This window comes from Malania oleifera, chromosome 3 (assembly GCF_029873635.1).
Source record: "Malania oleifera isolate guangnan ecotype guangnan chromosome 3, ASM2987363v1, whole genome shotgun sequence".
NCBI lineage: Eukaryota > Viridiplantae > Streptophyta > Magnoliopsida > Santalales > Ximeniaceae > Malania > Malania oleifera.
In genome coordinates this window covers 40,468,731-40,540,819 of record NC_080419.1, presented here as the reverse complement: position 1 = coordinate 40,540,819, position 72,089 = coordinate 40,468,731, and the positions used below count along the sequence as shown (strand labels likewise).

At 36.6% G+C, this 72,089-nt stretch overlaps 1 protein-coding gene across 1 annotated transcript; it reads right to left on the bottom strand.

Moving 5' to 3' along the window:
• Window positions 1-12,514: 12,514 nt before the first annotated feature.
• On the bottom strand, window positions 12,515-67,857 carry LOC131151885 (DEAD-box ATP-dependent RNA helicase 13). The gene is made up of 15 exons (XM_058103348.1): window positions 67,633-67,857; window positions 67,198-67,467; window positions 66,448-66,620; window positions 65,838-66,032; window positions 58,757-58,933; window positions 57,756-58,144; window positions 56,280-56,460; window positions 46,952-47,074; window positions 46,755-46,871; window positions 42,672-42,776; window positions 34,617-34,757; window positions 34,411-34,476; window positions 15,737-15,895; window positions 12,872-12,953; window positions 12,515-12,762 (listed from the first exon to the last, which is right to left on the bottom strand). The coding sequence occupies exons 1-15, from the start codon at window positions 67,781-67,783 to the stop codon at window positions 12,704-12,706; spliced, it is 2,388 nt and encodes a 795-aa protein (XP_057959331.1). The 5' UTR covers window positions 67,784-67,857; the 3' UTR covers window positions 12,515-12,703.
• Between the last annotated feature and the right edge of the window lie 4,232 nt (window positions 67,858-72,089).

The following is a 72,089-nucleotide window of genomic DNA, read 5'->3' as shown; positions in this document are numbered from 1 at the left end:
GTATTATTTAAATCCAAGAGAATAACCATACAAACGTTAACATAAATAATCATATATTCATTCTAAATCCCTGGAGAATACAATCATAGCAGTATCTCTCTCCCTTTTTTCCCCATTACATTGTCACTCCCTAACATCCTCCCCCACTCATTTTATTGACGTCCTCATTGATGTGTTGTAGAAGGCCTCCTCACTCTGCGGATGTTGAAGCTGATGTCGTTGTCTTCGAATTTCTAAAATCTTAAATCTTTTGTATGGCATGCTGAAGGTTTTCTGCCTTTTCCCAACTGTTCTCTTCTTCTCCCTGCCCCATCCACTGCACCAGATATTGTTGTTGTTGACGACCTTCTGCATTGACAACTCTGTCTGCAATGATCTCTTGAACATCTTTGTTTACAGGCTGCCTTCTAGAAATTGTTGATCTCCTTATCTTTTGTCGATGCGAATCTTCTTTATCTGTATGGAATGGGTTTAGGTTGCTTACATGAAACACGGGATGGACTGGTCGTCAGTGGCTCTTCATCCACTTTGGTTGTTCAAGTCGATAAGATGCATGCCCCACCTTCTCGATCACTTTGATTGGAACTTTGTAACAGCGTAAAAGTCTTTTATCCTTGCCGCGAAGAAATCGAAATGTCTCTAGCGACACTTTTACAAGAACCAGATCTCCAATTTCAAATTGTTGTGGTCGTCTCCCTTTGTCAGCCCATTTCTTCATGCACTTCGATGCTTTCTCTAACTAAACTCAAGTGACTTCGATGTTTTGCAACCAATTCTTTGTGAATTGGTATGCTTTTGGGCAATTGCCTTTGTATGGACCATCCAAAGTGTGTCAGAGAGTTAGTTCTTGACCTGTCACAATCTCAAAAGGGCTTTTATTAGTTGTAGAAGATTTCATAGAGTTAAGACAGAATGTGCCATGTCTAGTAAAGAAACCCAATTTTTCTTATTTGAGTTAACAAAATGTCGTAAGTATTCTTCCAGCATCTCATTAAAACATTTGGTTTGACCATCTATCTGCGAGTGGTAGTTGGTGGACAAATTAAGGTTTGAACCCATCAAGCGAAAGAGTTCACCCTAAAATCTCCCAGTGAATCTGACATCCCTATCACTGATTAGGCTTTCTGAAACACCCCAATATTTCACCACATGCTTGAAAAATAGCTGAGTTGACTTCTCTGTTGAACATGGCTTCGAAACTGATACGAAAGTTACATACTTTGAAAACCGATCAATCACCACCAGAATCATGTCATACTCCTCTACTTTTGGCAATGAGGAAATGAAGTCCAAAGTGACACTCTCCTATGGCCTTGCGGGAACAAGCAATGGCTCCAACAAACCTGATGTCTTCTTTCTTTTTACCTTGTCTTATTGACAGATCAAGCAAGTTTTGGTATAACTCATCACATCGTCTTGCATATTCGGCCAATAGTACCCCTGTGTAATCAATGCATAAGTTCTTCGTCATCCGGGATGACCAAACCACAATGTATCCTGGCACTCTTTTATTAAGGTTTTCCTCAAGTTTCCAACTTTGGGCACGTAGACTCTCCTACCTTTAGTCATTATCAGCCCATCTTCTACCCAAAATTATCGTGTCTTCCCTTCTTCTATTAGTTTGCTCAGTGTTTGCACCTACTGGTATGTACTTAAATGTTCCCTGATAAGATCTTTCAAATGTAACGCCACCCTACTAGTTGATAAATGACTTATAAGTTTCAATGCTGCCAATTCGGTTTTTTTTCTTAAAGCATGAGCCACTTCATTTGTCTTCCCTGCTTTGTATTCAAAATCAAAATTAAATTCAACTAGCTTCTCCTACCAACAAGCTTGTTTTGAAGTTAGTCTTGGTTGTGACAAGAAGTGAGTAACTGCCACATTATCAATTTTTACCACAAATTTGGACCCTAAGAGACAGTGCCTCCACACCTGGAGATAGTGTACCACAGTGAGAAGCTATTTTCCTGCACTATATAGTTCCGTTCGACACCCGTTAATTTTCTACTTTTAAAAGCAACCGGATGCCCTTCCTGCAAAAGAACTTCCCCTAATGCAAAATCTAAAGCATCTGCTTGTACTTCAAATGGCTTTGTCACATTAGGAAGGATTAGCACAAGATCTCCTACAATCTTTTCCTTTAATTCAACAAATGCTAATTGGCACTCTTCTGACCACCCCCATGGTACCCCCTTCCTTAATAAATTTGTTAATGATACAACTCTTCTAGAGTACCCCTCTATAAACTTTTGATAGTAGTTGGCTAGCCCCAAGAAGGATCGCGTTCTTTAACGGGCGTAGGTGCTCTCCATGCATTGATGGTTTGTACTTTAGCTGAATCCATCCGTATCTGGCCCTCTTCAATGATATGCCCCAAGAATTTAATATGCTTTTGAGCGAAAGCACACTTCTCCCCTTTTACATATAACTGATTTTCTCAGAATTTTTGAAAAACCTGCCGAAGGTGATCTTTATGTTCTGCTAAGGATGCGCTGAAAACCATTATGTCATCAAGGTAAACAACCACAAATTGATCAAGGTAGTCTCGAAAAACGTGATTCATTAAAGAACAAAAGGTAGCAGGTGCATTTATTAACCCAAAATGCACACAAGTGGTCTTAGGTTCATCTCCCTTTTGCAATGCGCACTTGATGATATCCTGATCTCAAGTCAAGTTTAGTGAAATATTTAGTTGTACTTAACTAGTCAAAAATATTGGCAATCAATGGAATGGGATACTTGTTGCGAACCGTCACCTTATTAAAAGCTCGATAATCTACACACAAATGCAAACTCCCATTTTGTTTCTTCTTGAATAACACTAAGGCCCCAAAAAGTGCTTTTGATGGGCGGATGAATCTTGCTACAATTAAATCATTTAGTTTCCTTCTAAGTTCAGCTAACTCAGGTGATGTCATTCGATAAGGGGCACATGATGGCGATTTTACCCCCGGCAAAAGCTCAATTTCGTGGTCAATCTGTCATCGAGGTGGTAAAACACCAGGTAGCTGTTCTATGATTACCTCCTTAAACTCTTCTAAAACTTCTTTAATTTCAACTGGATATTCGCCTATTTCTTCATTTTTTGAAACTACCAGTAGAACCACGAAAAAAGGTTCTCCCCTTTTTACTCACTTCTTGAATTGGAGGGCTGAAAGCAACTTCCTCTCATTGAAAGTGTTGTAGGCTACGGGAACCGCACAAGGTGTATCTCCCATTATCACAAGACAATCCGCAGCTAGGATCAGCATTGAGCGTGTCACTTTAAGAAAATCCATCCCCAATACCACATCAAAGTCATCGAGGGGTGCCACGGTGAAATCAATTGTTCCAGACCACGACCTCATTTGGCAAGCTACTTTAGGTGCCACTCCCACTATGGTTAACGCTTGAGATTCATACTTTCAACCTCCCCACATCCTTGCCTACTTATAATTCTAACTGTTGGGCTTCTGAATCAGTAATGAACTTATGGGTGGCCCCTGTATCAATTATGGCCTTGATTTTCTTTCCATTCAAAAGTAGATCAACGTACATTAAGCTCTTCTCCTGAGACTTGTTGGTAACTACTTGGCGCTCTAATGCCCCCAAAAATCTCAATGCTCCCACCATATTCTATTTTTCCTCTGGGTTTGCTGTCGGGGTTTCGGTTTCCCCTCGAAGGGCCTTTAGAGCACTCAAAGCCTTTCGTTCAGGGCACTCTGCCACTCAATGCAGTCCCATGCAAAGGAAACATGAGACCGGCAACTGACGCTCCCCACCACCTGTCCGTTCCGCCCCTTCACTCCCTAGTCATGGGTGCTCTTTTATCCTTCCAAGAACTATTTATCTCCTTCTCCCTTCTCCCATTTGTGGGCTTATACACTTTATTAGGTCTAGAATCATGTACATGGGAAAATTTCGCTTCCCAGAACTGTCTGAAAAATCATCCAACCATTCAACAGTGGCAAGGGTGGAAAAGAGATCACTAGCACCTTGCCAACACAATTCATTCTTCGGCCATGTCTTCAAACCTCGGAGAAAATGAAATAGTTTATCTGATTCGATCATGTCTATGATGTCCAACATCAAGGCCTGATATTCTCGTACATAACTCCTTATTGAACCAGTCTGTTGCAGTTCCATTACTTTGCACTGTGCTATGTACTCTATATTTTTTCGGTAGAATTGGTTCTTTAACTCCTGTTTCAACCCCTCCCAAGTGTTAATGGCACACTTATTGTGCTGAATATCATTCCATGTAGTTCTCCACCACAATTTAGCATCCCCAACCAAGTATACGATTGGCATATTTACCCGATCCACTTCTAAATCCACTTGTGAGCACATGAAGTAGTGCTCCAGATCAAAGAAGAAATTATCCAGTTCCTTTGCATCATGCGTACCCCCAAAACTTTTAGGTTTTGGTACCTTTAATCAAAAACCCTCACTTGGATCTGCAATTGGCTTTCAATCTATCTGTGCCACTGCATTCACTTTCACCATCATCTCTTGTAAATCGCTCTGAACTTGGTCCACAACACTTTGGACATTGCCCATCTCCTTCAAATCTTCCTTCAAAGCAGTGATGGACTCCTTAACATCTTTTGCAAGGAAATCAAAATTATCTATTAGCTCCTGTAAGGAGGCCTCAAGCTCTATTGGCTCTCCCCATTGAGATAAAAGAGATGGCAATATGCCCTTAATATGTTCCAGCCTACTCTCAAAGGCATCCAACTGCTCAATACTTCTCTGGAAGGCCTCAAGCTCTATTGGCCTTTTCTCCAAGGATTTTACATGTGGAATGAATTTTTCAAGTTCCTCAATTCTCTCTACAAATTTTGATACCCTATAGAGATTTCCTTTTTTGGGTTTTCTTCAACGGCCTCAAGCTCTGTTGGCATGCCTTTTTCCTTTATCAATGTTGCCACCAACCCTTGGAGTTCATAGCACGTTGTCTCTAAGGTTACAAGTTTTGTCTCAAGCACCTCAATGCACTCAACTTTTCCTAACTTGTTTCTCATGTTACCACTCATGGTCCTCGCACACACTATGCTCTGATACCAACTGTCACGGGCCCCCAAAATGGGACTCAAGTAAAGGTTGTGCGGCACTCATTGAGAGCTCTCCCCCGACGAGTTAGCCAAATCTCACACGTTCAAGCCTACAAGCATAAGCACTAGGTGAGTCTCAATACTCATGAGAAACAAGGAACAATATGATATCACACGAGCAATATATTCACATACACAAAATAAGGCTACAACAATTAGGTATATCACAATCCAAGGCAACAAAACACCATAATGAAAAGGACTACTTGTATTATTCAAATCCAAGAGAATAACCATAGAAACGTTAACACAAATAATCATATATTCATTCTAAATCCCTTGAAAATACAAATATAGCATTATCTCTCTCCCCCTTTTCTCCATTACATTGTCACTCCCTAACACATAGCATAGCCAAGCATTTGAGGCACAAGCCACTAAACTACAAACATCGAAGACATGATTGCAGAGCTTCAAGCACTAGTGGCTAATTTATGCAACCCTAAAGTTGTTCCAATAGATTGCTTCTAGTCTTCCACTCTTTATCTCTTCTAAAAAAAAAACTAAAAATCTAAATAAAAATGAAACCAATAAGATTTTTTTTTCTATGGATCCCTTAAACCTTTAAGGCGATAACACATTTTATTCTACAAGTTAAACCCATGGAGAATAGGCCAGCTTTAAGGTCTTCCATAGGAATGTTAAACAAATGGAAGCACTTGAAATTACGTTAAAGAAGCTTAATGGGCGTGATGCCAACACTGACTTCCCTTAGGGAGGGCTAAAAGATCGATCTTAAGGCCCCTTTACAAGAGCTTTCTGAGAATATCTTCACTCCCAAATAATTTCAAGGAGTCAACAAACACCTTTGATAAGAGACTAAACGAACTTGGTAGGATTGTAATTGTGGTTGGTGAGATCATAAACATTTTGTCCTAATTCCTTTTGAGATTAAAATAGGTCAGTAATTAGCTTTACCGCATGCTCTTGATAGTTCTCATAGTGAAAAGAGTCTGAAAGCAAATAGTTTAAAATAGAATTAAGACTAAATTAAAAAAAATAGATAAACCTATCTAGAGAAAGCCTCAAAATCCATATAGAAATGGATAGACAAAGGATAATGCTCACAATAGTTTGAATTTGTGGACCTTGTACTTGTAAAAGTGCAATCATAAATGGTTTGTTTCCTTGATAATAAAGGAAGAAGGCTCTTACTTTTATGAAAGTGTTGTTGGGAGAGATATCAACAAACAACCACATCGAAATAATTCTTATCCCTATATGTAAGCAAATATAATGTATCTCTACTTTTATAAGTGCTGAAAATGATAAGAAAAATAATCAATCACACTAAGTCACAAGAACACAAGCAATTTTTTACGTGAAAAACTTCCCTAGTATGAGGAAGAAAAAACACAGGACTTAGTCCAGTTGAAACCTTCACTATCAACCAAATAATGGGTACAACAAGTCTTCTCTAATCGCAATTAGAGGTTACAAATATATCTTATCAAGATATCAACAATCTTAGCAAATACAAAGAGAATTGGACAGAATATACCAAAATTGCAGTTACTGTTCATAGGCAAAAATCTCAACTTCCAAACTCAAAATTTGATCTCCACCGTTCAGATTGTAGTTCCTTGATTCATGAACCTCTTCTTCAAATTTTAGCTCAATCAAATCACAGACGAAGCGGGATCGGAGTCTTGATGAAATCTGGGCAACATGAGAAAAATCATGTTTTTTTCTCTTTCTTTTTGAGAAGTGATGACTCCTCCCTTCTCCCCTCTCTTTTTACAAATTTCTTTAGGTTATCACACTAAAGGGCTAGGCTTTGGACTTTTAATAAAACCCACTTAGGCTTTCCTCCACATGGAAGAAAATAACCCAACAATCTCCCCCTTTTCGACTACGTGGAGGGAATCGCCATCCCTGCGATCGAACAACAAACTTCAAGTTTCTCCCTTGGTAGTGTCTTTGTTAACATATCATAACTATTATCATCAGTTTGAACCTTTTCAAGTTCTAGTAACTTATTGTTCAACACATCTTTGATCTAATGGTATCGTGCATCAATGTGCTTCGATCTTACATGGAAACTGGAATTCTTAGCAAGATGAATAGTACTCTGACTATCACAAAACAACATGTACCTCTGCTGCTTGAAACCAAGTTCTCTCAAGAACTACTTTTCCCATAGCAACTCTCTAGTCGCTTCCGTTGCTGCAATTAACTATGCCTTTGTTGTAGAAAGAGCAATACACTTCTGAAGTCTCAATTGCCAAGCTATAGCCCCACCTGCAAAAGTTATCAAATAGCCCTAAGTAGACTTACGAGTATCCACATTCCCAGCTATATCTGTATCTGTGTAGCCAACTAACAATGGTTGTCCGTTTTCCAAACCAAGTCTGAAACTGGAAGTGCCTCAAAGATACCTCATGACCCACTTCACTGTATTCCAGTGCTCTCTTCCCGGATTTGACAAGAATCGGCTAACTACACCAATTGCATAGGCTATATCTGGTCTTGTGCAAACCATTGCATACACATACATCAAATTTCCTACTGCTGAGGAATAAGGAACTCTTTCCATGTCTTCCTTTTCCTTATCTATAGAAGGACATTTCTTTGTACTTAGTCTAAAGTGGGTAGCAAGAGGAGAGCTAACCACTTTACCTTTGTCCATATTGAACCTTTGAAGCACTTTCTCAATGTACTCCTCCTGTGACAAATATAACTTCTTGGCACTTCTATAATAAATGATTCTAATGCCAAGAATTTTCGTTGCTGGCCCCAAATCCTTTATAGCAAATGACTTACTCAATTGCTTCTTCAACTGGTCAATCCTTGAAGCATTCATGCAAACAATCAGCATGTCATCCACATAAATCGATAAGAAAATAAAATCATCATCTGAGAATTTCTGAACAAATACACAGTGATCAGAAGTTGTCTTTTTGTAGCCTTACTCTCCCATAACAGACTCAAACTTCTTATATCACTGTCTCGGTGCTTGTTTCAAACCATCTAGGCTTTTCTTCAGCTTGCACACATAATCCTCTTTCCTTTTCACTCTAAAACCCTCTGGCTACTTCATATAAATCTATTTCTCCAAATCACCATGAAGGAAGACAGTTTTCACATCCATCTGCTCAACTTCCAAGTCAAGACTAGCTGCTAAACCGAGTACTATACGGATCGATGACATCGTTACAATTGGAGAGAAGATCTCATCAAAGTCAATTCCTTTTCTATGACCAAACCCTTTTACAACCAATCTAGCTTTGTACCGTGGCCATAAAGAGAACTCATTTCGCTTCTTCCTATAAATCCACTTGTTCTCCAAAGTTCTTTTTCCTTTAGGTAGCTTCACTAACTCAAAGGTGTGGTTATCATGTAATGACTGCATCTTATCTTGCATGGACTCAACCCACTTTTTCTTGTGTTCATCTTCCATGGCTTCTGCAAAACACCGGGGCTCTCCCCCATCAGTCAATAACATATACTATTTTGCCTATTTTGCTGAATACCGAGTGGAAGGACTTCGGTCTCTGGTTGACCTCCTGGATGGAATCTCTAGTGGAATCTCTAGCACTGTCAACTGCTCATCAGTCTCAACATCTCCCTGAACCTGTAAGGGAACATCGAGATCACCTCTACCCTTGTGGTCATCTTGAACATCATTCTCAATTTGAGATGGAAAATTTTTCAAAGGAACTGGATCCACATCAGTCAAACTGTCACCCTACTGAGACATAGATTTCTATGTCTTCTCAATATCCTGAATCATCTGATCTTCTACAAACACGACATCTCTGCTTCTTAAAATTTTCTTCTCAACTGAATCATAAAGCTTGTATCCAAACTCATCTTGATCATAGCCAAGGAATATACACTATCGTGTTTTCTCATCAAGTTTGGACCTTTCATCTTTTGGAATATGCACAAATGTTTTGCACACAAAAACACTTAGGTGATTATAGGAAACATCCTTACCTATCCAAACTCGATCTGGCACATCAAACTATAGAGGAACACAGGGTGTAAGATTCAACACATGAACAACAGTGCTCAAAGCCTCCCCCCAAAAGGATTTTGGCAACCGGGCTTGTGAAAGCAAACATCTCACTCTCTCAACCAGTGTTCTGTTCGTCCTTTCTGTTATGTTATTCAATTGAGGAGTTTTCGGAGGAGTCTTTTGATGCCGAATACCTTGTTTTCTACAATACTCATCAAATGGACCATAATACTCTTCACCGTTATCAGTCTGAATGCAACTTAGTTTCTTCCCAGTTTGTCTCTCAACTAGCGCTTGAAATTGCTTGAACTTAGCCAACACTTGGTTTTTTAACTTCAAGGTATATACTCACAACTTTCTTGAATGATCATCTATGAAGGTCACAAAGTATCTGAAGCCACCAAGTGTTCTCGTCTTCATAGGCCACACACATCCGAATGTACCAAATCTAATATCTTTAACTTTCTCGAATGAGGGGAATTCTTGAAGGAAACTCTGCTCTGCTTCCCTAATAAACAATAAGTACACCTTTTCAAAAGTGTACTTTTTAGTCCACATAGTTGACTTTTCTTCCCCAATAAAGCCAATCCTTTCTCACTCATGTGAGTCAATCTCTTGTGCCACAACTCTGTTGTACCATTATCCTCCATCGCATTTACTATTTCGTTGGAGATCTTTGCTTGCAGAACATACAATGCAGAGTGCTTCATGTCTTGAGCCACAACCATAGCACCCCTAGTGAGCTTCCATTGGCCATCACTAAAAGTGCTGCAGTACCCTCCGTCATCAAGTTTACCTGCAGAAATCAAATTCAAAAGAATGTCAGGAATATGCTTCACATCTCTAAAAACTAAATTCGTGCCATTATTTGTCTTCAAATACACATCCCCAATTCCAATGACTTCAACCAAGCCATCATTGCCCATTTTTACTGTTCCAAAGTCACCAAATCTACAGGATGTAAAGAGATCCTTCCGAGATGTAGCATGGATGGAGGCACCATTGTCAATCGCCCAATTGGTCTCATGGCATGCAACATTCATCATCTCATCATCATAAACAATGAGGAATTCTGCAGGAGTGGTGGTAGCAACTCTATCATCACCATCTTTGTTATCTTCGTCCTTCGTTCTTTTCCCTTTCTCATTCTTATTTTCTTTCTTCAATTGCCTGCAATATTTCATGATGTGTCCCATTTTCCCACAATGATGACACTCAACATTTGCAAACTTGTTGGACTTGTTTCTACTATTATCTCTGTTCTTCGAACCTCTGCTCTTACTTCCCCCCCCCCCTCCTTTTTTTCTGTGACCAAGATCTCCGACTGTGAAGAAAATCCCTATGTTTTTCTTCTCATCTCTTCATTTAGCAAACGGCTCTTGGCCATATCCATTGTGATTACACCTTCTGGAGCGGAGTTAGACAATGAAGTTCTGAGCGTCTCCCACTAGTCCGGTAATAAACCTAGCAACCATAATCGTTGTATCTCATCATCAAATTAATGCCCATTCCAGCCAACTGATTAATAATTCCTTAGAATGTATTCAGGTGATCAGATAAAGGAGTCTTGTCCTGGTACCTCAAAGTCATCATTTGTTTAATCAGAAACAACTTATTATTTCCAATTTTTCTAGCATATAACTGTTCAAGCTTACTCTATAGAGAACGTGCATTTGTCTCTCCACTAATATGGTTCAAAACATTATCATCTACCCACTACCTGATATACCCACACACCTATCGATGTAACAAATTCCATTCCACAGCAGACTTTTTTCTGGTTTTTTAACACTAAACACCGGTAGGTAATAATCTTTCATATAAAGAAGATCCTCCATTTTTCCTTTCCCTATGTGATAATTTGAACCATTGAGATTAATCATTCTACTCGTATTTGCTTCCATAACTCAAATTGTCAACCTGACAATTTGTCAACCTGGCTCTGATACCACTTTGTTGGAAAAGATAACAACAAACAACCACGGCGAAATAATTATTCTCCCTATATGCAAGCAAATACAATGTATCTCTACTTATATACGTGCAAAATATCTATTCTCAAGAATAGATTAGTTTTAATATGTTAGTCACAATTAATTATACAAGGTATTATGTTGTTATTATAAAGTAAATAATAATGTGAAATTTTTTGAGTATGTAATAACGTATAGATAAAGAGTAACTATTTCAAAATTTTAGCATGAGAATGTCTAATCCTTTTATATTATATCTCATGAAATAATTAGGAATATATCATAAATAAGTATTCCCTCAAATCTCAAAATCTAAACTATATTTTATGTTATTTTAAGAATACTTATTCTGCCTTGCTAAACAAGTAAAGAAACATAGTAAAGAGGCAAAGAGAAATTCCATTGTTCTGAAAATAGGAGAGCCTCCCTTACGTGTATTTCCTAGAAGTTGAGCTATCTTTATTATACAACATAGGAACTCGTGGCGGTTTCATACCATTAACATCTCCACGCTGAGATCCAATGAACAAAGCCAATCAATTAGCCCAAAAAAGTACTGCAGAGCTACAAAAGTTCGAAGAAATATGTACAACACATAAGAGTGGATGCACAGCAAGAGACCTCCTTTATAGATACCAGCAATTGAACTCAGACAATACATTTATAAGATGTCTAATCTTCATCTTCTCATAAAATTAATTTTTCAGTTTTTTACACGTATTTTTTATGATTTGATTAATCTTTTTTTTTTGAAGTTACAAAGTAAACAACACAAGCAGAGTTTTAGGTATATTAATTAATTGTGTTTTTTTATAAATATAATCGCCTAATTTCCTTTTGCCGGTGCCCATTTTCTATTGCATTTGAAACGAAAACTTGCCTAAAAGATAATCGCTTAATTTACTTTGGAGGACGAAGGAAGTCTCGTCAATGCCAATTTTTCTATTGCTCTCAGAATGGAGCCTACAAGGATTGTATGCCAACCACATGCACATATGCAGGGTCAAAGACCCTTTAAAAGATCACAGTATCTCAACCTAAAAATCATAGAACTCTAAACCTTTCCCACATAAAAATTAGAAGTCGCCTGGGGGTTTGATTCTGACCCTGAGCCTGCGATCACATTAATCACTATTGTGTTTGACTTTAAAATCAAATGTCAACTGTTAATAATCAGAGAACTTTCCAATGAGAAAGGCAGCACTTTTCAAGATCAGATGAAAGCACAAAGGCAAGGCTCATACAAAGTCAGAGGGATTGGCCTGAATTTAAGTGCAGCAAGCAATCCTGGGACTAGTCCAACAAGAAGGCTGAGTCATAAAAAGCCTAGTTGTTCCGGCCGCATGCCAAAAATGTCATACGCCCACTCTGAGCTGAGTCATGCTCTCTATTGTCTCCAAAGTACCAAAATAAAATTAAAAAAAAAAAAAAAGGTGTACCCTGCTGTCATAAGAGATGCCAAGGCAGACTAATTCGAGGTTTCGAGCTTTTAAAACAAGATAAATACATATTCAATTGCTACCCTTCAAAGTTTTTTAGAGTGTCAGGTCATTCATTTAATTTGTTAAATATACCCACATCAAAACTGTTGTTCTGGTTTCACTCTTCCTCTTTCTTTTCTTTTTTTTTCTTTTTCCATTTCCTTTTTGGGTGCTGGATATGAACTCTCAGGATCCCTAATAATCACCTCCTCCTTTAAGTCTCTTCCTTTGCTTTCTCCGTTGATCACGCAGACCTGGAACATGAACAACAAATTAGAATAATTGCTTCCCCTTCCTCACTGCCTGAAAATAAAAGAACCTGAAAAAGAGACACCGCGAAAGATAAAATAGAATGAAGAATACGTTTTTTCTCCTCTTTCCTTTTCCTTCTTAAATTTTCCATATTTCTCCGCTTTTCTGCAACCACTTTTATATCCATGTGCACCTAAGAGACAAGACATGCAAAAGAAAGGTTGAAATATTATAATTTTGACAATAGCAAAATACAGGGGGCAAAAATTGTGCGGGTCTGATTTTCAATCTAAAGCTTGACATTTCCACATTGCAACAGAATCAGCTGTTGAGATCCAGATAAACCATGCGACAAAATACTGTAGGAACTTGTCTTTCAAAATGAAAAATAAAGCAATAAAGTGACCAATAAGACCAGTTAACAAGAAAGACCTTGTTTGCAGCTCCAATGATGGCCAAATAGAAATATGCTCTCTCCCATTTTCATTAGGTAGTCTTCATATCCCCTTTTCATACATGACTAGTTAGACTGGTAATTTTATACAGAGTACTTGATTTCATCATCTATTTTGCAGAACTAGCATTTTAATCATAACATTATGAGGCACCACTGTTCCACATTCAGACACATATAAAAACTCTCCACAATGATTAGGAATCAATTTCAACATAATACTTCAATGCACATTAATGGAAGTCCAAATATGCCTAAGAAGCTTCTCTCAGAAGGTCCTAGACTTTATTTTTCTTTTTTAAATCTAAAAAAAAAAGAATATCACATTTCTTATGGGCATTGGACACCCTAAAGAGAAGAAAGGCACTGAAATGGATTTAGAAAAACCTACTACTAGGGGTTTTCATAGGTCAGGTTGTGCCTAAAATTCCAACTGATCCAATCTTTTTGGTTTGGCAAGAAGTCAATCCAAAGTCGAACAGTTGAGGATGCGGTTCATGTAGATTTGGGTCAGCTTGAATATCAGGTGGATTGGTTCGGGTTGGCTGTTTAACTTGGTTTAAAGCAAATTAGAAAAGGAAAAAAAAAAAACACACACACACACACACACAAATGAATGTGTGAAATAATTTGTCGAACATAAGAACATATATTACATAGAAAACACTACTTAAACTAGTGTCATTCAAGTTAAATATATTAAATTAACAGACGTCTTACTAAAAGGGGAAAAAAAAAAAAAACAGTAGTCTCAATACAATATAAAGAAGGTTCCAAAACAATAAAAAAAACATGCATACCATTAACAGCATAAAATGAAAAATATGACAATTTTCTAACACGCATACCATGAACAACCAAAATAAATAAAGCATCATATCCATAAGCATTACTACAATAGAAATAAAATTGAAGCATGTGCCTATCTCATAGTCCATCTTATGCATTCTTTCATATGTCTTGAGTGATTGTAGGAATATATATATACACACACAAACAGGAGATTTGGTTTGGGTCGGGTGGATTAGACGCTAAACCCACAAACCAATCCATACAATCGTGTTATGCAAAATAGAAAACTGCCAACAAACTCATAAACCATTTGAAACCAATCTTTTGGTTCGGTTCAGTTTGGATTGGTCGGGTTGGGCAGGTTGATTGGATTGTTGAACACCCCTACCTCCAACCACACCACACCACCCCCACCCCCCCCCCCCCCAAAAAATCCCCCCAGGTATCCAAAGCATAACGAAACAATGTTCTATTGTTGGAAAGAGATTCTGCTCCCTTAGAACCAAAGGAAAACAGTAATTGCCCTCCAGATTCTGTTCGAGCATAGTTTTTTAGGGTTTATTCAAGATGTTTACAATGCGACTCACCCATGCTTTGGTTTATCTCACCAGTGCAGAGACTACACAAACAGCTTGGGTTCTAAATTTCAGGCACACATGTAGATAAGGAAATTGCATAGCACATTGGCTAAATATTCTCTTTCACTATCAATTTTGACAAATTTCTTTGAAAACCCTTCTCATGGTATCATGACATTTTGTTGCATGATCTAGTGTCGGTGAGCTTCCCTAGGATGGTTTCTCTGTAATGTATATTTTTCTCATTCTTTTTGTTTTAGGCAACTGCCCTCCAGTTAAGATTAGGAAAAAAAATCAAGGGAAAATAAATACTCAATTTTCCCCATGGGCTTTTAATAGCTAAATTATAAATCAAAATTTTCAATAATAATCATAAACTACTCAGCATTATTGCACTCCTCTGGACCATGTATTATAAACAGCAGTTCAGACAATAATCTCTCATTTTGATCTGTAAGCTACTTGTTGACCAATCCAAGTATACCAAAAGTAAATCATGCCAAGGGCAGAACTATAATATTGCAGATTTCAAATTGTTTTCATCAACTCATTATTATTTTGAAAATATTAGGTTAAGAGTAAGAGATCACCTCAAAATAGGCCACTACTTTCATATAAATATATGGTTAAATAAATCTAAGTCAATGTTCACACATCCAAAATGCCAAAGCTTCAGCCACAGGCACAGAAAGTACACCATTTGTACAATTGCATAACATTCAACGTATGGTACAGTTGCAATTCTAGAGTTTGCTATGTTGGATTATGCCTTCAGGTATTTTGGGCATGCTTCATCTTTAGGCAAGCCTCAATTGAGCAATTTAAAACATTGGTAGCTATGATACTATAGGTCAAAGCACCAGTTAATTCAGATCATAACCATAAAAATCTCATCAGTTACCAACAATGTAAGATTGCAATCATACATTACAAGAATTAAGCTCAATATTACTACACACTTATTTCATATTATAAAATTAGTATCTAGGATTCATGAGATCCTTTAGACCAACAGCACATATGCACACATGTATAAAAAAGAAACTAAGAAACATATTTACTTAAACCAACAGAAAGATGGACTAAAATCTCAATTGAAAGTGGCAGAAAAGGAGAACAGGAAATCAGAAACATACATAAATCAAGATTTACCTCATGACCAGCACTTCTAAGCGCTTGGAGTGGTTCAACACAATCCTGACCTATAACTACTAATTTACTTCTTTTGCGTTCTTCTGAACTCATGTTGTGGCTTAATTTCTGCCTAGCTAATTCCTCAAATTGGTGTTGAAGAAGGGGAGAAACAGCAGCCTGGAAAATATAAGTTACAATTGTTATATTAGGTTATACCTGTGCATCAATTAAAATATTATATCAAGGATTATAATATATCACCAGAATTAATCAGTTAAACACTAAAGCATTAACATAATATAATAACCCCCCAAGAAGTAGTTCATGTTGGCTCAAACAGAATGGATTCAAAATAAAAGCAATCCATAGATGCAGAAGGCCAACAGAAGGTTCAATAATCTTGTCCACAGGCCACCATTAGGACCATTACCAACTCAACAGAGGTTGAGCCTGTTTTCTTTTCCCCATTTTTTTTCTTGCTTTTCACTTTTTGGATTAAAAAAAAATGTCAATTTATCAAATGAGAAGAAACTTAAGCACGAAATGACTCAACAAAGACATCAGTTGATACCTAATAATCCATAAAAACTAAGAATTCCTGCTCATTACTCGGAAACATTATTATTATAATTATTATTTTTATTTTGCCAACAGGGAACATTTAGATATAATGCTAATCTTGTACTTTAAACTCAATGAATTCCATCATGCAGCACACCAAATTAGGGCTAATATATTTCAGAAAGATTAGGGGTGATAAGTGGCTAGCCCACCAACCTCATGGTTCCCATCACAGGAAATAAGGTGGTCTGGTCACTCGTGATGAACATTAGGGCGGCGTGGCAAAACTTGGCTGTGCCAGATTTTATAGTCCTTCAAAAACATAGGACCATGACTGGGCTATTAACATTTCAAGCCCAGCTTGACCTGAGTTGGCTTGACTGCATTTAATTAGTATAACTGATATTTACTTGAGCAAAAATTCTTATGAGCCCACAGTCAGGTGTATGCTCTAAAAGCCAATAAATTGGCTAGGACATTTTTATATTTTTCCATATTATAATTAATAAAGGCAAGTCAATTATACATGTACGTCATGTAAATGTCGATTGCATAAACAAGTCTATAAAATCTAAGTTGAGAGGGTAAGTATCAATGGATGTTAAGAACATGAGACTTCTTAATACAAGCTACTAGAACATAGGATTGTAAATTGAGTATCAACAATCCGAAAAGAATGGCCTATCCTGCATCCATCTTATGGGGGTAACATTCCCAAGTCACTTGTGTAAGACACTACGACAAATATAGGAGCGTTAGTTAGAGAGCAGCAGCACACAGAGCGTGACCATGTTAAGGATATACAAATAAACGTTTACAGCCTGTCAGGTAGATATTCTCAATCACAATTGTGTCAACTATACTAGGCCCTGAAGCTTCATTATTGACTTACATTTGAGCTTCTGAACACCATGCAATGTGTATATGTTCTCACCCAGAAACTTGAAACATGTAAGGATTAGATTTAGTGGTTGAGTATGGAGGCAGATGAGACTCCAACATGAGATCTATATCTTTTGGTAAAGAGAGGGAATGTCTTACATCATGACATTGAGATATGACTGAGAAATCCTAGGCCTACATAAAATGAGGATGAGAAAAAGAGTTTCTAATCCCATTTAAGGAACCTATCATTTTAGTTCAGAGACATTAGTGTGAGAGAAATCTATCACATTGTAGCTATTATAAAATAGGTTCTTGTACAATTTAGTGTAATTTGAAATGCATGACATAATATTGTGTTCCACTCATGGATAAAGGAAGTCCTGATATGATTAAAAGAATGAGATGGTGTTCTAATGCAAATGAAGTACGAGTTTAATTGAGAAATAGATGAAGATTAATATAATACCCGTTATCAAATTAGAATCAACCTAAGGAGTCACACACAAAAGGGGCAAAGTGCAGTTAAGAAAAAAAGAGACACTAAATGTAATAGATGCATAAGGACTAAAACTAGAATAAAGGGAGGATGCAAAACTACTACTGCAAAACCCCTCTCATGTGGCTAGGGACGAGAACCAAATAAAACTATGTGAATTCAAAGGATGGTATTCTCATAATCTCTCTATCATTTTTCCAGCCTAGGTGTTTATTCCCAATGTGCATTCTTGCACGCATGATCTTCTTACACAAATGCCATGTCCACCCCTAACAAGAAAGCTACCAATATTAGGTAAATTTGAAGATTTCGCTACCATGAAGCAAACAAAGACATTTCTTGAAGCATAAGTACGTGATGCACTATGGAATTAATTCATAAATAACACGACACTGAAGCATTATAGATACCACAATAAGTAAATGGTTAGCTTCATAAATGGAAATGCCCTGATTAGAAATAAAAATAATAATAATAAATTCTAAATAAAACAAGTTACTTCACCAAACTAAATAAATAGTGCTAAGTTTGATGTACAATCTGCATTCACTAAACCACCTAATGTCATTTGTAGACCCACTCTTAAGATATAACAAAAATTCTTAGTCAAGCCCAAGTATCTTTCCAATCATGCTTCAAGATTCCCCACACTACTATCCAAATCCTAGAAAACTTTTGCCACCATATCTAAACCTGATTTATTTATGTTTGAACAAAGTTTAAATTGACTTAGAACGCTAACCACCTATGTCATTCTTTCTTTAGTCAGTCAATTTCCCAAACCCAAGCCTAGTAGAGCTCCTAATCCAATGAGACTTGCAAACATGCTATCATTAACCAAGCTACGAAGCCTAGTGTCAGGGGGTATGATGATGTAAGGAGATAAGAGGGGAGATAATAACTTCTTATGTTACTCCCCAAGGATTTGTGCCTATATGTATTCTCGAAGTATTTGTATTGTAAGTTTGAACTCTTTTTGAGTAAATGCATGTACGGTTGCCTTGTTGGTTAAATAGCAATTCTTTATCGATAAAAAGAACTTTTACTAGCTGGGCATCAAAGGGATACGAACCCAGGGTACAAGCAGTCAATCACCTAGCAGGGTGTCACAAATCAAGAATTACATTATGATCATTCACAGTTTGCCCAATGTTCTGGCTGGAACCACGAGCAACCCACTGCTCTTTGCAAATCTGAAGTGGAGTAAATGAATTTTTGAAGGCTCTCCTGTTCCTTTCTTTCCAAGCACATCAAAATATGGCAAGAGGAATTAGATTCAAAGCCATTCTCTTCTCCTTGGTAGCTCTAATGCCCTTCCAAGCCCAAAGCTCCCCTCCCACAGAATTGACAGTAGCCCACTGATGTCTAGTTAAGGACACAGCCATGTTCCACAAATTCTTGTCCAGGGACAGTGAAAAAGAATGTGGTTGACCAATTCCACATCAGCCATACAAAGAAAGCACCTATTGGTAGGTCAGCCCCCTTTTCTGCACGTTGTCCAGGGTTATCATGTGTTGCCTCTCAAGCAAGAGAGGTGTCCTTTGAAGGGGCTACTGTCTTCCAGATATGAATCCAAGGGAAGTTGCTGCAAATTGATCCCATTGGGAATAGCTTCCCATAGAAAGATCTGACAATGAAGAAATCATTTCTGTCCAAAGCCCATTTGGGTTCATTTTCCGGAAATTATAAAGATTGCTGTAAAAGTCAGAGACAGCATGTAATTCTTTATCTGCCACATTTCTAGTAAAGGGAAATCCTGCTAGGATTAGAAATCTTGTATTTTACATATCCATACGATTGAGTCCTCGGGTTTCTAAAATAGTGTAAAAAGAAGTCCCTTGAATCATTGCTATTTGACTCAAACCTGTTCTAAAAAAGTTGAGATATTTTGAATTATTTGTTGACACAGACAAAGATAGTGAAAACCTCTGAAATTATTTCAATGACTTTCCAAACCTCCTTCGTAGGGTCCTCTACTAGTATAAGTGATCCATTCGTTGTGTGCAAGCCCATATTTAAAAGCAGTGTTTTAAAAATAATTTTCAAACTCCGCCTGTGATGCACTTAATGTCCTAATTTTTTCACACACAACCGGTCACAAGCCCGGGTTAAGGAGGGTTGTGTTAGGTAGCTAACAGCCAGCATAAAATTTGTCAGATCACTATGATATGAATCCTTACCGAATATTTGTTGGGACATCCCCAACGAGCGACGCATTGCACTTGAACCACCCGGGTGTAGCGAAAAGTGGACGAGGGTGGGCTAGGTCATCACCTTGAAGCGACGTGCCATGTCGGCGCCTAGGTATGGTGTCAAATATACGAGGATTCCTACATCATTTTGAATGTGAGTAGGTAAAGACGTTAGTTTAGGAAACTAGGATTAGATTAGCAACTTGGAACATAGGGACGCTTACAGGTAAAATCATAGAAATTATGGATACAATGATTAGAAAAAGAATTAATATAACTTGCCTTCAAAAAACTAAGTGGGTGGGGGAGAAAGTTAGAGAAATCGATAAATCAGGATTTAAACTTTGGTACACTGGAAAAGAAAAACATAAGAATGGAGTAGACATTATTATAAACAAAAACTTAAAAGATAGCGTTGTGGATGTAACTAGAGTTAGGGATAGAATTAAAAAAATCAAGATGGTATTAGGAAAAGAGACAATAAATATCATTAGTACTTATGCTCCTCAAGTTGGCTTAACAGAAAATCTTAAGAGACAATTTTGGGAAGATATGGATAATATTATACAAGGCATACCAAGGACTGAGAAAATATTTATAGGAGGAGATCTGAATGGACACGTTGGAAGAGATAATAAAAATTATGAGAGGATACACAGAGGACATAGATATGGAGACAAAAATGAGTCTGGGGACATGATCTTAGACTTTGCTATGCCATATGATTTTAGTATAATGAATACTTGCTTTAAGAAGAGAGAAGAACACTTAATAACCTTTAAAAGTGGACAAAATAAAAGTCAAATAGATTTTTTTTTAACTAGGAGGGTAGATCGTTTATCATGCAAGGATTGTAAAGTTATTCCAGGTGAAAGCCTAACCACACAACATAGAGTCTTAGTGTTACATATATGTATTAAAAAATGGAAGAAAAAGGATAAAATAAACCAGTGTAAGAGAACTAGATGGTGAAACCTAAAAGGAGAAAATATAATAAAATTTAAAGATAAAATGATCAAAGATGGGGATTGGACCATAGAGGATGGGATAGATACAAATACTCTTTGGAATAGATTAGCTAGCTCTATTAAAAAAATAGCAAAGATTTTAGGTAAATTAAGGGAAAGATTCTCAAATAGCAAAGAGAGTTGGTGGTGGGATAAAGATGTACAAAAAATCATAAAGACAAAAAAAATTTGGTATAAAATGTGACAAAAATGTAAAAACAAAGATAACTTTGAAAAATATAAGGAGGCAAAAAAATATGCAAAAAAGGGCCGTTAATGAAGCTAAATATAGATCATTTAATAGTTTGTATGATAGATTAGGTACCAAAGAAAGGGAAAGAGATATATTTAAACTTGATAAAGCTAGAGAAAGGAAGAGCAAGGACTTAGGAAATGTAAAATGTATAAAAAGTGAGGATGATATTGTCTTGGTTAAGGATGAAGATATTAAAGAAAGATGGTAAAGTTACTTCAGTAAGTTGTTTAACGAAAACCAAATGGAAGGCTTAAACTTAGAATCGTCAAATGAGGAAAAGACTAAAAATATAAGATTTATTTGCAAAATTAGAGTTAACGAAGTTAAGTTTGCACTAAAAAAGATAAAAAATGGGAAAGCTATGGGACCAGATAAATCCCAATTGAAGTTTGGAAATGCTTGGGTGATGACAGAATTATATGATTAACTAATTTATTTAATACAATGGTAAAAACTAAGAAAATGCCAGATGAATGGAGGAAAAACACTTTAATACCTATATACAAAAATAAAGGAGATATTCAAAATTGTATTAACTATCGTGGAATTAAACTTATGAGTCATACGATGAAGCTATGGGAAAGGGTAGTTGAACAAAGATTAAGGAAAGAAACGAAGATCTCAGAAAATCAATTTGGTTTTATAGCTAGGAGATCTACCACAGAAGCTATATATCTTTAAGAAGATTAATGGAAAAGTTTAGGGAAAAGAAGAGGGACTTGCATATGATATTTATTGACCTTGAGAAAGCATATGATAGGATACCTAGGGAAATTCTATGGTGGGTTGTAGGAAAAAAGGGTGTATGTTGTAGGTATACCGATGTCATTAAGGATATGTACGATGGAGTAATGACTAGTGTAAGGACTATCGATGGAGAAACTAGAGAATTTCCAATTACCATAAGTGTACATCAAGGATCTGCTTTGAGTCCTTATCTTTTTGCTTTAGTGATAGACCAATTGACTAAGAGTATTCAAAAGGAAGTTCCATGGCGTATGTTGTTTGCAAATGATATTATATTAAATGACGAAACTAGGGATGGAGTAGAGGCTAACTTAGAATTATGGAGAGAAGCTTTGAAATCTAAAGGCTTTAGGATAAGTAAAAAATAAAACAAAATATATGAAATGTAATTTTAGTAATGACAGGAGGAATATTGGAAACAAAGTTAAACTTGATGATGAAGAAATAAATAACACTTGTAGATTTCGATACCTTGGATCTATTATGCAAGCTGAAGGAGAAATTGAAGATGATGTAATGCATAGAGTTAAAGCAGGTAGGGTAAAATGGAGAAGTACTTTAAGTGTGCTATGTGATCGTAGAATACCCTTAAAATGAAAGGGAAGGACAGTTATAAAACCAGCTATGCTATATGGATCGGAATGTTGGGCGACGAAGAAACATAATATCCAAAAAGTAAAAGTTGCCGAGATGAGAATGCTCAGATGGATGAGTGGTATAACATTGAAAGATAAATTAAGGAATGAACATATTCAAGGTAAGTTAGGTGTAGCTCCTATAAAAGATAAGATAGGGGCAAGAAGACTCAGATGGTATGGACACTTGCAACGTAGGCCACATAGTGCACCTGTGAGGAAGAGTGACTTAGTTACTAAGGGGGGCAGTAGAAGGGATAGGGGTAGACCTAAAATAACTTGGGAGGAGATAGTGAGTAAGGATTTAATATTCTTGAATCTATCAAAAGAAATGGTACATGATCGCATAAATTGGCGGAAAAGGATTCATAGAGCCGACCCCACTTAGTGGGACTGGCTGTTGCTGTTGGAGAAAAAAAAAACATGATTTTTAAATATCATATAGGCCAAAACATTACAAATGGTTCCCATTAATTTTTAAATTTAAAAATTAAAAGCTTAGGCGCCTTTTAAAACATGGGTCTTTACTGTAAAAGAGAACCCAAATCTTTTACATTATGCCCAAAATCTCGAAATCTTGGGCAAAATAGCTCCCAGCTTTGTTTGATAACTTCGATGTTCCCTTCAAGCACTCTCGTCTCCCTTTGGCTCTCCTCTACTCTAGTCGAGAGAGGAGAAGAAGCTTCATCGAGAGAGGAGGAAGAAGCTTCATAGAGAGAGGAATCATTGTTGGAGGAATGGATGGAGGAATCGTCGAGAGAGGAGAAGACTGGAGGCTTTGAAGAGAGAGCAGAGGCTTCTTCGAGGCTTCGTAGAGAGAGCAAAAGAGAAGAAACTTCGTGAGAGAGAGGGAGGAGAGGGTTTTAGGTGCATTCTGGTTCTAACTTATTTAATTTATGTTTTAAACCAAAAGAATCCCAAAAGACGCATGCCTTGACATTTGAGGCATAAAAAGGGGAGCCTTTGATGCGTACGCCTTCTCACTTGAAGCGTACGCCTTTGTGGAATTACACATTTCCACTTACGCTTTAGGGCGTTTTAGGCCCAAATCACCCCAAGGCACGCCTCAATTATGCCTTTTAAATCACTATCTAAAAGCATTGATTCCCACCAAAGGTGATCTTTCTCCTTCATGAACCTCCACAACCATTTCCCGAGAAGGGCTTTGTTGAATGTGTGGAGGGATTTCAACCCCAAACCTCCCGAATGAACAGGTTGTATAACAACTCCCATCTAACAAGGTGATATTTAAATACCTACTCCAAGCTTCCTCAAAAAAATCTCCTTTGAATTCCCTCCAGCCTCCCAGCAATTGAAGTCAGTAAGGGAAAAAGGGACATGAAATTGATAGGAAGGTTTGCCTAATATACTCTACCATCTTTAGACAAGAATTTCCTTTTCCATCCTACCAATCTTCTTTCGAACTTCTCAATAATGGGGTCCCAAACTCCTTTATCATTGAATTTGGTTCAAAAGGGAGAGCAAGATAACTAATGGGGAAAGATCCCATCTTACAACCCAAAAGACCAATGGGGAAAGGTCCCCTATGCCATCTCCAATCGAAACAAGCTCACTTTTTCCAAGTGGAAACCACCCATCTTTGTAAGTGAACCACGATATCATTCCTTAGACTCACCTGCTACATAAGACGTTAATCAAGGGATATACTTTAAAAGAATTGCATCATTAACAGATATTTTCAAGAAGAAAGCAATGTTGGCATATGACAGGGAACCCAATACTAGCTCTCTTGAATGTAACAAAGCCCTTTGAAGTATGCCTCTGACTCTGCACTAGGAGTGGTTCTACTAAAACAGGGTCGATCAATTGCTTTTGAAAGGCAAAAATTACCAATGCGGAAAGGAACTACATGGCGTAAAAGAGTTTCTAGCTGTGATATGCTACCTCCAGGTACGGAAACACTATTTATTGGGATCCAAATTCATGGTAAACACCAATAATGTGGTAGTTACTCTTTGTCTCAACCATGATTAAGCCCAAAACAGGTTCATTGGCAGGAATGATTAGCACAATATGTGTAACGAACCGAATTTTAAAAGTGGAATTTAAATAATAAAAGAAAGGGGAATGGAAGTTGGGAAAAGAAGGAAAGCTGTCAAGCTTCGTCGACGAACACAGGGTTTCGTCGACGAAGGCTTTAAGGATTTCGTCGACGAACACGGGGCTTCATCAACGAGAAAATGCTGAGAGGGGGTTTCTGAGCTGACTGAATTTCGTCGACGAGGAGTGGATTTCGTCGACGAAATTTGTGAAGGACTCGTCGATGAAGGTTGGGCTCGTTGACGAATTCTGCTGCCTATAAATATGAAAAATCCGATTTTTATTTCATTTGAAGCTTCCTCTCCACTCTCTCTCTCTCCTCTTCGGCCCTCTCAATCTCTCTCTTCGATTTTGGGCTAGTTTTACGCCGGATCAAAGATTCGAGGCTACCACGACGCTCCTGGCAAAATTCTCTACAAGTTTGCCGGAGCGAATCGTTGGGAAAACGAAGTTGAAAATCATTCCTGGGTTGAAGTAAGGCTTTTTAAGGCAAATTAGACTTTATGGTAATTATAGAAATTGATGTACGCATGAAAATACTGATGTTTAATACTGTGAGTTTTGAGTTTCAGGGTATTGATCAGGAAGTCATACGGGGGTCAGGCTAGGATATTTTAGGGGTTTTCTCAGTAGTCAGATAAGGGAATGAACTAAAGCAGTTATTTTCCATGCAAGTTATTATTAATTATGAGCACATTTATTTTCAGAAAAATCTATGCTATATTTGGTTATCACATATGAAATGTATGTTTGAAAAATACTGCTATTATGATTAAAATGCATATGTATGTATAAGATGCCAGAAATGATGAATTTAGAATATGAAGCATGACTTTAAACGGCATATGTGTGGCGTGAACATTATTTTATGTGAAGTGAATCATGATATGAATGATTTTACGAGCAAAGCATATTTTCAGGTATTTTGAAAAAACGAGTTATGCTATACTGAGTTTGACGAATATATGATAAATGAGTTATTTTCAGAATGTAAATACTTGAAACGCATCTGGCGCGAGGCCATGTATTTATATTATCGGCACGAGACCGTATTTACGATTTTGGCACAAGGCCATGTATTTACGATTTTGGCACAAGGCCGTCTCTATGTTTTTGGCACGTGGCCGTGATGATGTTATGTATGTTCATGTATTATATGTTATTACAACCAGGATGTTAGTTTAGTTCAGTTCAGGACTCGGTACCGTAGCTATATGTGTAAATCAGATATCTACGTCAGATTAGTGCTAACCATCCCACGAGGGGATGGGAGATGGATAGTCGATGTGACTTTCAGTAGAGTGTGGACGTCCACCTGGCAGTCCGGACCAGGGTGTGGCGGGCCCATCGTACTTACAGACATATTTGATTTGACAGTGGTCGGTCAGCCATTGTCAGGTCCCACCTTTGGGCTACACAACCCGTCATAGGGGGTAATACATGACACCAGCTAGCTATTCATCCTATGTATATTTTCAGTATTACAGTTATGACGGATGCTTATATATGTTATGATTTATTAACAAATATGAAAGTACATGATTATCCAGTATGATATTATGATTATTTCCAGAGTTATGAAATGTACTGTATATGTATAAGCACTTTAAATGTTCATGTTGCCACACAACTGTATTTAGTTTATTTTCCCTTACTGAGAAGTGTCTCACCCCCAACATTAAATGATTTTTCAGGAAACCCAGAGAAACCGACGGGTCAAAGCCGCCGTTGAGTGAATGGAGCTTCCCAACTAGAAGGGTAAGCATTGAACTAAGACTAGGAGATTTTTGTTGTATGGTCCTAGTGTTGTTTTTTTGTCTTTTGGAGATTGTACATATAAACAATATATTGATGATGTAGCAAACTCTGGTATTATGTTTTAGATGTTGAGAATTTATGTTTACTGCTGCTAGGTTTTCCGCTGTGTTTGACAGATATCCCCGCTACCCACAGGTTCGGGTTGATCATTTTATCTATTATGTGACATTTTATATTTAGAAATTGAGGGACGTTACAATATGACTTTCACTTTGGGTACAAGGTTGGAAAAACAAATACGATGATGGATGCTCCAAGGAGAAAGACCGAGCTGGCAATGCTAAAGCTGGTGAAACATTTATCTACTAGCAAGGTTATATTGTCAATGAGGAACCTCATTTGAAGACATAGTTGTTGATCACCAAGTTGAAACATTGACAAAGCTCTTCAAAGAAGGGAAAATTCAAGAATTCTAAATGGAATATGACCTTTTGATGACCAAAGGAAGATGACTATATGAGTCCAAAGTTTGGAAACTAAGAAAAATTCTACTGAAGGATTGCCATGACACCTTATAGGCAAGTCATCTAGGATGGCAACGAACATATACCTAATTAAACAAGGATAGTGTTGGCCACAAATGGAATACAATGTGATGAAGTATAAGAAGGCTTCAAGATTGTTGGAAACTTTTCCAATACCTACAAGGCCATAGGAGAGTGTTTCCTTGGATTTCATCCCCACCCTTCCATGAGATGAGGACTATGATGCAATTTTTATAGTGATCAACCAATTTTCCACATATAGGACTTCTATACTAGTTTAAAAACCTTGTTTCGCAGAGGAAACTCAACTATTCTTCAAGAATATAGTGAAGTATTGTGAAGTGTTGGATAGCCTCATTAGTGATTGAGATGTCAAGGGCATAGTTTTAAAAATTGGTGCATAGCAGTCATTACGTAACGGTATCAGTAGCTTCTGAGACCGTTATAGGGCGATATCTCAAGGGTGCTCCAATTCAACATTGTAATGGCCTTTACGGTCTATTACGATGCCGAAACGTCCGTCAAAGAATAATGGTACTATTATAGAACGTTACGAGCTGTTACAGTGCCAGACTAGCTATGAATGACTAAAACTGGTTTTTGAGAACATTTTTTGTATTTTCGCCTTTCCTTTCCCTTTAATGAAGCTTAGAAATTCAACTTTAAGTTGGTTTATTTAGTTGGTGACCTTTTTATATAAAAATTATTTTTGAGTCTATTTTCCTTGACATTTAGTATGTATTTTATCAATAACTACCATTAAAATAAACCCAACTTTTTCTCTCATTAAATTACGTATGCTTGTATTCTAAGTTCTATCAATTTTATTTTTTATTTTTTCTATTTTTCTTACACCTAGTTTGGAGACTAAATGCATTCTATTGTATGCATTTTTGTTCATTTTTAACATATGAACATTCTATATTTTATTTTTTGTTAACAAAAATTCCACTAAAGACTAAAAGAGTACAAACGACGACATTCTATATTTTATATTTCTTTATATTCATGATTTCTTAGTTTGAATTTCATTTATAATCAATAAAGTAGTGAAAAAAAATTTGCAAATGCATGCTTCTTCTCACCAATAGCAATTGTTAGATTGCCACTTTACCTAAAAGCTTAAGCTATTAGGTAGTGGACCAACAATGCATATCAAGCTTTAACAGCAACCAAAGCAACCAACATAACATCTAATACTTGTAGCATGTGTTATATTTAAACTAATTAAAATTTACTAAAAATCATTTAAAGCTTTAGTACAAGGATTTTGGGATCAAAACAGGTGAATCTATATGCTTTTAAGAAGTTTGCTGCGCAAAAAATTGAATTCGCAAACACGGTGACTATTACCCATTACATAACGTCTACGATAGCCAGGACCGTTATCATTACACAGAAAGTTGCCATTATTTAAAACCAAGGTAAGGGCATTTTGGGGTGAACCCTTTCGTGTTTAATAGGATCAAGCCTCAATCTCTCCACAAGCTACAATCTTCAGAAAGTTTAGAAGAACGCTTTGATGGGTTGTTAGAAGAATATTTGCAACACATTGGGAACACTAATAAAAAAAAAATTGATTTTGAATGTTGCTCAGTTTTGGTTTATTTCTCAAAAATATCTGCAAGCAATAAAAGCCCTGTTGAGATTGTAACAAGTCAACAATCAATTCCACCGCACATCCTCGACATCCCATATAGTGAAAAGTGTCCAATTACAAAAGAATGGAAGCAGAATATAGAAGTACCTTAATCTCATCTAGAGAAAGCATCAAGTCGCATGAAAAAGAGGGGCAGATCAAGGGTGATGTCCACAATAATTCAAAGTCGAGGACCTTGGACTTGTAAAACAACCTCTAGAAATGTCCCGCTTCCTTCAAAACCAGTGTAGGAGACTCTTATGGAAGTACAAAGGGCCTATTCAGGTTGTAAAAAAAGATTGGAAGGGCATCATACTGATTTGAAGCACCAAAATGGATGACAGTCCACTCAATTTTCCATGTCAGCAATTTGAAGTCATACCACACAGATGAAGACTTCAACTAACAGAAAACTAGAAGATCAACAATTTCAAGGAAGCACACAGCAACCAGAGATGTCAAAGAGATCCTCACAAATAGCCATCAATGAAGCAGGTTGTAAACAACAATAACTAGTCAAATGGAGGGGGTTGGGGGAAGAGAGATGATCGAAGACCTCCAGCATTCAGACAAAAGATTCAAGACTTCCTTAATTCCAAGACAACTACATTTCGGTCACAAGACGGAAAACTACCTACTGCAAATTGACAAAGGCATCAACAAAATTGAGTAAAGAGAATGTCTTGAGGTGACAATGTAAGAGGATAACAGAGGTGAGATGATAACCCCGTATGTTACTCCCCAAGGATTTGTCACCCTATCCGTAATTCTCCATAGATTTTCCATGTAAAAATTTGAACTCCTTGAGTAAATGCTTGTCCCATTGCATTGTTGGTAGAACAATATAAGTAGACCCTTTCATACATGTGTATTTTGGTGCTTGTTTATGGTGTATGCTACCGTTCAATGAATATATGTTATGTTTATGACTTCCGCCCCCATGAATTTGTGGTTGTGTATTACATAACTCTCCTCGTTACCACTTTGGTTGGTTCATGTGCTTATGTGATGCTTGTGTGTTTTGAATGGCAGAACGTCAGCTGATTTGGTTAGGGGAGCGATCTAAGTGAGTGCCACACGACCCCTTCCTAGTGCTGTGACACTCGGTTCCATCATCCATGACAACTAGCTTTGTTGTGGGGTTTCTTACCAGCTGACTAACCAAAGAGCTAGTTAATAGAAAAGGTATTATCCCCTTTGCTAACTTTACAAAATCTTTTCTTAATATGGTTCTGCCGAGAAGGTTTGCTTGAGCGGTTGGCACAGTTCCGCTTGGGGCGCTTTAATAAACAATAGTTTTTGTCCTCTAAATAAGGGTTTATTTTTTAGGGGGAAAAAAACCAAACTAATAGAACTTCTGGTATTTGGGCATTTCCACAGTTCATTCAAACTTCGACTTTTCTACCAACAGAAAATTAAGTTTATAGTACATTCAATAAGACAATAATACATGAAGCAACTAAAAAATTCTTATATACAAGCAAAATGCCAGTACAAAAACATATATTTATGCAAATATATACATATAAATACTTTGAACCCCAATAAGTTGATCCTCCCTCCCTCCCTCTCCCACCTTTGGTATCAATATCATGGTTTTTAAAAACAGCAGTACTCAGCTTAACAATAAATGTCAGGAATTAACTGTCACAACCATCACAATGTTAGATAACAGGTAATGAATACTATGAACATGAATTTATTTTTGAATTAGAAAACTTGTTAAAAACATTATGATTCACATGTTTTGATCCTAGAATCCTACATATCAACATTTCAAACCATTTTTAGTAAATCTTAATCAATCCACATATAACATATGCCACAAATATTGGATGTAATTTTGGGTTGACTACCTTTTTTATTACCAATGCAATTTAAACTAAGAAAAATCATAATACAAATATAGAATGTCATTGTTTCATTAAAAAAAAAAAACACATAAATGCATAGCTATAGACATAAATGCATAGCTATGGAATCCATTTCTACCTCCAAATGTAGAGCAAGAAATGTATTCTTTTTAAAAAAAATGAAGGAATATACAATTTGCATATATTAATGTTGCTTAATGAGAGAACAAACTTGATTTATTTGAAGGCTACTTATAAAAGAAATGCAAATGAATACAAAAAAGTTAAAGAAAAATAAGTCGGTACTAAAGTAAATAAATCTATAAATGAAAATTTTGAAAACAATTACTACATAAAATAAACCAACTAAAAATTGAGTATCTAAGCATTAATACAGGGAAAACTGCAGGGAAAAAAGGCAAAATGGGGATAAAAACCTATTTTAGGCGTTCACAACCATTCTGGCAACATAGCAGCCTGTAACGGTATCTACTGGATACACTTGTACATAATGGCATTATGGTACTGTAATGGAAGTATTTGTTGGTATGATTGTTAGCTGGTAGAGCTTAGACATATCGCCCAACTGTTTCAAAAGACAACAGGTGATGCACACCGATTTTGAAATCTATGCCCACTTCATGTTTTAGTTAAGAGACAATGCTCACTTATATTACTAGAGTTAAATACTAAATCCACTAAGAGGAAAACATGTCTACATCCATTGTTAGAAGTTCTGTATTTGAAGAAGGGGAGAAAGATTGCTCATCTAGGAATATTGTTGTTGGACAGCACGAAAAACAGAAAGAAAGTGAGAATTAAGGGGTGGGGGGGAGAGAGAGAGAGAGATGAAGATGGGAGAACAGTGAAATGGCAGAACAGAACAGGAATTAGAGATAGAAGTTACAGATCAGAAAATAGAAAAGAACAGAGGAAGAAACAAAATAAGGAGAATGGAAGAGGGAGAAGGGAGAAGGAGAAAGGAATAAGAAAAAGGAGAGTAAATGGGACAGCTGTATGAGAGAGAGAGAGAGAGAGAGAGAGAGAGAGAGAGAGAGAGAGGAGAATCTGCAAGCAGTTTTGAATTTCAAATGATAGCTGTCTAATACAACACGCAAGCAAATTTCTTTCGACCCATCATGACAACCAACAAAATAATTACAAAGCAACCAAAACACTTACAATACACAACAACCATAAATTAATAAAAAATCTCAAATACCCAAAATTTTTCCAAACTAAAATAAAAATCCTAACTTCTAAAGCTATAACATATTACATATAAGGGTCTGTTTAATATCATTTATGTTTTCTGTTTTCTATTTTTCGTTTCTATATAGACTAAGTGAAGAAACAGATTATAAAACATGTTTGTTTACGTTTCTAGCTTTCTTTTCCAGTTATTGATTTTCAGCTGTTTTTGAAAAAAACTGAAAACCAGATTTTATGGTTTACCTCATGTTAGCAAATTATTGCCAGAATACTTTAATATCCAGAATTAACTATTGTGGATTAAATCATTCATTTTATACATATATTTAATTAAAATTAAAATTAAATGACCACGAATTTAACATATATATAAACAAGGAAAACCCCTCTTCAATCCTTTCCCTTCATAATTGACCAAACACTTCAAGTTAGCCAACTCCCTTTGACCCTTTTTAGCTCTAGTTTTGCACCCATCAAAACGCTCTTCATTTCTCCTAGGATCACAAAACTTTAAATCCAATTTATCCATAAGATCTTGAACTTCTAAATGCTTCCTTGAAATCTCCTCCACTGGTGTTGGTAAATACCATCCTTGCGCTGCAGCTCATTAACAAAATTGTCATTTTCAAATATAGAGACCCCCTCCAATCTTTCCAAAGGGGATGGATGTACTGATGATAAGTCCCCTAAAACTTCACAGGAATCAGAAACATATCCATGTTGTTCCCTAATTTCATCCAACAGTAAACCCCCACCACAATCAAACTCACTAAGACCATCGCTTTCATTATCTAATAAATCCCCCCAATTCATTGCCTCCTTTCTTTTGCTAACCCCATGACAAGAGTTGCCCATCCTTTTCTTAGCATTTATGACTTCCACAATAACAAATCCTCCTAAAGTCCTTTAAAATCTTTGGCACAACCTCACCAAAACATTTTCTTTTTTCTTCGGACAATTTTTTTCATTTCTGCATCCATATGCCCATTCTTCCAACAAGTATAACCTTGGGACCCTTAGATCCCTTTGTCTTAAGGTCTAAGGCATCAGATATCCTACCCAAAACACCATCACCTTCATACACCTCTGCTGCAGCTTCCTCTTGCCCCTCTTGAAAACCAGAATCTTCAATCACTTCGACACTTTTAGTTATTACCCTTTTTTCATCAAAAGATTTTCCAAAATCAAGCTTCCGGTACCCTGTAATTGCTCCACAATATGATCATTCCACATGAATCTTGGGGAACTGGAGAGAGATTTTGGCCTTCATTTACAGATGGGCAACAATCCTTTCTTCCCTATATTCTCCACCTGCATATTTGGGCTTGAGTATTAGGCATCTTGGGCCTGCCCATATTGATTGGCCCAACCATCCTTCCCCGTAGATTGGCCCATCCAAAATAAGGCCCTGAAAACTACGGGCCTTTTTTATTAATAAGCCCATTTATATAAAATGAGGCTCCTTCTTTTTCCCTTAACTTGCCCAAGATCCAATACAATAACCAATCAGCCCAGCCCAGATTTTTTATCATGCTCTGCCCCTGCCATAACCCTAGCCACGACTGGAGCTGCACCATCACCCAAAACCCTAGCTGCCATTGCAGTATCAGCATGCCCGACTCACTGAGCAAGACAAACATGCGTCTTTGATCAGAAATCTTCTAGCATCGGCTCCCTTGCAATCTTTGACCTGAGCTCAGCCCCACAACAAATGCACATCTCATCTAACTCATTCGCATCAGCCTGTTTTCCTTGTTGGAATTGCTTTCACAGCCTTCTCCTTCACCTGCCTTCCCCTTCATCAACACTTAAGACTCCACAATCTAGGCTCAGAAGGGCTACCCACACCTACGCCTTGCGATTGAAATCCAAACTCTTTGGCTAGTTCACAGAACTTTCTCACAAAGTTGCACCAACCAACCCCTTTTGCTCCACCAGGAATAAATACAGAGAACATTTTACCATTTCAACCCAACCCTAACTCCAAAAACTTCCCCACTCTTGTCCACTTAATTGACATAAAATACAAGCAGATTCCCCATTGGGCCTTTCAAGAACCCCTAACAAGCTGAACGAAATCTGGAAGACCATTGGCAAACCAGAGAACTGCCTCTTTCAGATGTTTAACCCATCTACTCCAAGCGGGATTTTTCTCAAGAACGAACAGAAACTGGATATCTCTCACCTTGTCCAATCTCAAACTGAAGGTCTTCCCTTCACCTTGAATAGTGAACTTTGATATCTCCTGCTACATTCAAAGTCATAGGGAAAGTCATGAAAGAAAGGGAGAGAGAGATTTCGCACAAGAGAGGAAATACATAGCGAGATGATTTATTATATTACTATAATTTAAAAGGGGATTCAATCAAATTTTTAAGTCGCTGTAGTTATGAAATATTAACCAAATATATTACAGTAAGCCGTACCCAGTGCACAAGGCGCCCACTTTGAGTGGGGTCTGGGAGAGGTGGATGTCAGCAAGCCTACCCCCATTTTTGGAGAGGCCGCTCCCAAGTCTCGAACCTGAGACCACCCGTACCAAGGCGGAGGCACTTGCCATCACACCAATTTAACCAAATATGTTGCTGGTCTTTAATTTTTAGTTTCTAGTTCTGGTTTATAGTTTCTACATGTTTTTGTTTTCATAATTTTTGACAGTAATACGTAACAGCCCCTAAGCATCCAAAGTTCTCCACTACTGATCTGCCATCACATATTTTTTCGGGACAAAATTCCGAGATTTGGACAGATTTTATGCAGTTCATCTAAAGAAGTAATGTATCAACAACTGTTTCAGACTATAATCACACTATGCCACGAATAAGTAGTGATGACAAATGGTTACCCCAGCCAAAAAGCGATGTGAGAATGTTTTTGGTTGCAAGGGGCGTGAAAGCAGAACATGGAGCTCCTGCAATTTGAAACCAAATCAAATCATCAAAAAGTAACAAAGTTTTATCTACACAAAAACATGAAAGCAAGATACTAGATTGACATTAGCGTGTGAACAGCAACAGATACAAGACAAGAAAGTATCCATAGTTAAGTAACCTGCTGCAGCTTCTTTAGCTGGAGAGAGCTGGCTTTCTTCTTTTTATTAGAGTTCACCTTTTCCTCCTCACTGTTGTCATCCTCCACAACTAACTCCACTGTTTCAGCATTTCGTTCAAACCAGCTTTTATTTGCCTTCTCCTAAAACACACAAAAAAGATGATGAACATGCAGCTTTTACAGAAATGAACTGGCTGGAAGAAATTAAAAGCACAACAATGTTAATTGCATAAATTCACATTAAAACTTGATGGAATTAAGTCATGATTCATTTTTGAGATCTAAAGCGGTTCCAGAAAATAAGGAAGAGGAATTTTGAGTGTCGCTCCTTCCCCACAAAAACCAAACATCAAACCCCAAAAAAAGGCAATAAAACTCAAAACTATTAACAAGAGGGGTAAAACCAATAATTCAATTTTATCATGGAACAAAAATTACTTCTCAGGCCAAAAAGAAAGCACCCTACTACATCACATCTCGGGATCCATCTTCCTCCTGAAAATTCTAGAATTATGCTCCAATCAAACACTCCACACAATACAAAGTAGCACACCTTCACAGTCATTTTGACTTCCTTGGGAATCAAAGCCGTTAGAACCATGAACAGAATAACTTTCCAATGTCGCTGGGCAAACCCAACCCTCCCCAAAAACAACAATGGTCCTACAACAGATGCCCCACGAGAAAGAACAATGTAGAAACAAGTCAACATTTGATTCACCACTGCAATAACAGAGGAAACAAACATCTGTGATGAGGCTTTCGATGGCCTTCAACTCCTGGAGCCAATCATTAGTATTAATCCTGTGAAGAATCGCAGGCCACATAAAATCCCTGATTTAAACATAGTTTTGGATTTCCAAAGCAAAGAATGCAAAGGACAGTAGGACCCATTTACATCACAATGAGCTGATTGAGAAAAGATTTACAAGAAAACTCACCGCACCACTCAAAACCCAAACTCTACAATCAGTTCCAGAAGATGAAGTGAAGGCGTCTAAAACCCCCAACTGGATCAATTCCCTATCTTTGCTCATACTCAAATTCCTTCTAAAATAAAAATCCCAAGAGGCACTGCCACCCTCAAAAATGAAAAAATGTAAATCTAGAGCATTATGAAAATTTGAGTCAGAGCAAAAAGACACTGCCCCTAACCACATATCATCTCAAAACAGCACTTTTGCGTCATTACCCACACAGAACTCAACCCACAGAGGAAAAAGAAAAAGTGAAATCTGAGAAATAAATTTCTAGGGCCTTCGATGAGTAGGCATTAGTTCTGATGCTAGCATCCACCTGCTCTGCTGTATTCCTAATTCACTCTGAATTATTTTATGCCATAAAAAATTCATGTTCCAAAGGAAAACGTCATAGCCATTTATCCACCAAGGCAATGTTTTTAGAAATCATCCTGGCCTCGACCAAACCCCACCTTTAGGCCCACAAACTATATCTCAACTAACCAAATGGTCCCTACTACCCCCTCTCCTACACGCAATCTTAAATTTCCACAAAATTATCGAGACGAAAATTTTCTCTTTTCGTCATCCCTCGAAATCTAAATGGAAGCCATTTTACAATGTTTCCATCCAAATTTCCATAAAACGTATGAAATTTATCAAAATATTGAAATTTTAGCAAAGTTTATTGAAATCCCAAATTTTCATAAAAAAATCTTGGAACTACAATGAAATCTGTCAAAATTTTAACTAAAGTGAAATTTATCTAGAAATTCAAATTTGACTCAAAACCCAAATTGAAATTTCTCTCTTAATTTATTTATTTTTTTAACCAAAACTATTTCACATTTAAGAATTATAGCTTTCAGAAATTTGAAATTATATGAAAAGTTAAACTTAGATACTAGCTACAATATTTTATTTGGCCATTTGTACCTAAATTATCTGTATTTTTTAAAATAAAATTATTTAACTGGTGTCTAAATCTCATTTATATTAATTGAATATCTTAATATGATTATTATATTATAGTTATTGCACCTCATACCCATGCGCGTGTCCTTGATGTATTTTGCTTCTATGTTCTAGTTCTAAATCTTGCAATCAAGGTCTTAAATTTCGAAGCTTCAAAAGTACAGGAAACTTCGGCAGAAATTTTGATTTCTATGTCAATTTAGATTTCGATTTGGAAAAATAATGGAAATAAGTAGTAAAACATGGAATTCTTTTATGAAGCTTTGGAAATGATTAATAGACATAATAATGTAAGTTTTCGGACTAATATATTACAAGTAAATACATCTATGCTGTGTATGAGGTAAAGTTGTAAGGCAATATGTGCATCAAACATATTTTGTAAGATAACTTGCATTAAACATATTTAGTGAATCAGTTAATACACTTGTAATAATTTCAGAAGCACTTGTATTAATCGTTTGTTTCAATAAAAATATATAAAATAATTTAAGAGAAAATTTTCACTTCACTCCTAAATCTCTTATTTGACTAAGAGAAAATTTCATTGCATAGTTCAAATTCGACGAGTTTCGCTCAAATTTCGAGATTTCGATAAATTTTGGATGATTCGTTGAGATTTCGATGGAAATTATGCAAGACAGAAAGCGTTGTCATTTCGATTTCAAGGGTCACGAAAACTAGAAATTTCAACAATTTCGTGGAAATTTAAGACCATGCTTGCAATATTATATCTAATAATAGTTTTTCAGTTTTATTAAAGAATTCCATGCTTTATTACTAATTTGTCATTTTTTAAATTGTTTTTTAAAATTGAAAATGAAATTAACATTGACAATGAAATTTCTGTCGAAAGTTTGGTACTTTTGAAGCCTTGAAATTTTAGTAGAAATCAAAATTTAAGCCCTTGCCTCCTAGTTTTCTAGTTTTCAAGCAAGTAGTAACACCAACCAGGACTTGAACATAGAGAAGTAGTAGATATACAAGACAAAGAAGCTCTAATCAAAGTAATACGCACCCAAAGTAGAAAATGCTTGCTTCCAAGTGTCCAGCCTCCTAGCAACCTTTTCTGCTATTGTTCCAAAATGAAAATTTCAAGTTTGACCACCGAATGGAACAACTAGATAACAAATGAGCCAACAATGAATTACACACCCTATGGAAGCTAAAATCTTATTACTTGCTGAGATACAATTAAGGTTAACCTCTAACCTAGAGACTTTCAGAAACTATAACACTGTCTGAACCCTCTCTCCACCCAACAACTGATGAACCTACTAAGAACATTAACTAATCACCTCCTCCTCAAAAGGTTTCTCAAGCCAATGCACCAGCACCATCAATATAGGAGTGTGCGGGCCACCCACTGCAACTCTTGCATGAATGTCCACCAAATAGAGCTCCATAGAAACACAGCTGATCTCTTTGCAATCAGATCATGATTCCCTATCATTCCCCCCCCCCCCCAAAAAAAATCTTCAATTTCTTAATAAAAATTTTACACTTTCTAGACTGACTACTCTAAGAAAAAGTCTTACGAGTTCTAATCACCGTCATTAACCCATTTCACCTCATCCTTCTACCTCCAGTTAATAAATTCCTTCAAAAGAATACAATCTAACTCATTCAATAACTCAACCATCCTCTCTTGCTCCACCATCATTTGACCCTCCCCTCCTAGACTATCAGGTTCTTCTATCTCCTGAAAATTTCCCATTTACTAATGCCTATATCCCCAAAAACTTCAACTTGTTTTTTACAAACCTAAACTTCTTCACAAGACAAAAAAAAGAAAAAACCCTCGTAACCCTCCACTACACATTCACCTGAACACCCCTACAAAGTCTTCACATTTTCCAACCTAAACAGACTAGTGCGACAATTAACTGAAAATAAGATTCAAGAACATTCTGAAATAGATCAGACACACTAGGTTTCCTGAGATAAATTATGGAAAGAATCTTCCCACTCATTTTTTACTAGAGAAATCAATCAATATGAATCATCAAAATCTCTCACCAGAAGGAAACCAAATAAGCTGAGTATGAGCATTGACCAGCTGAAGATCTGTCAAATCACGACCTCCAATAAACTCATCAAAACCCCTCATGCTCGTCCTGAATAGTGATCCTAGACACCCCTAACTTCTCATGAGATCGTAATGAAAATAAAATAAACACCCCCCCCCCTCCCCCACGTCCTACCAACAAAAAAGAACCACCCTACACCTACAGGGAGCACCGGAGACCAATCACATCACAACGAACTTATAAGATGAAGACAATTTGAGCCATACATAGATCAAAACTACCACGACCCCTACCCCTCTCTTTGAATTTAACAGACAAGGAAAAAGACTACAAAAGCTTATAAACTAAAACACCAACCCTCATGCCCCAAACAATAAGAATAGCCCCCAAAGAACCAATGGCAGGAAGAAATACACAAAAATTTAAATCTAGACTCCCAAATACTCCTAAACAATAACCCCCACCCAAAAAAAATAAAAAATAAAAATTCCACCTCAATAAGATGTTGTCTCCTGAATCATAAACGCATCAGTACAAGCATTTAGAATCACTGTTTAATCTTTAGATATTTTCCTAGGATCACACCCTTACATTCCAACTAAAGACTTCCATCTAAAAACCTTCCCACCCCCACCCCTACTTTACCCATGATTCACTGAACTAAACCAACTTCTGCAAATCCCTCACCATTTTTTTTTTCTTTTTTCTCCTCCCTCAACCGAGGGAGCACCATCACCTGCATCTGTTGACCATAAGGACTAACCAACTTAATTCCTAACTCATCTAACAAAACCTTAGGAACCCTAACATCCTTCCAACACCAGGAGGGTCAATGGTTACAGTGTTGCCCTTTTCACCTGGACATTCATGGCATAAAGTTAACCCATTAGTCAACGTGACCTACCATGGGATCAATAGAATACTCTCTAGCCAGTACCTGTCCATTCATTATTGGAAATAAAACGAGCATCAGGGGATAAAAAAAAAAAAAAGAAAAACAATTCACAAGAAATGAAAGACTAGACTTGATCCTATCGTCAGCGCCATCCTCACAGGAACAACCATTTGATCTGCCATCCTAGCTTCCAGATTCTAATTTTTGTCCAAGTTGCCATTTATAGCCTCCTCACTCGCATGGGCTTCTATTTCCAAATTTATATCAACCTCCATACCTTCCACCTGTTCCATTATGGAATTATATTCCTGGAAAATATTAGAATCTGCTAGAAAAGAAGCTTGTGATATTGGGACATCACAATGATCCCTCAACCTATCGAGCAAAGGCTATTGTCTGAATGTGAACATCCTTCAGCTGTTGAACCCACCACATGACTAGAGCCATAAGACTACTTTTCCTGTGAACATAACCCTATCATTTGTAATCCCACTACTGTCTTCTTCACTGCCTCCTTAAAACTTCCGCACCAGAGCCTCTTCCCTCTTCCCTCTTCCCTGTCCTAAACTTGACCCAATCTCAATTAATATTAGACAGCCCAGCTTCTGCTTCCTCTCCACTCAACCCTATAACTGTAGCATCACCACCACTCCAACCCAAGTAACCTCCAAACCTTGCACATCCGACATCCATCACCTGCTATAGCCAACTGATCATGCCTTATCTCAATCCTTAAGCTAATTAAACAATGCTATGAATCAGATACACACCTTGTTGCCATTCAGTAGCATGAAAGACATTACCCAACCCAAAATTTGCACATCTCCTGGTGAAAAAGGTAGCACCTGCACCAAGAGACACCAATACTTCCACTTTTTTATAAGTTTACCACAAACCTATAGCCTTCAAGTCTTCCAGAATCCTCACTGCTTGGTTAATACCAGAATTCATGAATTTTTCAATCACAAGGATCCAGCCCAACATATTCACCACCAGCCTGATCATCAGGACATAAAATGTTTTTATGAGTGCCCATGATTGGCTTCTCCCTTTGGAACTAAACCTTCTCATTTGCTTCGGAACCCGTCAAATCCTTCCTCTTCAAATATGATGGAGAATGTCTTGGGGCCAGCAATCTCCATAATAGATAGTTTTTCCTTGCATCTCCAAAAAGCTAGAGTTTAGACAACTTCCCATCAGCTTTGAATACCCGGCTGGTTCCTATCCTTATACTACAAAACCACTCAAGTAACTCATGACCTAGGTAGCACAGATACCGATACAGGACGCAGATACAACATGATACTAACACAGAGATACCGCAATTTTTTAAAAATAAGGATATGATGCGGCCAAGAAACGTTAGTCAATTAATACGAAAAACACATATTCAGGCATGTTCTTTTAAATGAAAGATATTGAAATAATTTTGTTTAAAACGATAGTCATCTTTTAAGCTCAATCATGAACTGCATAATTAGTAATAACACCCAAATTAAAGAACTCAAGAAACATTCATCATTCATCAACAACCAAAAAATCGTTCAGGGCTTCCATAGTTCCATACTTCCATAAGGACCATAACATGATAACAATATTAATATTGATAATTTGATATTACTATTAAATTATTGATATCAATAAATCAATAGCATCATCCATCAATTTTTTCAAAAAGAAATAGACAGAAAGGATGGGAAGCAGAGATGTCCAGCAAAACAGGGCAAAACGCCGAAGAAAGCTGGGAGGCTGGTTCAACAGCAAGGATTGGGAAGGATGTGGTCGCAAGTCAAGCTAGGGCTCCAAAAAGCTCCTGCTCATCTCTTCTATCTGCTTCTGTTTTTTTTTTTGTTTTGGTGGGTTTTGTACAGAGAGTCTAGCATAAAAATGTGTCCAGGGCATGTCTGCATTGTTTCAGGAGAGTCTGGAAACATTCATCCATGTCCAAAAGAAAACAAAAAAACTAATTTCAGACACATATCCAGCCGTGTCAAGAGCATGTCCGTACCGGACACTGACACACTGGCCCTTTCAGCTCTACCTAGCTTATGACACATGAGAAATCTATTTTTCAGATGACATTTAAAGATCTTCAAAATTAAGAAGATTGGCTAAACAAAAAAAGAATATGCGAAGCAATAAGTTTTGCTCCTATGATGAACAAAATTGTGTATATTACCTAATCCATCTTTGCCTTCTCTCCACCAGGCGGGATGGAAGATGCCATCAAAGATAAGCTTCTTGCTCTACCTTGGGAAGAACCATCAGATATTCATTATAGTGTCTGGAGCATGGAGTATATGACATAGATCAAGAAATATTTGAACTATAATTCATACTTAATATTCAGACCACGTGTCTCTCTGTGACCAAGCTCAAGGTCCAGTAAATCCCACCGAAAAGGATGATACAACCAACTTTAATAGATGGGGAACAAAGGTACCACAAGGCCATGGAGAATTCCTTATATCTAGCAAGTGAGGTTGATCCTCGTTAGAGAGCCAGTTTTTCCCACTTTCTTGAACACTTGAAAGTAGGATAAATAAGACTAGAAGAGACCAGTACCCTTTGCAAGAGAGGAGCTATAGCACCAAAAAAAAAATCTTCCCTACTTCTAGTCTCCCCTCTTAGTATTCTATTGGGGGTAGTCTCTTTATCGTTTCTTTTGTCTTCTTAAGAGTATTTATTTGTCTTTCCTGATTCTAACTCTTGGTATTATCTTTCTCTTTTTCATGGGACCTTCCCTCCTTCCATTTTGACGTGCTTCTTCTCCTGGACTCACTTAATTTTCACAAAAAGGTATTAGGAATTCTGAGTACTAGTAGTTACCACTCAATAGGTATACGTCCCTAAACCCATGGTCAACAGCTAAACCAAAAAACAACAGTAGATAAATTATTGCATGAGAGAGAGAGAGAGAGATTTTAAATGAGCAAAACAAAGTAGCAACACAGAAGAAAATAATTCCCAAAACAAAGTTAGAAGCATACACTGCTCATGGGGCCATGAGTTCCAAGATCAAAAAAATACTTATTAAACAATTTTAATCATTTCTGCTTGGTTGGTTATCATACAATACTACCAGGTCAACATCCAAATTGGAATTTAGAAGAAGCCAACAGCTGCATTCAGAACTCTAAATTACATGTCAGTACATATCTAACAGCATGATTGGACAAGTAAATGATATGATTACCTGGGAATCTTTGCGCAGAATCTTGTCTATTTGTCGTGCAAGAGATAATCGCTTCAAAACTGCTGGCATGTATGAGCTATCTAAAGGGAATCGCTGGAAACTATCCTGCACTTAGAGAAAAGCCAATTATAGCGTGTGTTAACAGTTTTAAGGCACACAGAGAGATAAGTATGTGTATAACACATGCACATACACCACCTTTCACCAAGGGCAGGCCGCCAATTTTCAAAAACTGTATACATTTTAAACTCTTTCTGTAATTATGTACTGTTTAAGCAAGTGCAAGCAGATGAACAATCCCAGGATTCACAAATTGGCATCATAAAGTAAGACCAGGATACCATGTTTCCCCAGCATAACAGAGATGGAATCTATGTTTTGGCACTAAACAATTGAGATGAATTAAAGTTGGGCAATGAAAATACTTCCCTGATATAGTTAAGTATCAAGCAGGTCATACTCATGGCTATGCTTCATAAAAAGGTAACCTAAAAGTTGTAAACTTTTCAACAGCAACACAATAGAACTATCTGTTAGAAAAAATTACCCTGGAGATAGATTCGTTTTCTCCATCTATCCAAGATAGAAGTTCTTTTTTCCATCCATCCAAGACTTTCTCTTCACAACCCAATACCCAAATTAAGATTCAACGTTTAACATTGTTTTTTTTATAGAAAAGACAATTTTATTTAAACTGAGAAAGGGAGTGCATGATTTGGAGGACAAGGAGTCCTTCCCAACCAGCTAGAAAATCTGAAGAAAAACTACAAACAAGGAGGAAAATACCAAAATATGAATAACAAAATACAATATAAAAAATCCATTATACAGTGGAAGAACCCTAAAAGAGCCCAAGCAGCGTCAATGTTTAACATTGTTCACTCAAAATTATTAAAATCAGGATCCTATATAGGATCGCTAGACTGGTTTATGAGATCAGATCATACTATTGAGAATCAGATCAAGGATGGTAAAATTCTACTAAATGCATAAATAAACATGAAAAGCGCATTTGTAGGTCATTTTTCCACATAGTCCATATAAACCTACAATATTGGCTAGTAAGTTTTGATGACTCAAAAATTACAAGTATCTATGGTAAGGTCCTCTTATTACAACAAAAAGAAAAGATAATGTGTTCAAATTGTAAGATTTTACTAAATACATAAATAAACATGAAAAACGCATTTGTATGTCATTTTTTCTCATATTCTACGATATAAACCTACAAAATTGTCTAGTAAGTATTGAAGACTCAAAAACTACAAGTACCTATGGTACGGCCCTCATATTACAACAAGAAGAAAAGATTAAGTGTTCAAATTGTTGCATTTCTAACTTAATCAAACCAGCTTATAATGAAAACAAGATAATTACTTATAAAAAATAAAAATAAAAAAATAATGTTGTTTCTAACACAAATCAGTCAAAAAAAGCAACCATACAACATGAACATCCATTTTTCTTTTTAAAAAATTCTTAGCAAACAAAAGCTAAACTATCAAGCTAGCTTCTATCTTTAATGTCAGCATCCAAGCCACCATTTATCTCATGATTCTCATCAGTATCAGTAAGACTATCATCAATTACTTAATCAAAGCATCATTAAAATCATCACTATCATTATCATTATTATTGTTAAATGTGTCAATGATTATTTATTTACCTCCATTATTAATGTTTAAAGTTTGCACCACTTATTAATCACCAATGAACGAAAAAATAAATTTTTGAGCCATAATTTCATTGATGTAAAATAAACCAAATCACTTTCTAAGCTGTCAATTTCATGTATAAGTTATAAATGACAAAAACTAAGCCCATATATAAAGTATTTTAGTAAAGATTTTAAAATATGAAAGAATGTGAGATCTTACGATCCCATCCTGATCATGCTACAATCCCAGAAAACCTACTGATCCTACTGCAATTCTACCAATTTGGGATTCAATGTAGGATCAGGATCATTTTAGTAAAGTCATTGTGATCTTACTAACCATGTGTTGCTTGTTGTCCTATATGGTACAAACTGTTCCAACAGAACCTTCCAGGCAATGAACCCAATTGTGTAAAGAAGTTACTGAAAATGCTTGGCAAGGCTTCAACTTTGAACGGGCCATAATTTCCTAAGGAGATAAAGAGTACAAGATCACTTGATATCCACTTGCATCACAGTCACAGGTAAATCATTTTTCTTTTTCAATGCTTATTTTTTTCCTCTTTGTCAAATTACACTTTGCTCCATAATATTATCACCAAGTGTCAATTTGCTCGCCAGTGTTTGAATTGTAACATCCCCATCAAGGCCCAAGTTGCTCCTTTATGTTTCCTTTGCTGCACATTTCACCTTTGTATTTTAAAAATAGCCTCTGTGTGCCCCAAAAACTTAATGCCGCCAACAACAGAATTCAAGCAACCAAATGCAAAAGTGAAAATTTTGACTTAATATCTTGCACTGGATCTTAATTTCTGTTCTTGACAGGATTGAACAATTGGATTGAAAAAATTTTAAAAGTACATGATTCGAACATTAAATTTCTTTGTTTATCAAAAATGTTTTAGAGTGCAATCTAGAACTACTAAAACATTAAGGAGCAAATTGAGACTTCATTAAAAATATGGTTTGGGGTTAAAATTAAAAGACTATAGAACAAAATTGAGACATGGGTGAAATTTTAAGGGAGCAAAGCCTAACATAGACATTTTTCTGTTTGGATTCATTTTTTTTAACTCACTTTTTTTCTGTTTGATAAACTTAACACGCCTAATCTAAACTATGCCCCAAACAAATGGGTCTATTCTTTCAATAAGGAAGCAGTAGCTAGTGGATCCTTATGACAGAAAATCTAATGCCAAGAGGATAGGAGTGATTCTGAATCAGAACTGAATAAAGTTTATGCAATGTCTGATCCAATCATCTTTTAATCTGCTACTCTTCAACCATTTAAATCCATTAGATTTGGGCCCCTACTCTTCCCAGCATTAGTGACAGGTTCAAACCTCCCAATAGAAGGCCATTCTGTACTGAGTTAGAAGTTTTATTGATATGATTCATATCATGCTACCTTGTTAGTGATGAGTGTGTGATGTGCTTATGCAGCAGTGAAAGTCATTCCTATCTCTTTTTTTCCCCTTTTTCCTGCTGCATGTGTTTGTGGGGGGAAAAAATGGGAGAGTACTGAATTAGTCCAGAATCTTAGAATGTGTTTTTATTGTTTAGTGTCTTAGGGCTCTTGGGAGGGAAAAGGATGCAAAGATGTTGTGAATCTGTGTAGTGTTCGCTGTGGCTCAGTGTATCTAACTAGAGGAATACCCGCATTTTTAAGGCGCAGAGCCTGCTCTGATTGTTGCAATGGGAAAGAGCTGTATTTCTTGCTTCAATTCCAGCTTATGCTACTGCAGCCTTCAAGGGTGTGTTTCATAGACTTTCAACTAAATTGGAAAATAGGATGATGTTTCTTAATTTACCTCTATTTTCTATTTTCTCTACTTTTTTTTAGGATGAGGAAATCTTATCCTCCTTTATCTTTCTTTTTCTCTTAATTAAACCAACAAAAATAAAATTCAAAAAAGAAAAAGGAATACTACTCCACAACACAAGGTCTATATAGTAAAAATCAAGTCAAACAGACTGTTTCTGCTCGGGCTAATTGGTGGATAAAAATTTTGTATCTGAAAACAGATTCCCTTTTATTCTGCCAAAACATTCTTAGTTTGTTTTTCTTTTGTTTGATCACTCTCTGGCTGCTTATGTTTTCAATCTTAATCCTCATGATATTTTTTAACAGCTCAGCTAATCCACCAGCCAGGCTATGTTTGAAACCAAAAGCTCGAGACAAATCACCAACTTTCTGTTCCATGCCTCTTAAGCTATAATATTAGACAAGTTCTACCTGGTGCGACAAATTCACTACAACAAGCAGATCTTCCCAAAGGTTTAACTGGACACTAACAGCCCCTCCATCCAAAGATATCAAGATTTATACCATAACATCTACTAGACCTTTACTTTAAAAAAAAAAAAAAGAAATACCCATATGAGGAAACAAAATGTGCTTTTCTTGAACATAAAATGCAGAGTACCTTTGAAAGTGACTTGCACAAAGAAGCAAATTTTGATCCATCATTGGATGAAATTATTGCAATACTGCACCCATCAGCAGAAGCCCTAGCAGTTCTTCCACTTCTGTGGATATAAACCTGTCATAATAATTAAACAAATATAGTAGGATATTATGAACTCCACAAAACACAAACACAAAAGGCCATTATCAACGTACTTCTGCAGAATGTGGAAGTTGATAGTGAACAACAGTTCGGACGCCATGAATATCAAGCCCTCTGGCTGCAACATCAGTAGCAACAAGTATACCATGTTCATCTCCACGAAAATGATCAACTGCCTACATAAACAGTGGAGCATAAAATAGATGTAGAAAGAGAAATTAAATGCATATTTTCAACATAAGAAGAAATTGTAATGTCTCTTAAACTTTTTTATGTCATTGTGCCAGTAAGGGTACCATCATAATTTTTCAGGTACATACAATATATTATGAATTGAATGGGAAACCTAATCAGTAGGTTCTCCAGATAATAAAAATTTCTCCCCACGGAATCAGAACAAGACCAGAAACCTTAAACCCTAGAGGCTTCCATCACCTTGAAACCAAACCCTTAGTCCCTTAGCCATATGCACCTATGCCTCTCCATTATCCCAGGAGTGTTATTCATACCTAGGACAACTGTAATTATTGACAGACAAGCAGGAAACCTCTCTAACATCACTGCCAGTTCGGTTGACAATCTCCCACAGGTTTTTTGAAAAACTACCACCACGATGGTCCTCAACCTCACCAGTTTAATTCACCCTTGGAAACTAACTCACAAGCTGATTGTAGGCCAAGAACTATGATGCCACCACCGATTCTTAAGGCTTTGTTGGGCCATGTTTTTGTCAAAATATGGTTTGTTATGGCCCTTTTTCCTCTGTAAGCCATGCTAACAGGTAGGTTTTCATGTTATCATGCTAAAGAGTGAAGATTCACAATTTCTTTCTTGATCCATTTAGGTCACGTAAACCCAGTGCGATCAAGAGCTGAGTCTCTGCCACGTGACCATTTGTTAGCTTTGCTCTTATGCCTCCTTATTTGTGGTTATTGGGTTGTTGGTAGGTTGTTAGCATTGTGTATTGCTGATTTTCAGCTTTTCCTAAGGGATGGAGTCCATTACATAAATCCAACGAGCTTGATTGCCTCCCTGTTATCACAAATCACAACTACATTACCACATCACAAAATAAGATGTTGAATGATAGTAACTACTTACACTGGTCCAAGGCTGTCAAAACTCATTTAATGGGCTTAGCAGCTTAGGTAAGTCTTAGGTAAGCCTGAGTATCTCTTTTAGTGAGGACCAGCTGATGACAAGATGCATGTTAGTCCTCATGTTGCTATGGACTTCAAGGGAATCTAGGACTGCTAGAATGTGTATGCACCTTGGAAATTTGAGAGGAAATTTTGGAATAGTAAACTATGGTATTCTAGTAAGATTGTGCAATGTATAACTGCAGACGTTCGTAAGAAGCAGGAATAGAGGGAATAGATTGAACAGATGACAATCCTTTGACTATTGGCTGTTTTGAATTTTGAATTTGAATGAGCCTGATCTCAGATTCGATGGTGCAGACCCTTATTGAGGTCTATTCACACGTGCTTTGTGCCTTTTCTACCACTAATACTGGTCCTAGTATTGTGACAGACAAATTTGCTTTCATTACCAATTGATGTTTCAGGCACACAACTAGGTTGTGACAAAGCTGGTAAAAAAACTAGGTACAATACATAGAGACCCAAGGGTGGTTCAAAAACTGTGGTGGTCATGGGCATGGTAGAGGTACAATACACAAGTGCACTAATCATGAACATGGTGGTCATACGGTTGACCAAGCCTCCTAAAGTTGCTAATGCTGCAACCACTGATTCTGACTCTCATCCCCTCAACAATTGGAGTGCAACAAACTAAGTTGGTATCAAAGGAAGAGCATTCAAATTTTGAGGTTGTATCAGGCATCTCTTCCCATTGCGTCTCTTGCCCAGAAAGGTAAAAACTTACAGATTGTTTGCAATCCAGCACCTATATCTTCTAAACCTTGGGTCCATTGGTTCTGTTGCTACTCACCCTTTTTTCAATAGCAAAAGAAGAATATCATTGATAGATTAAGAATGCATAACCAGGAGAATAAGACATCTCCTTAGCAAAATCTGGAAAAATCCAGACAAAAAAACATAGAAAAAAACACAAAAACTAAAAAGAACAAATAAAACCAGCTCAAACTAACAATTCAACACCAGTATTTTGATGACTTACCCCATGTTTCCCCAGAAAATGTCTACTACCATAGTAGGTGGTAAATTATGCTGCTTTTGTCCCCCTATCCTTCGCACTATTGCTGCCAGACCTTTTCAGGGTCATTGTTTCCTTGGTCATCCTCCTTGGAAAAGTTAAAGCAACTCATTCCTATCTGAGTCCTATCTAGTTTTAAGTGGTTGGAAAAGGTTCATGTCACTTTTGCTTTCCAAGTCGATGACTGACCTGTAAATCCTTTAGTGTTAATCCATTCAGCTGTGTGGGATCCCAGCATGGTTTTAAAAATCAGCCATTAGCATTATGTAATGGCAGTGATATTGGTGGTTTTTGATACCATTATGGGAACTACCTCATAGGTGTGTCTTGACTCAAATCTGCATCACCCACACCCAATGGTCCATTTCATGTTAAGATGACTTTTATGGTCCAATACAGACCATTACAGGTTTATTATGCCTTCAGACTTCTTGTGAGTTGCTTTCACAATTTTTTACACTAATTCTGTAATTGTTAAAAACATTTCAAATTGTTAATACTTGAAGCAGAATTCGAACTATATCCATCATATTTACTATCAAATAGACAAGAATTACTCAAGTTAATTGAAGATAAACACACTGTCTGTGATATAGGAGAGTAGAAATCATATTTTAGAAGTTTTTTTCTTCTACTCATTAGAAATTATATTTCTAACACAAATCCAGATCTTTCAATTGCTAAAAGAGCTGGATTAAAACTTAAATTTGAAACCAGATAGTCTTTAGTTTTTTCTCCATACAAGTTATTCCTTTTTTTTCCCCGGATCAAATCCATAGTGCTTATTCTTTGCTTAGGTTTATGCTTTTATGTTTCATTATTTTATGATTCTTTTGTTAATATTAAAACTTATACTCAATAAAATGGCGATAATAACAGCTATGATTTCTCCCTTTTGGCAACCAAAGAGCCAAAATAACATCCATCATGTCTAGCATGTACTATGTGTAACTTGATTTATAAGTTTGGTAATAATCATTTAAAACATTAGTATGCCATATTTTGAAGTCAATAAAAGTGAATCTATAAGTTTTAACAAGTTTTCTAACCTCATAAACAGCATTACACATTATGTAACATCCAAAACAACAACCGCTACACCTCGACCTTTACCATCACACAAACTGTCACCATTTTTAATACTATCAGAGTATCAGTCCTAGTCAAGTTCTCTCTGAGCTGTATTCTCATTATTTTGTTACCATTGCTCCTGATTATTCAAGGATGACTTTGGCCTAATGAAAGATCATTCTCAGTTATTTACCATACTTTTTCTTTTTGTTGTGAGATTAAATCTCAGTTTAATTTTCCTGTTCAAATTCTTCATAGTGATAATGTTAAAAATACTGCAACCCTCAAATGATTACATATGAATACCTCGAGAACAATTCCAGAGTCTTCTTGAGCACACATTCCACAACAAAATGGGGTTGCTAAAAGGAAAATAAGCTTATTATGAAATTCACTTGTACTCAATTATACAAAATGAATGTACCTAGAATGTTCTGGAGTCCTGCAGTTTTTACTGCTTGCTCTCTTATCAATAGGATGCCATTATCTGTCCTCAGAGGTAAAATATCATGCTCCATCATAGTTCCAATGATCATTTGTTCTCATTACCTCCACATATTGGCTGTTTTCTTTTTTTATTAATTAACTTCTAGGGCTGATAAATTGGATCCTTATGCTGTAAGGTGTATTTTTCTGGGTAGTGAAAACTTCGTGGTCTTCTATTTTGTTCACAAGGAAGCTAGTTTCGTGCTTGTCTCAAAGTTGAAAGAAATAAAAGAAAAGCTCAAGATATGGAACAAAAACAACTTTGGGAATGTCCAAGCAAAGAATATTGTTGTCCTTAATAGCATCAAATAGATTGATGAGCAAGAAATAATCTAGGGTCATGATGGTGAACAGAGAACCAAAAGAGAGAAGGAACTAAACATCATTATTAATCATGAAGAGATATCTTGGAGGCAGAAATCCAGAGATTTATGGCTCAGAGGAGGACCGTAATACAAAATTCTTTAATTGGACAGCAAATGCTCATGGTAGAGTAACACCTTATCCAGCATTGAAATTGGGGAAATCACCTTAACAAAGGAAGAAGATTTTAGGAAACGTATTTGTGATTTTTATAAAGACCTCTACACTAAACCTGAGGCTTGGAGACCTACAGTGGATGGCATCAATTTCAGATCTCTCAGCTCTTCCACTGCAGGGTGGCTTGAGAGATCCTTTTAAGAAGCAATTCCTCCAAACTATTAAAAATTGCAATGGGGATAAAGCATCTAGGATGGATGGTTTCTCCTTGGCTTTCTTTTAGGCTAACTGGAGCCTCCCCAAGCACAACTTGTTAAACATGTTCAAGAAGTTTCATAGATCAGGAAAATTCATCAATTGCATAAATACCACTTTTGTCACTCTTGTTCCAAAGAAAGTTGGGGCTGCTAACATCAAGGATTTTCGCCGCATTAGCTTGGTGGGAAGCATTTATAAAATCATTGCCAAAGTACTAGCTGAGAGGTTCAAAAAAGCAATATCGGAAGTCATTGATCAATATAAACATGCTTTTGTGGCTAGAAGACAAATTATGGATGCTGCCCTTATTGCTAATGAGGTGGAGAATGCCAATCTGAAGGAGGAAAAATGGAGCATAGTGTGAAAACTGGATATGGAGAAAGTGTTTGATCATGTCAGTTAGAACTTCCTTCTTTATCTCAGGAAAATGGGCTTCGGGGAGCTATGGTGTAGCTGGATTGCTCAATGCATCAAAACCCCAAACTTCTCAGTGCTCATAAATAGCTACCCTTCTGATTTCTTTCGCTCCTCAAGAGGCTTGAGGCAAGGAGATCCCTTGTCCCCTTTTCCGTTTATTTTGGTCATGGAGGTGCTTAGCCTCATGCTGATGAAAGCTACTAAAGAAGGGATCTTTAGAGGTCTTAAAGTGGGAGAAATGGAAAGCTTATAGAAGTTTCTCATCTTCTTTTCGCAGATGATACTATCATTTTTTGTGAAGATGACCCTTTCATATCCTCAACCTCCAATGCATTTTGTTAGGATTTGAGGTTGTCTCAAGCCTAAAAGTGAGCTTATTCCAATTGGAGAGAACACAGGGGGGGACTTTCCTTGCTGGTCTTTGGGTTGCAAGATGGGAACCTTCCCCATTAATTACCTCAGTCTCCCCTTTGAAGCCAAATTCAAAGACAAAGGAGTCTGGGACCCCATTATTGAAAAGTTTGAAAGGAGATTGGCAGGATGGAAAATAAATTTCTTATCAAAAGGAGGTAGACTCACTCTTATCAGGAGCACTTTGACAAGTCTTCCAATTTACTTCATGTCTCTCCTTCCCTTACCAGCCGCAGTCACTAGAAGATTGGAGGGAATTCAGAAAAGATGTCTTTGGGGAAGCTAGGGGAGGAGTTTAAATACCACCTTGTCAAATGGGGAGTGGTCAAACAACCCATTTGTTCAGGCGGTTTGGGGTTAAAACCCCCCTCACTTTCAATAAAGCCCTCCTTAGGAAGTGGTTATGGAGGTTCATGAGAGGAAAAGACCACTTTTGGTGGGATGTTATTGTTTCTAAATATGGGCTGGAGCACAATGATTGGACAACTCGCATTAGAAGGGGTCCCTATGGAGCGGGAATATGGAAATTCATCAGGAAAGGGGGGAATAATTTTTCCAATTTGTGACATTTCATGTGGGGAATGGGGCCAATGTTTACTTTTGGCATGATGTGTGGCGTGAGAACATTAATCTTAGAGCTGCCTTTCCTTCCATCTACAGCTTGGATTGTAATAAAAATGCCCTTATTAGTCATCATCTCCAAATGACTGATCAAGGAATTTCCTAGGACATTCCTTTTACTAGGAACGTGGCAGATTGGGAACTTCACACACTCTCTGACTTCTACAGATTTCTCTACAAATTCTGTCACCAAAATATCCCCAACGAACCAAAATGGGCTTTGGACAAAATGGTGTTTTCACTGTTAAATCTTTCGACAAGAAGCTCTCATCACCGTGAACAAATTGCAATAACTCCACTTGGATTCACATTTGGAGGACAGCAGCCCCTTCAAAGGTTGCCTTTTTTGCTTGAGTCCATATATGGAAATATTTTAACCCTCGACAATCTGCAGAAAAGTGGGCTTACAATCACAAAGAGGTGTTTTCTGTGTATAGCTGACATAGAATCAGTCAACCACATTCTTCTCCACTGCCCCTGGGCAAGGAATTTGTGGAATTTAGCCTTTTTCCTTGGCTGGGCAATAGTGGGTTGCAGAAAATTCAGTTGGAGGGGAATTTTGGGCTTGGAAATGCATCAGAGGCACCAAGGAGAAGCAAAAGGCTTTGAACCTCATCCCTCTTTCCATCTTTTGGAGCGCTTGGAAAGAAGGAAATAAGAGAGCCTTCAAAGATTCAGCTACTTTGCTTCAGACTTGCAAAGACCAACGGATCACCGCTGTCTGCAGCTGGCTTAGTGGGAAAATTGTTAATGAACATTATGCAATCCTTGATGTTAGCGACACTCTTGAGAGTGGTTGATGTTTTGTACCATGGTTGGCATCTCCTTCATGCCTGGCTAATATATTTTCTCTTTGCTGATAAAAAATAAAAAATGAAAAGTGTGTTTTTCTGGGGTACTCTCATTCTCAAAGTTATTTTATTGCCCTTCCTTGTATTGTTACTTTGTCTCTGCCATGTGACTTTCCCTGAGTCTACTTGCTACTATTCCAAGTTCTTAAGCCCCATCGACCATGATGATTCCTTCCCATTACCTATTCTCCTTTCCCTTTGAGTCTTTCCAGCAGTCTGGATCATTTTACTTTCCAGGTGCATGCCTGACAGCAACACAAAGTAGGTCAGACCTCTCCAGATCTGAGTCCTATTTCCTGTGAGAATGATCTTATTGCTATTGAAAACATAAAAGCATATGTACCTGAAATCTTATCCCTAACTTGTGTATTACACTTCTCTATCACCTTCCAATTACTATTTTTTACGTCTGTATCGTCCATCTGTATCCCCAAGTCTATGGCTGAAGCTGTCTCACTCTGGGTGAAGAGTGGCAATAGATGCAGAGATGCAAATCTTGCAGGCTAATGATACTTGGTAGCTTGCGCAACTTCTAAGTGATGAGCCTATGGTTAGTTGAGATTGGGTGGTGGGTGTATACCATGAAGGTAAAGCCAAATGATTCTGTTGCTTGCTTAAAGGCTAGACTAGTAACAAAAGGTTACATTCAGGTAAATGGTTAGCATTATTCAAACGCATTCTCCCGTGGCCAGACCGAGCTTAGTGCGCCTGAATCTTTGCTCTTCAGAAACTAAATTTCATCGTGCTTGACACCTGTTGGAAGTGAGAAGGAAATTTAAATATAGCAACCTTTTGTTGCTGCTCCTCAAATGGTACTTTTTACACTTCAAAATAGAGAAAAAAGGGGATCAATTTTGTTCATTTTTATTCTAAATCCTATTGAATAAGCTTTTAAGGCCATTTGCATTAAGAGTAGCAAATTTCTGAATTTCTATACAGTTGGGTTTGGTTGGAAACCAATGGGATGTCTGATGTCAATACTCACTGATCACGAATTGAAAGATTCAAATCAAGGAGCACCAGATTCTTGCTAATTTCTTGCTTATTTAAATTTGTCTACTATGTTTGAATCAATAGGTAAGTGAATCGAATCAAATCAAATCATACAATTCAAATGGAGAGCCGTACAATTTTGATAACTATGAATATGTAATTATACTTTTACCAGTAAAATGATCAATAGTGACTACTATAAAGTACATATATTTATGCACTCACTAGCCTTCCTAGCGCATGCACACTGTTGCCCACTGCATAGCCAAACGCTTGCAAGGGAAGGCACATATTCGATAAAGCACTAGATTTCTAAAATAGAGGCTGCTCACACTCATGCTTATCACATGGCTTAGCACATGCACAATGGCACCCACTGCATGGCAGTGTGATGGGCCTATAAGTCCGGATATATTCATTATGTGTTTAGAGCCAAGAAAAACTAGTGAGCATCTGTTTCTCCATTGTTGTGTTGCTAAGCAGCTTTGGGTCAATCAGTTCTCAATTTTTGATGAGGGAATGGTACTGCCAGGGACTGTCAATGCTTTTTTGTTGCTACAGTATCAGGGTTTTGGGAGGACTAAGAAGGGATGGTTTTGTAGAATTGCAGCTGGTTTTGTTCTTTTTTGAATTTTGTGGATTGAAAGGAATGCAAGGATTTTTAATGGCAAAACAGCTCCTTCCCATTTATTATGGGATAGATTTGCTTTCCTCGCTTCTTTTGGAACACTGTTTGGGTTCTTTTAGAGAGTTCTTCGCCTGATTTTCAAAGGGGTTGAAAGGAGGCTTTATGGTAACTGTTTTCTGATTGTAATTTTCATAGGTCTTATATCCCATTCTTTGTAATACCCTCTCTTCCATTAATGAACTTCTTTTTTCTATCAATATATTACATAGAAATATGTATGTGCTAACTCATCAACTTTTGGTACTTAATGACCTTTTTAAGCTGAATCAAAAGTAAGTTCAGTTGTGACAGGAGACAAAGTAGGGGGTTTTCCACTACATATAGCGTGCAAGGAGACAAGAACAAATATTAGCTTGGTTTATTAGGAAAAAAAAGTGTCAAAATGGATGAAACTGGTGCCAACTTGCTAGACTATAGAACAACCACGCTCCAGAGCTCTAAGTTTTACATGCAAGCGTAACAGAAAATAGATTTTTTTTTTTTTTTATAAACAAAGAAATTCAATGCAAAACAGCATTAAAGACTACTGAGACAAACTTTTTGGAAAGGTTAAATAGCTTTTATCACTTGAAAAATCATGATATCATATCCACTTAAATATCTTATGCATCCAACTAACTGGATAAATAATTAATTTCTTTCTGTATTAATAACAAAAGCAAAGCTAAAAAAGAGCAAAATAAGGCCTTCTTAAAATCTATAGATTTATAGAATAACTACCCTAACCCTAGCATGGAAGATTGACGGTGCCTCTACCATATAGCAACAAGAAGTGTCATAACAGAAGCAAGACCCCAAGGAAGCTAAAACTACAGGTACATAGGTGAAATATTTGAGCAGAAGTGGAAGGCAACAGCATATCAGTTTTCTCATAAGCTAGATACACCCAAAGATAATATATTATAAACAAAGGAAGGTAAAAAAAACCTTCAAGCGGGCACGCTGCTGCATCTGAGCATGAAGAGTCCAAACATTGACGCTAAGGATGCGCAGAAGGGAAGAAATATGACGTAAAGCTGCAATAGATGTACAGAAAACAATTGTGCGGCCTTGTCCATGAACAGTCAAAATATAATACAAATAGGCATCTTTATCTTCTTCCCTGCATCTGCAACCTAATGCCTTTTAGTACTAGTCCAACAGAAAATCTACACTGAGAGAATAATAAAGATGCACAATGACATACATGAACAATTAAAGTTTTAGTATAAACTAAAAAGGTCTAGAAATACACAAATTTTACCCTTGTTGTAGAAAAACAAGTGACAGGACTTCTGTCTGTTTGTCATATTTCTTCAAGAATAGAGATCAACAAAGGCATGCAAGATTGTACAGGCAACTACTAGTGAAGTCATTATTTAAAATGTGGACCAGCAGACTGATGAAATAAAGTACAGGTGTAAAATTCCAATTCAGAATTTGTAAAATAAACCCAGTAATCTAGACAATTGGTTTGAATGGGATTTGCATACATTAAGGGCCTATCTGGCATCATTGCTGTTTTCTATTTTCTATTTTTGTTTCTCCACAGTGAAGAAATAGATTATAAAAATGTGTTTGTTTATGTTGTCAATTTTCTGTTTCTATTGTTGGTTTTCAGCTGTTTGCCAAAAAATTGAAAACCAAATTTTATGGTTTTCACTTGTTTTGGAAACTTGTTGCGAGAAATTTTAATATCTAAAAATAGTTGTTTTAGATTAAATTATTCATTTTATACACTTTTAAATTTAAAATCAAAATTAAATGATCATAAGAATTTAAATATAATTAAAATAAAAATATACATAAATTTCAAAAAAATAATAAAGCCAGTTACAAAATACTTTTACTATTTTTCAATTGTCATGTCCAATAAAATTTTTATGATAAAGCAACTTTTGAAAGTAGAACAATTAAGTAAACTAATTATAATAATTTTTATTTTTATTATAGTATTTTTTTTAATGTGTATTATTTGTAATTTTATTATTTTAATCATATTTTTATAATATTATTTGATTTAAAGATGAAAATGAGCACTTTTTTAATTAAGTTTTTAATTTGTATTATTTTATAAATGTTAAGCAAACAGGTTGTTAGTTTCTAGTTTTTAGTTTTGGTTTCTGATTTTTGGTTTTCCTTTCTCTTATTTTTGACAGTGATACCAAATGGCCCTTAAAATTTTTTATTGGTTTATGAGGAAATTACTTATTAGAATATATACTTTAAAAGTTTAAAAGACAAAGTTTCTTATGAACATTTAAACAACCATCTCCAGGATATGCATGTCAAAGAATTTAGAGAACATGTTCCCATAAAACATTTAAATCAAACATGATTGTATAAGTTCATAAATTGGCAACATCATTCAACATTCAGAAACTGGAAATTTTCAGAAAAAAGAAAAAGACAAAAGAAACATACTCAATAAATGACTCTTCAAGTTTATTTGCCATAATTGATGCATTTGTCAGATCAATGATGGCAGCATTTGCTCTCATGCCTGCTCGTTCAGACAGAGTTTCTATAGAGCTAAGTCCATCATGCATTGACTGTTTCGATTTTAATGATCCGCGCTTGAGCTTCTTGCGGAAATCAGCAGATAATGCAATAGTTGCAGAAAACACAAATGTTTGCCTTTTCTTTCTTTGGAAGCTTGAAATTGTCAAACAATTCTCCATATTTGAAGATGGCCCTTCATTTGAACTACTAATCGTCGGAAGCATGTCAACTATGGACTGCAACTCATGGAAATGTCCATTTTCTATCATTCTATCAGCCTCGTCCAGCACAAAGAAAGACAATGAATGTAACTGCAAAGGCACCAAAAAAAAATAATTAGATCAATGTGATGAATCAGAAATGAAGGCAACAGAAAGCATTTCAGAAACTCTTTGAAGAAAGGGAAAGAAACTGAAGAACCGAATTCAAGCTCAGCTTATTTGAATTATTCTGTGTGGAAAAAGGAATTCATAATTTAAATGAATGCATTGTTTTCAGTCAAATTAACTGAGGTAGGAGTAAAGCACAGGATGGATATGTCACACCAGAGGCAATTGTAGTGACAACTTGGGCAGTCGAAGAAGAATTGGCAGAGGTATAGTCACTGATGACAGTGAAGGAAGCAATAGTAATAACCATGGGGTGTAAGTGGCACTAAAACCAGTATAAAACAAGTAGTCATAAGGATGGTGAAGCAGAATGCAGTGACAGCAGCAACAGAGGCAATGTGGGGAGACAGATAAATTGTAGAAACGAATAGCCAGCTTGTAGATAGCCAAGAAGCACACTATATGTGACAGCATTAGGATAGGCAGTGTCATTGCTGGAGGAATCAGAACACCCATCCCAACCCAACTCTTTCCTTCCTTTCATGGAATACGGGATCAAAATACAACCAAAAAACAGCATGAACTAGAGCTAACCTCAACAAGATGGCTTTCTCCTCTGGACATAAGCTCCCATAGTCTTCCTGGAGTTCCAACAATAATCTCAGGCCGTTGTTTCAAAAGCCTCTCCTGCTTTTCAGTTGACATCCCACCAACAATAGTAACCACCCTAAAGTTGGTGCCTTTGGCTACTTCCTTCAGATGATCAGAGACCTTGGGAAAAGAGGTTAAATGAAAAATGAACCCAAATTAAAGACGTAAATATAAAAAACGCAAAGAATTGCTGCATTTAAGAGCCACCTTAAGATACATAAAGTTTGCCAGCCAAGTTTGTGCTACAACCATCCTGTCCAGTGACAAGAATTTTTAGGTTTGCCAAAAGAAATAAAATAGAAATGCATTGTGTCTGAGAATTCTTTTTTGAACACAAACCTATAACCATCCTGTCCAGTGACAAGAATTTTTAAGTTTGCCAAAGAAACAAAATAAAAAAGCATTGTGTCAGATTTCTTTTTTAAAACAAACCATCACCCTCCACATTCCCTTTGTTCTGTTTTGTCATTAATCAAAATGTAACCAGCTGATTCAGCCAGTTTCAAGACCAACCCAATTTTCGAAAATTCTCAAACAGCCAACAAAAACTAATGCAAGAGCAATGTAAAATGCACAAAATGGTTGCAGAAATCATCTGTCTAAGCTTATGATTCCATGAAGATACATGAATTGTTGTAACAACCCTTTCCCCATTTTCTTCCTTCTAGAAGAGGAAAATAGAAATCCCTCACTAATAAGAAAAAGAATAAAGGAGAGAAGCGACAAAGAGCCTAGTCAAAATTGTTAAGGCATGGTTTAAAATAGTAGTAGCGGGTAGCTCAGTATAATGGTAGTGGGTGTAACGGGAAGCAGGAAACAGGGGTAACATTTGCTACATATCACAAAATAGGTGTATTGGCCGTTAATTTTGTTCACACACACACAATCTTGTGTGTATTAGTTCATTTGTCTATTTAAAGCTCTCAACCCTTCTAAAAAATAGCTTTAGGTACTGTTTTGAACTTGGAAAATATTGGGGAAAGAAAAGCAAATATATGAAGGATTCCATTTTTTCATGTTTGGTTAACAAGTAAAGGAAGAAAGAAAACAAAAAGTATACCATTCAAATAAAATTTTGATTGTACACATTGTTAACATTTGATTTTTCTTAATTTTACCATATTAGAACATTTTTTTATTTTTAGTAATATTTGATATAGAGAGAAAATACTATGGATAATGAATTTCTTTCTTATTTTCCCTTTCCTTCCTTTCCCCAAAAAAAATCCTTGATCCGAACAAACACTTAGGTAGTGTTCAAGAGCAAGGATTTTGCGGCTTGGATTTGGATTTGGATTTGTATGGATTTGGGAGAAACTCACAATTCTATACTATGTTTTCTTCAAATCCACACAAATCCAAATCCAACGTCTGAATTCCGCGCTCCTAAAGGCAAGGTTAGTGTATTTTGAATCCTTTAGCTCAATTTACTAACTTTGTTTAGTAAGGACAATAAATTTTACATTTGTTTTGAACCACTATTGAAAGAAAAATAACATTTTTTCACTTTTTTCATTAATCATATGTTATAAATTAATTAATAAAACAAAATACACTATCCACTCCACAAATCAATTAGGCAGATAAGACATACAAATGATACAATATGTTAAACAAGTCCTATTATTTTATTTGTGAGGGCGGGCCTTGGATCAACAATAAGGTCGCTCCTTTGTGACCAGTTGGTCATGGATTTGAGTCCAAGGAAACAGTCTCACTGCACAAAAAGCAGGGATAAGGTTGCATACACTGACAACCCTCCCCTACTCTCGCAAAGCGAGGAGCCTTGTGGCTCATGAACGCCCTTTTTTTATTATTTTATTTTGTAAAAGAAATAAAAATCTAATAAATTTAGACCAATGAGTTATATTGTATAACCTAAGCTTTCAAATTATGATATATAAGTTTATAAAGTTCATCATTTAACTAAATAAGGTACTAACAACTTGAACACGATAAAAACTAGAAAGAAAAGAAGGTTGAAGTTGGAAATATAGAAAAATATAAATATCAAATTACTAATTAATCGAAGTAAATATTTTTTTAACAAAATAGTGTTCATGTCAAATTGTTAATTAATTCAAACCTTGTGAATATTAATAAAAACAAATAATTTTTGCAGCTTTATCATCCTCATTACAATATTTTCTTCCTCCTCTTCGTAAAGTTTAGCGAGAATGACTTATGAAAGGGGGAAAAAATAAAATGAAAAGAAAAAACAAAAAATATATTTTTTGTTGTAATAGTCCTATGCTGGCTATGTAACGGTGGTAGCTGTGAATCTTCTCCCCACCAATTTAATGGCGCGGAGATTGAAACAAAAATGATGTTAAATGATGACTTTGATTTATAGGAACATCACCCAAAAAAACCATTACCTAATGTCGCTACATAATAACTACGACCACTATTTAAAACCATGTGTTTATTGATATTTTTTTTTTTTGGATAAGGCTTCATGCCCACAACACAACTGATGCTCTTCAGGCAAGTGGTGATCTAGCATGCTTTCATAGCCATGGTTACCACAACGTCCTGGTTCAATTCTTGTTCCTCACGTTTACAGCCTTTTTTATAACAATTATCTCCCTCCCCATAATGGGTGCTATTCATCATTTGTTTACCTCTCTGCATGCAATCAAGCTGCACATGCAAGGGATTGTTGAGGCTTTATATGCATTGTTGACTGACAACTTCATTGTTTTAGCATTTAGGTAAGTTGGTTTCTAAGCAAAAACTATGGGGAAAGTGTAGGATTACATGAATTCAGGCCTGTTTGTGAGAGGGAGTTGGGTAGATTGGTTCCCAACTTACTGATTAAGGAGCTTTCCTTTGGAGCCTAAGGCTCTTCGGCGTTACAGCAATCCATACTTCAATATATGTAATCTACCAAAATGATAGGAATGCTAAAGCGAGTGTTAATATTTGTCTTTTGGAGATACATACATACATATACATACATACATACATACATACATACATATATATATATATATATATATATGGCATCCAACTTTTGAGTTGTTATCTATGGCAACGATGAAGGAGGCATGTTTTTGGATTCATAGACTCCATCTGTACACTCACCAACCAGCAGCCACACCAATGTCAAACAAGGAGAATAATCAAAAACTAGTTGGGACAACCACAAATGATGTGAAGCACCAAAACAACCACGGACAAGGTGAACCACTTACCAACTAATATAGCACTGCCACAGCCTTACAACTCAACTTACGAACACCACCACTGCTCCAAGAACTCACAAACAAGCCTTTATGAACACCAAACATAGCAAAAACATGCTCAATGGCTTAATAATATGGTCTAGGGAAGGAATCAGAACATGGTGGAAGAAAAATTCAGAAAAAGGTAGCTGAAATCTCTCTCACGAGCCGGTGCATGGGGTCAGGACTGCCAGCAGTTTGCCAGCACGTGGGAGCGCGTGGAGCACTTTTTGGCGATGGGGTTTTGTAGGGTTTGGTTTTTGAGGGTATATGGTTGGTTTTGTGAAATAATAAAGGGTGGAAGTGCATCTGAGCCAGGCGGCAACAGGAAGGTGTTTTCGGGCAAGGGTTGAGCGTGATAGGATTTAGGTTGGATCAAGCTCTAATACCATGTTGAGATTTTGATTAAATGAATAACCCAACTTGAAGATAGGTATCTCCCTCTTTTTATGATACAAATCAAATACATTCTAATTTCCAAAAGACAAATAACCTTTAACATATTGATATGCGAACAATCAGAAAAACAATAAAATATATTTAAACTTCGACAACAAAGAAAAAAAACATATTTCATGCATACACTTTCCCTAAACAAATGAGTCAAGAAATATTAATAAATAAAATGAACTTTAAGCTGTTTAAGGGAAGGAATCAAGAGAAATAATAAAAAACTGAACTTCTGGTGTTTATCAGCAATTTAAAAAATATTATTTCATGCATATTCTTTCTCAAATTAAAAATAAGAAAATAATTGACCCATAATATAATTATTGAGAAACTACTAAAAAAACCCAACTTTTGATCTAAACAACACAACGAAACATGAGTACCAATAAAACTGATGTAGACAAGGAATGGAAGGTAAATCGTGCAACAATAAAAGCAATAAAAAAAAATGTTGTTTTTGAGGTCTAAAACTAGTCAAGTCTCTCAGGATATGATAGGTCCAGAATTGTGTGAGGATTCATATCGATCATTAGATTCAAGAGGTTATAGATTCGAAAACAATTTAGTTATTTCTAGATTCACTAAAGAGATTCAAATCAATTTGTTATGTAATTGATACAAATCGTATGAATCGAGTCACAAATTGTAAGGTTCTAACAATTATGCCTGATATAATAAGGAATTAACCTAGGAGAAACTCCATAACCACTTCCCAATTAAAGAGATGTTTTTAGATACAAAGTCACCAAGCCTTAAACCGCACCCCCCCCCCCCCCAACCAAAAAAAAAAAATTAGGTCCCCCCTAACCATAAACTAACAAGGTGATCCCTTTTATTCTCCCTGGAACCATACAAAAAGAAATCTCATTGTTCTCTCCAAAGCCGCTGCCACCTCTGCAGGATTTTATAAAGGTATAAAAACTAAATGATGATATTAGAATGGGAGTGCTAATAAGAGTAATCCTACACTACTAACCCCTTACAATAAATAAACCCTCTTCCACCCTTCCAGTCTCCTTTCTCTTCCAAAAAGCAACAGACGAAGGGTTGCCAGAAGAAGGGTTGCCAGAAGAACTAGATAAGATAAAGGCCAATTCAAAGAGTCATAACCAGCTAGAAACCTCAAACCCTCTCATTCACCAATACTCAAATTAATCCCACACAATGCTTTAGGAAAATTTATCTTTGACCCTGAAAAATACTTCTCAAAAATTCTTAACAACATAAAAACCTTGGCAGAATTTCCCAACACTATTCTCAAGGAAGAAAATAGTATTACTCATAAACTAAAGATCAAACCCACAAAATAAAAAGACACCAAATCATCCCAAGATACTAAGCACATGAAATCAACCTACTCAACACATCAACCACCAAAAGGAACAAAAAAGAGAATGGATTCTGTTGCTTTAACCACTGAGGAACCCCAAACCAGTCCCAAGGCTTACCATTAACCACACCCTTCTTACCCCTTCTTAACCATCTCATTTGCCACCATAACTACAGATGAAATCAGTCTATCTTTAACAAATGCTGATTTGGCCATCGTCACCATATCCCTAACGCCTCCCTAAGTCCCTTCGACAATACCTCAATTAAAATCCTATAAACACTGGCAACCAAACTAACTAGCCTACAGTTCTCAACCTCTCCTTCTTATGAATAAGGGCTATAAAGGTTAGATCACATTCTTTCCTGCCATCCCACTACAATGAAACTCCCTGAAAAACCTCATGATATCCTCTTGCAAAAAAGGTCATCATGAAGCCACTTGGACCAGTGCATAATCCCTATCCATATCAAACACAGCCCTCCTAACACCTCCCTAAACCTCTTAGACAAGACCTTGGTTAAAATCTTGTAAACACTGGCCACCAAACTAATCGGCGTAAAGTTCTCAACCTCACCTTCTCATGAATAATGGCTATAAAGGTTAAGATCACACTCTTTCGCACCATCCCATCGCAATGAAACTCCCTGAAAAACCTCATGATATCCTCTTACGAAAGAGGTATCATGAAGCCAGTTGGACCAGTGCATTATCTCTGTCCATATCAAACACAGCCATCCTAACTTCCTCTATTTTAAAAGGCCTCTAACCAACTAGCAATATCCTCCCTAATGGGACTCCAATCAAGACCCTGGATCATCAATCCATTCTTCTGCTCATCAGTGTATAACCACCGATAAAATCATCCCCAATCTATTGGTGATCCATCTCTACTCTCCTTGGATCCAACTGCAACTCCTTAATAAGACTTTGACCTAGGCAAATCAGAACCTCACTCTCCTTCAACAATTCTTAACAAATGCACATTCCACCTTTGCACCTCTTTGGTTTCTGAAAATTCTTGAGATTATGCATCTTTGCACCTCTTTGATTCACTGAAAGTTCTTGAGATTATGCATAAATGTGTGTGAAAACTGTATCATGGTGACAGTGTATCAGCTAGATTCCAAAAGGGTTTTTGCTAAAAAGGCTATAGAGGATTCCTTAAAGCATCCAATAAGAAAACTATATCACTCAACAGAAGCCAAGAAAGTTTCTGCTTCATGGCCATCGCGAACATTACATTATGGGTAATAGACATTACGTACATGAATTCTTTTTCTTTTTCTTTTTTGCATAAGCAAACTTGTTAAAAACATACAGATTTACATGTTTTGATACTAGAATCCTACATACTAATGCTATAAGTGGTTATTTAGTAAATTTTAATCAATCTAAATACAACATATACTACAAGTATTGAATCTTATCTTGGTTTTCTAGTTACTATTGGCAAAGAACCATACATATGCCACTTTTCACCTGCTTTATTGATTATAAGTGAAATTCAAACTAAGGAATCATAAGCATAACAACATATCAAATGTAAAATGTTCATATTTCAAGCAAGAAATAAATGCATTGCAGTAAAACATGTCTTTGTCTCCAAACTCAATCAAAACACCAAAAAATAAAAATAAAATGAGAAATGTATGCTCTAAAAACTTCAGCACTACTTAAATCAATATACGTAGTTGAAATAATACAATTTCTATTAAGCGTTGACTTTAACAAAAAGGACAAATTTGGAAAGCTGCATCATTTAAGTGCCACTGCAAAGAGGGTGGGACCATGGGAAAAGAGGGTCAGCCAACACTAACTACATTCATGCACTTAAAAGAAAAGAGATTATCAGAACAAGAGTATATCCAATAAAAGAGAGAAATCTGGAAAGCAATGACGATTGAGTGCCAGGCTGCAACCCACAGGTTTCAAAGCAGCTCCTATTTGCATCCACTTACTAAAACAACAGAAAGATTAAATTAATAAAACAAAATGATACAGCAACGTTGAGCACCTGAAGTGCAAGCTCCCTAGTTGGAGTGATGATAAGAGCCCGTAAGACGCCTCCTGGAGCATATTTTTCCATTGCATCCTCATTTTCTGCAAGCTTCTTTTCAGCTTTTTCTCGCTCCTCAAGTAGACGCTGCAAAATGGGCACGCCAAAGGCAAGTGTTTTTCCTGACCCTGTCTCCGCAGCACCAACAACATCCTATCATAAAAATTGACTGGAATATCAAACCATAACCCCCTCATTCCTAAATGCAATGCATTAAAGTGGAAATCAAAATGTGTCTGACTTCTGTTTGCAAGTAGTTTCCTGGGTGTGAAAACTGAAAAATACAAAAAATGACAAGGAATATATATTTTTTGAGTTCAAAAACATACTTTTTTAAGAATATTCTCTTAAACCTTGAAACAACCTGTGAAAATCATACAGATGTGAAACAACCGTAGGCAAGTGTTTCCACATTTTGATTCGGAATTTTTTTTCTACAAAACACAAAAATACCAAAAAGAAAATGCAGTGCAAATTTCTGCCGTTTTCATTCTTGAACTTTATGTGATCCCTCTTTCATATCTAAAAACTATTTTTGGTAGAAAAATACAGAAGGCACTTAACTAACCTTTCCCTGATGAGCAGCAGCAGGAATGCAAGCCTTCTGTATTGGTGTTGGTTCCTTGAATCCAAGCCTATATATAGATCTCATGAGAAGAGGATGGAGTCTTAACTCATGCCATGCATGAAAATTGGCTCCATCAACTGACTCTTCTTCAACATTGTCCTTGCAAATCTCAACTGCCATTAGAGTCACAGTTTGTAAGCCATGTCTCTTCTAAATCCATGTTAAATGCTCATGTCCATCTCAAGACATTTACACAGATCAATCAATCAATCAATACTCTCACATCAAACCTAGTTTAACAATAATCCACAAACTAAAAAAATTAAAAACAGAACAAGTAAGGAGACAAATCACACCAAGCTATATGAAAGAACATTTGAAAATAAAGAGGCAATTACAAAAACATTAAAATACAGAGAAGAAAGTCTAATACTGCCATGTAAACTGAAAAAGTAGTAGCAGGTTCACAAGTCCAAATGTACCAGATTCACACTGACTCAAACTTTTAAAACACTGAATAACAAAGTAGACATCATTTGAAGAAAGCAAGTAATGTCAAATTAATACTACCACTAAGTAATAATTTCCCACGCATAACCTGTACAGGAGTGAAAAATATGCATCAACTTAATTTAGTAAACTTAACAACGTCCCATAAACTAATGAAGTACCAAACCACTGTGTAAAGACCTACAAAGAGAAAAATTAGTTGATTAGCTTCCTGACATATAAAATAAACTTAAAACTGACCCGCCATGGATTCTGCATTGTTCTCGACTTTCTTTGACTTCTTCTTCTTCTTCCTTCTCTTCTCTTTCTTTACAGCCTCCTCCTTCTCTTTCCCCACTTTCTCCTCACTGCCATCTTCAACCCCATCAATAGAACATTCATGGGCATCACTATGCTTCAGTTTCTTCAACTTCCCTAACCGCATAGATTTACCCTTCTCATCCTCTGCCTCAGGCTTGGGAATTTCAAAACCGTAGTCCGACTCGTCAATCTCCTCAAGCGAGAGAAACCCTGCTCTCATTCAAACCATGAACAAGTCAGAAGAACAGTACAACTGATGAACTCAAGTGCTCTCAACGACAACATAATCAGGCAACAATTCACTTTCTCTTCTTTTCTTATACATAACTTTCTCAGGAGCCATATGGAAAAGGCAATTGAAAAACAAAAGCAAACCTCCTTCAAGTTCGTTGGAGCCGACGAGAAGAGAGGAGGGGTCTTCATCAGAAGGAAGAGAAGGGTTCCATGGCAGAGACTCAAAGCGTTCAAGGTCTGGGTCTGTGGGGACGGTTCGTTTCCTGGCTCTTTTCTTTGATGGTTGAACCATGGTGGCTTCCAAGATTTTCGCGGCCGGCGGCGTGAGAGTTGCAGACTTGCAGATGACTTCAACCTTATTGTCCTTAAACTATGAATTTTTTCTCATTTTAATTTTATTTATTTAATAAAATATTAAATAATATTTGTTTGGGAAAATATTTTCCATTTTAAGGCTTACGTAATCTCGCTAGATGGTCCATCGAGATTCAAACGATGAGAGTTTCCGTTGAATGACACGTGGCGAGCAAATCTCGTTGGATGGTTCAATAAGATTTGCTTCGTTCAACTTTTGATTCTCTAGTTGCAGGTCAGGGGTGACCGTCCGGAGGCTCGAGGACCCCAAGACCCCAATAGACGCGAGCTCTGTTTTGTCGTTGGAATCAGAGACCCAAGTAATTAGTCTTATTTATGTCGCCTTACTCTCTCTCTCTTCTAGCTGCTCCCCAAGAAGTCCAAGAAGACTCAAACGACACCGTTGTCGTCGAGTCCCTACTGCCTGCCGTTGCTCAGCTACGTTCCGTTCCTCAACACCCACCTCTGCTGCAGCTTCACCAACCCCGCCACCGCCCACGACCCCATCTTCAAGCTCTGGCTCGGGACCAAGATGTGCGTGGTGGTGAACTCGCCAGAGATGATGAGAGAGGTGAAAAAAATTATATTAAATCTAATTAATATTATTTTCTTTTCAATTAGTTTTATTAATTCATTGTAATTATTTTTATTAATTTCTCGCAGTTCATGAGGGAGCTCCTGAGCAATGCCAACCTTGAGAGGTAAGAAGGTTTTTTATCTTGTTTATTTTGTTGGGTTGAATTATTTTGTATGTTATCGGGATCTCTAGAGTACTAATCTAGAAAAAGTTTGCTAAAAAAAAAAAAAAAGAGGAAGAAGAACGTTTGCAAGGATGGGGTGAAGGGTTTTTTCTAGCAAGAATTCTCATCCCTTTTGCGCATTTGAATCCTCCATCTCTCAGCCAACTGATTCTCCAGCAACCCCATAAACCCTACTATGTTTTCTGTAGAATGGATATAGGGCTCTCCTCCCTCCCCCCCCCCCCCAACTCTCTCTCTCTCTCTCTCTCTCTCCCTCCAACAACCCCATAAACCCAAACTTTGTTTTCTGTAGAATGGATATGGGGCTCTCCTCCCCCCCCCCCCCCCCACTCTCTCCCTCTCTCTCTGAAGAACCAAATGTTGAACGGGCAAAACATACATCCCCATGCAAATCTCGCTAGGCCATCCAACGAGATTTGTCCGCCACGTGTCATTTAAGAGTCATCCTCATTGTAGAGACCTGAAAAATAAAATGATAAAATAAATCAAAAAAAAAGGATTTTTGGGCTAAGGTAGGAGAAAACGGGCAACAATTTTCTAAGAAGCATAGAAAACCCACAACGGTTTTCTGGCCAGTGCTAAAAGTTATAAAAGAACTGAGAGCATCATTTTTTTTTTAAATCAAATACTCTCTCCTTCTCTCTCTTACAACCCATGAAACCCCTCCCCTTCTCTCTACAAATTCCGCTTCATTAAGCCTCATTTCAACGATCATGAACCACCGCAGAGTTCCTGGGAAGATTCTCTACAATGTAGGCATAGCAGAATTTCAGTTTAGGGTTTTGGGGTACCATCCCAAAACTGACGTAAGGGTGTTAATTAGGTGTTTATGGTTAGCTTATTAATTTATTAAAAATATAAGTGTATATGTGAATGTATTTCTGAGGTTAAATTGAGAAATAAGGATTTTTTAAAATTCAAGGTTGGTGTATATACCGCAGGCAAACTAAGGAATTTAGTGGGTGTCTGTAGGAACCTAGGTAAATGATAAATAGTTTATAAATTCAGGAAATGTGAGCATGAAAATTATTCTAAAAATTCAGTTGATTAATAGGGAAATATGTATATGTATAATTTTAGGATTTTGAAATTACGAACGTCATGGGTGTAAGTTAGAAATCAGTAACGAGGCTAATTTGTTAAGTAAGGGAAATATGCTATGCTAGTAAATTCAAAAAAATTGTCAATAAATTATAGTATTTGTTTATTAAGATACGGGGTATAAATTATACAGTTTTATAGATTTCAGAACATGACTTTTATTAATTGTGTGGCATGAGTAGGTATTTGTTCAGTACATAGTTTATATAGTTTTTCAGAATATCCTGATATAGAGTATTTTTGCACAAAAATGTGCTTTACCAGATTTTACAGAATTATGGATTACAGTGTATATACAGACAAATATTTTACTATATATGCAGAATACCATGATTTCCAGAATTTCAAAACCATAACACTCAGATATTATAGTTTATTCAGTTCAAATATTACGGATCATATAATACAGTTATTTCAGTTCAGATATTACAGTATTTTAAAATCAGTTTTACAATGTTATGGTTATTTTGGAATCATGATGAAATAGTAAGATAATTATATATATTAGTATTATATAGTATCACACCTTGATGAATTATTTCAGTCAGATTCAGTCAGCAGAGCACGATATCGTTGCAATTTCAGATCAGAGTGCAATCAAATATCTCAGATAGTGTGTGGATTTTCGTCAACCGTGCCTTGGAGGGATTGCAGACTCCCTAGAAATCTAGGTTGAGGTGGCCGGTTTGACGAGTGAGAGGTCAGTTACCGAGCCTTTGAAGGGATTACAGTATGGTCGGTTTAATGATTAATAGAGTTTCAGCTGACTTATCCTGGTGGGCCAACTAGAGTTAAGTCCCGCCTATGAATCACACAACCCTGTGATGAGGGGTTAAATCATGACATAGAGTTTTCTAGGGTAGTTTTCACAGATATATATATATATATATATATATATATATACAAATTTACAGGATAGCAGCAAATATATTATAATACTAGAAGTATGATTAAATAAAAAGCTCAAATATTACAGATATATTTTTAAGCCACATAGGTGTGAGTTATACTGTGTATTATTTTATAGGCTATCTCAGTTTCAATTATTTATCAGTAAATTATTTATGTAAACTCAGTTGCCACACACTAGTAATGACATATTTCTTCTTACTGAGAGTTGTCTCATCCCAGTAACTTAACATTTTTTGGGTGATTCAGTTAGACGAGCAGATCAGGGTCGGAGGTAGAAAGGTTATTTGCACTGCCCTGTCTGTAGGGTAAGTGTTATCAAAAAGATACATTTTTGGTAGGTTTCAGGAGTTTTAGTAGATGATTAGGAGATGTGTATTTATGTACATATATTTTGGGGGAATACTAAATTCTAGTATTGTAATAATGGTTGTACAGTTTTATGTTTTCCGCTGCATAGATGTTTTTCAATAGTTATTATAAGGGTATCAGAGTAAGATGAGTATCAGTCTATATATATAGATTTGGAAAAAAAATGGTATGAAATTTTTGGTCGTTACATTTTGGTATCAGAGCCTAGGTTGTTAAGTTCTGTAGACTTTAGAGTACAGCAAAAAATAATACCAGAATATGAGAATGGAGATGAGAATTTAGGGTTCTGTTCTGTAGTCTGGAAGTAGGAACTTCAGGGTGGTTTCTATGTTTTTCCTAGGGTGACAATTTCAAGAAAATCATTATAAACTATCGTCGATTTCTATTTTCATCTAGTAGGACTAGACCTTAAATTAATAATAGGTAGTATGAGGGAATTTTAGTTAGATTAAAGTTAGAATAGTATTATGAGGTTTGGATTCTTAGAATAATTTGGTATTATTGCAGAATGGACCCTAGAGATAGTAGTGCTCATGCTAGCGGCGATGATGGTGCAGGGCCTTCTAGCATGGGTGGTGGAGACTCATATGCTATTTTACGCAGCGTAGCTCAGCAAGTCATGGCTAAGATTGCACGGAGCTCCAAGGAGTAGGGAGTTCCATCTGCAGCCCAAGGTTGTACGATAAAGAAGTTTACTAAGATGAACCCTTCAGCGTTTTCAGGAGCAGCTGATCCTACAGTTGCTGAGAACTAGATGCAGGAGATAGAGAAAGTATTGACGATGCTTCACTGCACCGATGAGCAGAGGGTCCTCTATGCCTCGTATAAGTTGACAGGAGAGGTCGAGAGATGGTGGATGGCTACTAGATTACTAGAGGAGCAGAGATCTATACTAGTGCCTATGACCTAGAGCTGATTCAGAGAGATATTCTTTAATAGATATTTTCCTGCTACTATTAGAGACGATAAAGTGCAGGAGTTTCTGAGTTTGACTCAGGGACCGTTGATAGTTCAGCATTATGTGACAAAATTCATCGAATTGTCACAATTTGCTCCATACATAGTGCCAGATGAAGCTAAGAAGATTAGGATGTTTAAGAG

Bases quoted from the DNA above. Each gene is read 5' to 3' on its own strand.
- LOC131151885 (XM_058103348.1), bottom strand. From the start codon at position 67,783: ATGGTTCAACCATCAAAGAAAAGAGCCAGGAAACGAACCGTCCCCACA. The intron at 56,461-57,755 runs GTATGTTTCTTT...ATTAGGTTGCAG, and splicing joins CTTGAAGAGTCATTTATTGA to ATGCAGGGAAGAAGATAAAG. The intron at 12,954-15,736 runs GTAAATCTTGAT...CTTGTCTCTTAG, and splicing joins TTAGAAGTGCTGGTCATGAG to GTGCACATGGATATAAAAGT.